Consider the following 51,931-nt stretch of genomic DNA (forward strand, 5'->3'; position numbering starts at 1 on the left):
TCCTCCAACCCACCTTCTCTGAACCAGTTTCCTCATGAGAAAACCGAGGATAGAAGCCTCCCTTCAGGGCTGTGGCGATCAGCACAGGGCCTGGGGCCCCCAGCGCTCCTCCCGCATCACCGTTTCAACAGTTCCCAGCCCCCCTTCAGTCCGGCTGCCAGGGGAGCGCGGAGACAGGCAGGGCGGGCTCATCACTGGTGGTGCCTGTGGTCTCTGCACAGAGGAGGGACCATGACCAGGGCTTAGCCTGAGAGCCCCAGAGGGACATGCCTGCAGGCAGATTCTCTGCCCCCCGCGGTGGGTGGGAATGAACCCAGGGCAGTCCAAAGCGCAGGGCATGATGGGAGGGTTTGGGGGCGGGGTTCAGGCTGGCAGAGCAGAGCTCCACGTGTGAACTTGGTGAGCTGTTTGGCTCCTCTGAGCCCGTTTCCTCAGCTGTAACAGGGGACGGTGACACCTCACGGGGAAAAAACGAGATCCCTGAGGTGCAGTCCATGCCCAGCCCTCCGCCCTGGCAAACCCACCCGAGAATCTTGGGCTCATGCGCCTCAGGAGACACGGATAGAATGCTCCCAGCAGTGTGGTCGGTGGTGGCACTCGGACAGAAGCGGATTCTGGTCGGCAGCAGAATGGATAAACAAGTGGATGCGTTGTAGGGTATTCCTGCAGGGGGAATGCTATATAGCAATAAAAACGGGCAAATCACAGATACATGACAACATGGGTGAATCTCAAATGTAGCGGTGCATCAAGAATAGAGATGGTGCTGAAACCGGTTTGGCTTAGTGGATAGCGGACTGAAAGGTCCCAGGTTCAATTCTGGTCAAGGGCATGTACCTTGGTTGCAGGCACATCCCCAGTAGGGGGTATGCAGGAGGCAGCTGATTGATGTTTCTCATGGATGTTTCTGACTCTTTATCCCCCTCCCTTCCTCTCTGTAAAAATAAATAAATAAATAAATAAATAAATCTATCTATATCTATATCTATATCTATATATAATAGAGATGGTAAGATTCCATGTATATAAGTTCAAAAAGCTAGGCAACACTCAGCTATTGTGCTGAAGATGTCATGCGTATAGGTAGTGAAACTAAAAATAACAATGAATATGATGACCTTAAAAGTCAGGGTGCTACTTACCTAAGAGAGAGGGGGGCTGTGGATCAGTGGGCCTGACCCAGGTGCTTCTGGGGTGCTGCTTGGCGGGCAGTGGCTCCCCCTTGTTTGCTTTATAATTTATTTATTCACAAAACAGTGTAAACATGTTTTATGCACTCTTTACTTGTGATTACTTCAAAACCTAAGAATAATTCAAGTGCCTGGTGCTGAACAAAGGCTGGTTTCCCTTCACCCTCTCCCTGTGCGCCTCCCAGCTCTTGTTCCAAGCTCCAGAGGAGAAGGCAGAAGTGAGAAAATGCTGAGGGAGGTGTGAGTGTGGCTGGGAGGCCCTCCCTCTGTCCCCCCTCCCTCCCCCACCCCCTTCCCTCCCCCTCGCCTGCGGAACTGCTCTCAGACACATGCCCGTAAAGACACTGCCCAGAGGTTTTCTTAAACCACTTTATTCAGGTTGGCTGGTAGTGACGGATTGAATCATGTATATAGGGTTACCCCCCCGCCCTCAAACCCCCATCCCACCCCTGGGGCAAAGCCCTTGGCCTCTCCCACATCCCCCATGCCACTGCTGAGAGGTGGCCAGAGGTTAGAGCCAGTTCTGAGGGGGTGCTGGGCACAATAGAAATATTTACACATCACCGGGGGCGGGTGTCCCCCTGATCAGGAATGGTGAGGGGATTGGTGCTGGGGTCCCTGGGGTCCCAACAGCCCCAGGCCCTTGGGTGGGCTTGGCATGGATCCTAAGAGAGAGACAGGGCTGGGACATTGGCAGCTGGCAGAGGGGGCTCCTGGGAGAGCCTCAAAGACCCTTAGAAGGGTCCTGCTGGTGCAAAACGCTGCACGGGGCCATGGAGTCCGAGGGAGAAGGCCTTCTCCATGAAGGGGCAGAGATGCCTGGTCCCCCACCGCCCTGGAGGGTGGGACAAGGAGGCTGACCATGAATGACCCACCAAGAGGCAGCGGGGTGTCTCCCTTTCCTCCCAGGGCCCCTATGAGTGACCCCAACAGGCCCCAGCCCCAGAGCAAGGCTCTCCTGGGAGCTCTTGCCCCACCTCTTCCCCACGGGAGAGGCCCTAGCTCTGCTCGGAGATTCAAGTCCAAATCCGGGGAGGGGTTGCCGTCCACATCCCCAGGCTCAAGTGGGGGATCGTGGGAAGGAGGGAGAGTAAGGCTGGACGGCCTGGCTAGGGACAGGATGGGTGGGGGGACAAGCAAGCAAAAGCGAAACACTAGACTCCACCGAAGCTGGTGGCCCAAGGGGGCAGCCTGCCCCAGCATGGCGTCCCGACCCCAGGTGTGGAGTAGCCGTCCCCTTGGTGCCCAAGGCTACCTCCCGCGAGCCAGGTCAGGTCACCGTAACGGATCTGCAAAGGAAGGGCTGAGAGGGGCTAACATGCTGAGCAAAGGGGTCAGAGGGCCTACGCGGTGGCCACAGGCCTCAGGGATGGGGAGGCGGCTGGACCAGGCGGCCCCGTCCCCACGGTCCAGCAGCTCCTCATGCACTCTGTACAGCCTGGGGGCATGGGTGGGCGGGCACGTGGCGGGGGAGCGTCTGTCCGTCCGTCTAGAGGCTGCAGGCCTCCTCATCCACCGACCGCTTTCGCAGCTCCTTGCCCGGCTTCGGGGGCGGCGGGGCGGGCGCGGCGGGCGGGGCTTCGGGCAGATGCAGGACCGAGTTCTCGCCGGGCTGCACCCGCAGGTAGGCCTTGACCTTGTGGTGCCGGGCCTTGCCATCGCTGAAGTCGATGACCCGGCACTCGTAGGTGCCCTCGTCCGTGGGCTTCACCCGGGACAGGCGCAGCTTGTGGGAGATGTTACTGCCCACCACTTTGACCACCTGGGGGCGACAGAGAGACCGTGGGGCAGCGGGAAGACAAGAGGGTCAGCCGCAGGGGGTTCAATAGCAAAAAATAGAAGCACCTTAAGTATCAATCCACAGAACAGACACACAAGCGGAAGTCAGTTCATTACATGGAACACGGCAAAACAGTTAAAAGGAATACTACCCTGGAGCCAGGCATGTCACAGCTCAGGGACATGCAGAAGGTGAAATCTCACTGCAAAACCCCCACCATTTCTGCACACGAACACATAAAAACACTGTCTCCTGGTTTTGGAGACGTGTGTATGGACAAGTTTAAAATACGCGGCAGGGAACACGGGCCTCATAGCAGAGGCTGCCTTGAGGATGCGGCCCAGTGGAGGGCGGTGGACCTGGGGTGGATGCAAAGTGAGTTCTTAGCTTAGTCCAAAATGTCTTATTTCTAAACAAACAAACAACAAATACAGCCTGGCCTACGTGGCCCCGTGGTTGAGCATCGGCCTATAAACCAGGAGGTCATGGCTTAATTCTCGGTTAGGATATACAGGCTCAGGTTGCAGGCTCAATCCATTACATGATTTTCTCTCAGCATTGATGTTTCTATCTCTCTCTCCCTTTCTTTTCCTTTCCTCTCTGAAATCAATAAAAAATATATATATATATATTTTTTAAATACAGGCTGACCACAAATGTATCAGCATTTCAATAATTGCTCATCCCTGTTGGGGTGAACAGAACGAGTGTCTGTGATACTTGGCTTTTTGTTTATGCCTCTGGTTGGGATTTTAAATTTTATCTTAAAAATGAATTTTAACGTATACACAGCAAAGTGCACACTCGATTCAATTTTAAAAGTGCACACAAGTGTTTCCTTGTGCAACCACCAACCAGAGCAAGGCAGGGCCATTTGTAACCCGAGAGCGCACCCTGGTGGCCCTTCCTCGCCAACGTTCCCCAGGGGTGAACTACTACTCTGACTCCTATCACTACAGTTCAGGTCAGTCTGTTCTTGAACTCTTTCACACAGCATAGTATCAGCGAGATTCTCCATGTTGTTGCATGTCTGTTTGTTATTTTTCATTGCTGTGTAGTATTCCATCATGCGATCACTGGGAAAGCTAGGTGAAGGATACAAGAGAAGGTTTTTGCAATTTCCCGTGAGTCTATAATTCAAGATTTAGAAAGCTGGAAAAAGGGAGGGGGGAGTTGGGCCTGTGGAGAGGAGGGAAATGGTGAGTGGAGCTTTCATCCTTCCCTGCCCCTTATTACTTAGACTCGTGGTCAGCAAACTGTGGCTCGCGAGCCACATGCGGCTCTTTGGCCCCTTGGGTGTGGCTCTTTCACAAAATACCACGGCCTGGGCGAGTCTATTTTGAAGAAGTGGTGTTAGAAGAACTTTAAGTTTAAAACGTTTGGCTCTCAAAGAAATACTAATTGTTGTACTGTTGATATTTGGCTCTGTTGACTAATGAGTTTGCCGACCACTGACTTAGACCCTTCCTATTTCCCCATCCCACCTCCTACAGCCCCCACCCCATCGAGGCAGAACAGTGGCGATCAGTTCGCCACCGCCAGCTGGTGACCCCTTCCTGGTGACCTCACCCCCCCCCCCCCACAGGCTCTCCAGGCTCAGGAGGGAGCTGCATGGGCTCCAGACTGGGGGCCCTGGCACTAAGCCCTGCTGGCCCCTCAGCCGGCCTGTTCTTGCCAGGCCCCAACTCCCGGAGGGGGGAGCCCTTGCTGATCACCCACACAGTGAGGAGGCCAGGAGGAGGAGGACAGTCCCTGACGGGTTCATTCACTCTGCAGAGCACCCACCCATGTAACTTCCAGGCATCTCACTAGTCTGCTCTGGCCTCCCTGGTCCCTTCTCATCTCCTCCCAAGTGTTCTGCTCTTTCTGACCCCAGGTTCTTTGCATAGGCTGGTTTCCCAGCCCCATCTCTCTTCCCCTACGTGATTCCCACTCATTCCCCAACATCACCTCCTCCAAGAAGCCTTCCATCACAACTCTGTTTCCTTCCTAGCAGTCATCACAATTTGAGAACCACTTAATTGATTTGTCTGTTGATTTTATTTTTGCTTTTCTCTCTGGCTAAACTATAAATTCCATGAAGACAGGAATATCTATTTTGTTCATCATAGTGACCATCACAGGGCCTGGTACCCTGTAAATAATAATAATGAATTGTTGGACTCACTATAGGTCCTTCTTTCTCCAAATGAAGTGGTACCCAGGCTTGCTAACTTGAGGTCACATACACACAATTCTACCCACTTTACAGATGGTGAGACTGAGTCTCCAGAAGGAGGAGTGAGTCTCCCCCGGGCACTGAACCAATGAGTGGCGGAGCCAGGAGCTGGACCCAGGCCTGACTCCATGCATTCTCTCCCTCAAAATGGTGTAACTGGCCCACACAGCGTCACCAGGAGCTGGCAGGGCTGTGGTGAGGGGGCTGCTTCCCGGGCTCCAGAGGGAAGAGGGCAGCTGGGCAGCAGCAGGGAGCCTGCCCGTCCTCCCCTATTCTGAGCGCAGTGGCTGGCCATCGTCCCCGGAAAGCGGGAAAACATGGGCTGTGGCACAGCAGGAGGCACAAGGTGGGCCATGGGCCACAGACAGAACTTCCCCACAGCACGCCGCGGGAAGCCTTACAGCGGCCCTCCCGGTGCGGGGGCCGGGCGCCCCTTCCCGGTTCCAGGCTGGGCCAGCTGGAGGCTGTCAGCCCTGCCGATCCCATCACCCCTGGCCAAGGGCAGCCAGAGGTCCTCTGGCCCTGCCACGCTCTCGGGGAGTGAGGGGATGCTGTTGCAAATGCGCAGCGGGAAATGAATTACCTCAACATCTGTTTCCCTCACGGATATTAATTATCCTTCATTTGTCAACCCTACAAGGCGCTAATGGAGTAATAATGCGAAGCGCTGGGAGCAGCCGCTCCCAGGGAGGGAGCGTGGAGCGCGGCCCACCCCTCAGCCCACCCTCCCTCACCCGGGGCGCTAAGGCTTGGATGGGCTCCCTCCCGCCCTGTCACCCCTTTGCCAGCAAACGTGGCTCTCAGACACTCTTCCCCAGACCCCCTCCCGCCCTCTGCCCCACAGGAGGAGGGGAGCCGAGCACACGTAGAGATGCTGGAGGCTGGGCTCTGATCCTGACGGTCCAGGCACCCTGGCCATGGTTTTCTCGGGCTGGATCATCCATCCATCGGACTCACATTCATCAAGCGCCCCCTCTGAGCAATGCCAGCCTGGGCTTGCGGTCACATGGGGGATCCAGACCTCACTCCTGTCATCCAGCCCCACAGTAAGCTGGTGCCTAATAGGACAGAGGACACACACACACACACACACACACGGCTTCCCCCCAGGCCCAGGGATCTGTGCGAAGGGCCGCCTGGAGAAGGCAAACACTGAGAACGGCAGCAGTGACCGCGGCGCTGGTGGCTGGTGTCTATGGCGTGTCTGGTCCCTGTGAGATGATGTACTGAAGCGTCACACATCGTACCCAAACCTCGAGATAACTCCGTGGTGCAGGCACTTCTGAAAGACCCAACACGCCCATTGTATGAGTCAGGAAACTGAGGCTCAGAGAGGTGAGGTGCTTGGCCCAAGGCCTTAAACACAGCTCTGGGGAGCCTCCCGGGACCAGGGAAACTCAGGTCTGTCTTTCCACCCCCTGCCCCACCTCATTCCCCGGGACCCCAAACCTCCATGCTTTAGGTAGGGGTGTCGAACTCAATCAGAGAAGGAGCCAAAATCTAAAATCCAGCCTAAATCGCGGGCCGAATGGTTTACTGAACAGTCATAAACTGTCATTGTGATGGAAACGCAGCGGAGTGCAGTGATGACAGCACGGTGCGGGCCACATTGCAAGGCCTGGCGGGACGGATTTGGCCCGCGGGCCTTGTGTTTGACACATGTGCTTTAGAGGGTCCCGCCTTCTCAGAGACAGCCTGCGAGGGCCCCCATCATCCTGCCCTGCTTCCTGGGGGTGGCAGACGCAGCCTGTTGGATCTCATCATTCACAAATTGGACAGAAAATCCTGTGGCCCAGACGTCCAGTGAGACTGAGAGGCCGGAAGAAGAGACCCTCACACGGCCGCCCGGCTGTAAATCATAATCACCGCAGCACAGGCATCGACAGGCCCTGGTGGTGCAATTAAGCACCTAATTATGCTGAAAGAAACAAGGCGAGTCCACGCCGTGACCAGGCACAGCCTCTCCCCTGCCCGCCTGTGGCCCAGCTCTTTCCGGGCCCGGCAGACAGGCTGGGGTTTTCTCCCGAGCGCCATCAATTTGAGTGCCGGGTGCCAGACCTTTCCTACATGTGTGGTGGTCCCGAAAGGTGCTGGGGTGGGGAGCGGGGGTCAGATGGTCCCTGTCCCAGGCCAGCTCCTGCTCAGAGCTCTGCCACTCCAGTGCCTCCGTCAGCAACACGCAGCCACTCCACCAGCCTGCCGGCATCTCAGAACCAACCCAGGGTCTCCCCAAATTTGGGCCCGAGAAAGCCTCACGCCTTGTAGCCTGACCCTCCCAAGTCATCACTCCCAACGCTGCTTCCACACTCGGGCACAGTCCATCTCCAAATCCCGTTGATCTCTCCACTGAATCTCATTGGGCCCCTCCCCGTCCCTCCAGGATCCAGATCCAAGTGCACTGGCCAGAGCAAGGCCCCAGCTTGTCTCATCTGGGTCATCAGTGACCCGGGGTCCCTGTGGAGCCACTCCGTTTTCCCATGACAGCCGGACAGATCTTTTCAAAATGCCCCCAACTTAGAATCCTCCCTTCTACTGCTCCTTGAAGTGACTGTCAGGAGAGGGAGCACTTTGGGGTCTCATCCCTGCCTCTCCTCAGCCACACGGGCCTCCAACCGTTCCTCCCACACACACACAGCCAGAGAGTTCCCTTTTCTGCTGGTCAAGTCCTCTACATGTCAATGCTCATCTCAAAGAGCACCTCCTCCAGGAAGCCCTCCAGGCCTCCCCAGTCTAGGTCAGGTCCTGTTGCTGGCTCAGACTCTCATGCAGCTCTCCTCACCGTGATGAGCACAATGGTCATTTGATTTTTCATCATGTGATGACTGGGTTAACACTCATCTCCCTCCCTGACTGGGAGCACCCTGAGGGCTTGGGTGTGTGGCCATGGCCTTCAAAGAGGCGTCTTCATGGCCCTCAACTGCAGCCTGGCTGCTCTGCGGATGTTTCAAGGGATACCTGGGATGGATGTGATGCTGTGGTAATGAGCCTCGTTGTTAATAACAGGAAAGGAGCAACGGGAAGGCCAACTATTATAGGCACGTCATTTGGGCAGCTTCGCCGGGAAGCTACAGCTTTACACCCCCCATGTACAGTAGAAATGCCTACAGCAGAAAATGAAGTCACAGGGCACCCTGACCCACCCTTGGCCTGATAATGCAGACTACGTGGACTGGTCCTGGCACACGCTGGGGGCAGCCAGGCAGGGCAGGAGGGGCTTAACCTGCAGGCCACTTGGTTGATCTGACAAACGCAGCTGCCTCTTAACGAACCAATGATGGAGATCCTCGGTGGGGCTGCAGAGTGCTTCCTGAGACCTCTTGGGCTGTTCCTGGCTTTGGGGGTTTGGCTGGGGGGTGGCAGGTTAGGACGAGTGGGCCAGAGCACTAAGCCACATGTCCATGGGACCCGGGCTTCCCATGGCTCTTTCGGACGGAAGCAGGGACATGAACTGAGCGCACAGCCCAAACAACTTCAGTTAGGCGGGAGGAGGAGCTACCGGTGATGAAGGCAGCTGGGCCCACTGGGAACAAAGGTGTGTGGAGAATTTCACCTCATTTCAAAATTAGGAAGTTAGGAACCATCTCTACTTGCAAACCTGGTTAAGGGGAAATTAACTTAAAAGTGTAAAACAAAGAACTTCCATTAGATCAAAAGAAAAACTTCCAGAACTTGAGAATGGCCAATAAGCAGGAGGATTTGCCTGAACCACAGGAACGAGAGTCCGGTGGTGGCAAACTACCCAGGGAAATGTTTTTAAGGCCAGAGGCCCTTCCCTTGGCTCCTAGCTACATGAGATAATTCATGTAAAGCACTCAGCATGGCTCCTGACATACTAAGCACTCAATGAATGGTAACTGCATCATCATCATCATCATCATCATCATTACTATTACTATCTTATCCCAGGTGCCTGTCCTCCCACACACATAAGTGATCCCTTAGGTTCCCCTCCGATTTCCTGCAGAGAAGCTGGGCCTCTTTCACTGCTCCCACCTCCCCCTCCTCCCCTCATGTCCTGGGAATAGGAATCTGTGATTTTCAAATTCATGTTGTTTCCACTCTAGTAACCACAGTCATTCACATGGCCATAGCCATAGGACTTTACAGTTTCCAAAGTGTTTGCATGTAGGTGTCGGACATCAGTGAGGGGGAAAGGGAGGCACAGGGAGGTGGCAGAGCTGGTGGGAAAGCTAACTGTACTTCCTCCTTCAGAACCCCAATGCTACCCTTAACGAACCAATTATGGAGATTACATTGTTTGGCTCCCATGGTGTTTCCAAAAATCAAGTTAGGTCCCAATAGCTAAATATCAGGAGATATTGCCATGGCTGGTTTGACTCTGTAGTTAGAGTGTTGGCCTGTGGACCAAAGGGTCTTGGGTTCAATTCCCAGTCAAGGACACATACCTGAGTTTCAGGTTCAATCCCTAGCCCCAGTTGGAGCACCTGCAGGGGGCAACCAATGATGTCTCTCTCACATCAATGTTTCTCTCTCTCTCTCTCTCTCTCTTTCTCTCTCTCTCTCTCTCTGTCCGCACCCTGGCCCCAGCCTTCCTCCCTTCTACTCTCTCTAAAAAAAATCAATGGAAAAAATATCCTCAGGTGAGGATTAACAATAACAACAATAAAAAATCAGGAGATCTTCCACCAAAATTGGGGTTTTTAGGAGACATGGAACCATTGGGCTGGAACAGCGCCTGGGTTCTGCTGGACGTGAAGGAGTGAAGCCCTGCACGAGTCCCTCACTCATTCACATCACCCGTACACATACATGTCCTGACATGGGATGCATGTCACGTTGGTGTGTCCATGTGTCAAAATCTGTCTGGGTATATGCCCCCATTGGCCTGAGGGTGTGTATGTATGTGTAACAGTCATTTGATAATTTTTTTAAAGAATAGTTTATCGATTTTTAGAGATAGGAAGGGAGAGGGACAGAGAAACATCAATGCGAGTTTAACATCGATTAGCTGCCTCCTGCACACCCTTACTGGGATCAAGCCCCAAAACCTTGGCATACGCCCTGACAGGAAATCAAACCAGCAACCTTTCGGCTTACAGGATGATGCCCAACCAACCGAGCCACACCGGCCAGGCATGGTGCTAGGCTCTGGAACTGTAACAGTGAATCAGGCAGGCACCGTTCAGCCCTACTGTCTGCAGGGGGAGTCACAGGAATGGATAATTATTAATACAAAAGGAAACGCAGCCAGCAGGGGGAAGGGAGGTGCCCGCTGAGTCACAGGGTCAAGGGAGGCCTCCTGACTTCGGCGCTAAAGGAAGAGAGAGGAACAGACTGGGACTGGCCGGTGAGAAGGCAGAAAGGGGGCAGGTTGGGAGGGGCAGAGGAGCCAGCTCAAGCAAGACGAGACAGCCCAGAGGGTGAGCAGGGAGCCCAGGGCCTTGAAGGCGACAGGGAAAGTCTGAGCTTCTCCTAGACCGCAGGAAACCAGGGTGGGCATCTACTGATGGAGCTGCCAACTACATGTCCATGTATGTAAGAGCCGTCACGTGTGTGACGCTGTCTGCAGGAGGAGCCACCTGTGAGACCCCAACCAGACCCTCAGAGCCCCAGCGGGTGCAAGAAATCGGGGGCCAAGGTGGGGGGAGAGTGGTTGCGCAATCCCTCTGAGCACGTTTATTTTATTATCTAATTAGCATGTTCGCATTCTCCTCACGTGGGGCCAGCAGCCTCTAATTCTAATCCTCTAAAATCCATTAGATTATTCTCTCCTTTGCCTGAGATGCTCCTTAAACCCCAAACAAAATCATAGGAGAGAGAGTTGCGATAAGCGGGGGAGGGGAGGTATATGAATATACAGAGATCCCTACTTGCCTGGACTTACCAGGTTGTGTTTGAGCAAGAAATGGGACATCAACATGGATGTGCCCTTGGCAGAGAGGGAGTAAGGGGCCGAGGGATTGGGGGGGGGGGGGGGGGACGACGATCAGCATCTACCCTAAACTGGAAATGGCTCAAATTTCCAGACCCCAACTCTGAAAGGCCCTGCAGCAAACAGCACAAATGAGGCTTTTAAGGCCCTCTCCTCCCCTCTCATCTGCCCCCCTTTTGTCTGAGGAGCTGCGGGAGCCTCCTCCCAGGCCTCCTGCCTCTTCTCTGCCACCCCATCCCTCCCAGTGCCTGCTCGACACTGTGGCTTCTGCTGTGGCTCCTCCGTGTGTCTGCATCTAGTCAACTTTGGGGTCCCGAGCTTCCCAAGTCCTTGAAAAGTTGTGGAAGAAGCAGCAGAAGAACGAACTTGGAGGCCATTCCCCACGCATACACACCCATACCCCCGAGCACCTGCATTTTCCGAGTGTGTTGACGTGGGCTTCTGGCTTCCTGCCAGGATGACCTCCTGCCCCACGTGCAATCCCAGCCTGGCCTCGTGGCCACATGGGTCCCCAGGCTGTCCCTTCTGCTCAGTCCCCTTCACCTCCTTTCTCAATTCTGCCCGCCTCTCCCGGCTCCTCTTTGGGTGCCCCTCCACCACAAAAACCGTCACCCTCTCTGGGACCCACCTCCCTGGGCTCCAGCACAGCCCACAGACAAAGAACTGGAGTCAGCTCAGTCACACCATGCCCTCTAGCGAGTCTCTAGGCCTCAGTTCCCCACCTGCAAAATGGGTGAGTGCTTGCCCTGCCCCACGGAGGTGTAGCCATGAAAAAATGAGTCAGTGCATCAAAGGCCTAGCCAGTCCTCAACCCCTTCGGCACAGCTCCCCCGCCCGCCTCACCCCGGGAGCGGGAGCAGGGGACCCAGGTGGCCGTGAGAGGCTGCGGCTGTCAGTCGGAAAAAGCCAGCTCAGTCTCATTAGGCCCCGTGGGTTCCCCAAATAAAAAATGCTGCCGAGGCAGACATGAAGCATCAGGGATGCACACAGCCTTGGTTCCCGACAGGAGAGAATGCGTCTTCCCTTCCCCTGTCATTTTTTGTGCCTGTCATTCAATGAACTTGAAAAACCTCTGGCTTTTAAAAAACAGATCAGAGCCATTCTCGCCCCTCCCCCCATCACCCCCTCTGTTTTTCTTCTCCTCCTTCCTCTTGCCCAAGCTCCCTGCGGTATTGGGACAAAAAAAATATATACATTTTTTAAAAAAAATTACAGCTGTGTCCTCCATTAGAGACCTTGTGAGAAGTCATTATAGGACTCACGCTTATTTTGGTCGCGTCCTTCCCCACGTCTTCCTGCTGAGATGCTTTTAGCTGTTGGGAGCGGGAGGGGCGGAGAGAGCAGAGAGAAGCCATTAGCACCACTGGGCGGGGGTCCGGACAGCAGCTACGATTCTAGCAGCAGGGAACGCTGGGACCCTGGGATCCAGTGCCGGGGGCCCCTCAGCTCTGTGTCCACTCAGGGAGTGGGAGTGAGCCAGGGTAAAACTGGCTGTACCTGGGGGTACACGGGGTGGGTACACGTGAAGGCAGAACGTGAGTCCGCGGCGTGTGCCAGTCTGTGCACCTGTGTCTGTGTCTGTGCACGGGCTGTATTTTCAGGGGTGTCACGCACATGAGCGAGTGCCTGCAGCAGATGCTGTCGGAGCCCTGCCCACAGGCTGTTCCCTGAAAGCTGGCCCAGAGGGACCCAGCTGCAAAGACCGGCACCTCGGCTCAGGGCTCTCTGAGCCCTGGAGTCCTCTGAGCCTGCGGGGCGGTGAGGCGACACTCCCAGGAGCAGGACGGAGCTGAAGGGCATCTGTGAGTATGTGAGAGGCTCTCCCCTGAACCTGCCAGAACGTGTGAGCACTCCCATGTGTGCACGGGGAGGTGAGCGAATGTACGTGTTCATATGTGAGTGGGTGGGAAGAGAGGGTGTGTTTGCATGTTATTTGCATATCTGCAAGGGTGAGAATAAGAGTTCCAGCCTGGGTTCCCCCAGATGCAGCCCCAGGACAAAGGCTTGAGTCCAAGTGGTATATCAGGAGGAGGCCCCGGAGGAGTGAGTGAGGGGGACAGAAAGGGAGGAAGTCAGTAATGGGTGCATCATCAAGCCAGGACCCACCGTGGGCACCTGGAACGTACTCTCCTTGGGCACCTCAGAGGAGGAGGTGCCAGCTGAGGGGCGAGGGCCTGAGGGACTGTCCTCCAGCTCCTGTGCTCGTGGCTGAATGCTCCTCCAGCCGGCCTCGCCGACAGCAGGCTCTGTTGTCCACAGAAAACCCTCAGAGTCACGGGGTTGGCTGTTGGCAGTGGGGCTGGTGGCAGGGGCTGGTATATGTCTGGGTGTGTGGGCAGGGACAGCAACAGCATCTGGTCCCGTGGCGGGCACACATGAACGTGTCGGTGTGTGGAGGCCAGTGCATGCACAGAGGCCGGCCGCTGGTGTGCCTGCATGAGTGTGGAAGGGGGCACGCCTGGTGCTCGTGAACTTGGCCACGGCGTCTGCCGTGCTCGCAGGGGCCTTTCCAACACAGCTGTCCGTGCATCTCGGAGAAGTGGCGGGAGGTGAGTCAGAGCGCCGGGAGCCAGCTTCCGGGCCCCTGCCTCAGTTTCCCCACGTGCACACAGAGTGTGGCTGCACTCTGTGCTCTATGGAGGGCTCCCTGGTGGTGCCTTTCCCACGTGCTCAGCCCGGCTCTGCCTCCTGCCGGGAAACACGCCTCCATCTCAGGAAGAAGGGAGGGGGGAGGGAGAAGGGGTGCTGCAGGGACAGAGTGGGGGCCCAGACCCCTCGGAAGAGCTGAGGGGCAGAGACACCCCAGTCGGGCCGGTTCTGGGCGGAGTACCTGGTTGGAGGCCCACACCTGCTTGTCGGTCCAGTCCCTGTGGCTCCGCACGTACCACCACTGGATCTCCAGCGAGTAGGAGGGGGAGCCGCTGCCGCGGAAGGAGCAGGCCATCTCCACGTCCTCGCCCGTCCGCGCCGTCATGTCGTGGGGCGTCTCTGTGAACAGGGCTGTGGGAGAAATGGGGAGGCGTCACTGGGGCTCAGGAACAGGGGCCGCGGCCACAGCGCTGGTGGGTGGGAGAGGCGAGGAGGCAGGAGCCCCAGGGCTGCGGGTGGGGCCCCCGGAGAATCAGCGCGGGGTGCGCAGCAGCAGCTGGCAAGACGGGGTATGCAGGAGTTGGCCTGGGGCTCTGAATGCCCCGCTAGAGCCCGCTTCTGTCCCAGAGCCCATGGCACCACCAGAGACTCTCACAGGGAGCGACGGGCCAGAGGAGGCTGGGTTGCAAGGTGTGAGCAAGGAGGCCAGGAGGCCGGGAAGGAAGCTGCCCGTCCCATCAATTCTTCCAGATTTCCCCAGTCGCCTGCCCCCCAGACCCTTACAGGCTATTCCCAACCCCAATGCTCAGTGCATCGGTCACCCAGGAATGCTACCTCCATCCGCCCTCCCATCCAGCCCCATCTTGCCACGGGGCTGAGATGGGCTTCCTTGGGTGCGGGTGGGGCTCCATCAGGGGGACCTGGGGAGGGGGGCCTCCACCACCTCATTCAGTCTCCCTCTGGCCGCTGGTCTGCCTGAACTAACGGAAAATTCGGGCCCTGGGCCACCAGTTCCTGTCCCTGATGCAGAGCTCAGAGAGGGCCGTGTCCGGCCTGGGATTGCTCAGTGGCCAGAGGTCACAAGGTCAGGTCCCAGCCCCACATCCGTGGCCAGCCCTCTCACCCTCAAAAGCCCTGGTGGCCCCCCCACAGCCACCTCTCCCCTCAAATCTCAGCAATGGTCACACAGAGAGGACTGTCCCACAGGCAGAAACACCTTCGAGGCACACAGAACTTTTACGTGTCTAGTAGCCACATTAAAAAATTTTTTTTTTTAATTTTTGTTTTAAATATATTTTTTATTGATTTTTCTTACAGAGAGGAAGAGAGAGGGAGAGTTAGAAACATCTATGAGAAAGAATCATCGATCAGCTGCCTCTTGCACACCCCCACTGGGGATGTGCCTGCAACCAAGGTACATGCCCTTGCCTGGAATCGAACCTGGGACCTTTCAGTCTGCAGGCCAACGCTCTATCTACTGAGCCACACCGGTTTCAGCCAAAAAAGGTTTTTTAAACAGGAAAAATGCATTTGGCTCAGTAGATAGAGCGTCGGCCTGTGGACTGAAGGGTCCCGGGTTCGATTCCAGGCAAGGGCATGTACCTTGGTTGCAGGCACATCCCCAGTGGGGGTGTGCAAGAGGCAGCTGATCGATGATTCTTTCTCATAGATGTTTCTAACTCTCTGTCCCTCTCTCTTCCTCTCTGTAAGAAAAATCAATAAAAAATATATTTAAAACAAAAATTAAAAAAAAAATTTTTATGTGGCTACTAGACACGTAAACAGTAAAGCAACAAGCAGACTGTCAAAGTACAGCAGGTAGGGTAGGGAGATCTGAGGGAGATAATAGATCAACCAAAGGACTTGTATACATGCATATAAGTACAACTAATGGACACAAAACTCTGGGGAGGGAGGGTATGTATGGGAGGGGGGGCAATGTTAAAATATGTACACAGATAATATATTTATCTTTTGGTTCATCAGTTTATAATGTTCTTTATTATCCATAAATGAGTGAGGTCATGTGGTGTTTCTCTTTCATTGACTGGCTTATTTCACTCAGTATGATGTTCTCCAATTCCATCCAGGTCGCTGCAAATGATGAGAATTCCTTCTTTTTTATGGCAGCATAGTATTCCATTGTGTAGATGTACCATAGCTTTTTGATGCAATCATCTGCTGATGGGCACCTAGGCTGTTTCCAAATTCTGGCTATTGTAGATTGTGCTGCTATGAACATAGGGGTGCATATATCCTTTCTGATTGGTGTTTCTAGTTTCTTGGGATATATTCCTAGGAGTGGGATTACTGGGTCAAATGGGAGTTCCATTTTCAGTGTTTTGAGGAAACTCCACACTGTAGGAAAAGTGAATTTTAATAATGTATTTTAGTTAACCCAAAATATCCAAAGTATTATTTCAAATAATAAAAATAATTGAGATAGTTTACACTCTTTTGTTTTGCTAAGTCTTGGAAATCCAGTGTGTATTTCACACGATCACAGGCATCTCAGCTTAGACCAGGCACACTGCCGGTGCTCAGCGCTCGGGCCACCTACGCTGGCATCCCAGCAGGGGGGCTCCGTGCCAGCCTCAGCTCCGCCCCCTCCCAGGCCCCATTGACAGCCTCGGAGTGACCCTCCCAAGGCCACACGTAGAGTCTGGATTTGAACCCAGGCTCGTCTGACTCCCAAGACCCTTCTTATCCCGTGAATTCACATTCTTTTTGGCTGGAGAGCTCTTTTTCCTTAAAGAGAAACGATCTAAAGCGGCCAGCCTTCCAGGGTCCTGTGGGGCCAGAGGGGGTCTGTTTGGTTCTGAGCACAAGGCCTGGGCAGGCACAGAGGAGACGTGCCACCAGCCTGAGGCCCCAGGGGAGGCGCCTGGAGGAGGTGGTGCCCAGGCAGTCCTGAGTCAGCAGTGGGCAGAAGGCACAGAGAGAGAAAGTCTGGCTCCAAGACTCTGGGGCCAGGTGAGTTGGCTGTGGGTGTGGGCTCTGGCCGCAGATTCTCTCCAATCCCCTCGGACCCTCTAGGGGTGGGGTGGGGAGGGCCCCTCAGGATCCATTGGCTCCAACCTTAGTGGTGAAGAGAGCAGGATGTCTCAGGACAAGTGGAGAAACTGAGGCTCTGGGCAGTGGATGGCATATCTGCGTCTCCCTGTTCACCAGTGGCAACATGAAGGCCTGTGCCAGGCACCGCCCCGGGGACCCTTCACGCGGGGAGAAGCTGTGTATTTGAGAAAGCACCTTGAGCGCCAGCCTGGGAGGCGGGAATGGAGAACTGAGCCTGTGTTTGCCGGAGACGTGCTGTGTGACTGTGGGAGAAGCTTCCCTCCTCTCTGAGCCTCCATGGGGATTGGAATTCATGGCTGGAGAACCCCACCAGCTCAGGTAATCTGAGGGGCGGGTCACTGCTCCTTGGGGGAAGGGAAGCTTGAGGGAGGAGGAGGTGGCATGTCAGCCGGGCCCTGAAGACTGGTGGCAGAGGCAAGAAGAAAGGGAGTGTTTGATCCAAGGCAATAAGGAGGGAAAGCCATCAAGCGCGCACAGGATCCTGGAAGGTGTGTTTGAAAGTAGACATTTTTGTGTAAATAAAAATATGGGCACTTAACATTTTTAATTGTGCTTATGTTTCTCATTTCCTGGTAACAAGCACGTGCTGCTTGTGACATGAAATAAATAAATAAATGTTTAAAGAAGAAGAAGAAGAAGGAGGAGGAGGAGGAGGAGGAGGAGGAGGAGGAGGAGGAGGAGGAGAAGAGAAGAAGAAAAAGCCAGAGTCCTTGTTGAAAAAAAAAATGCACTACATTCATTGAGCATCCTAGCACCAAGCAGACACAGTCTCTAATCCACTCACTCCCCTTCAACAGACGAGGCAAACGAGGCTCAGAAAGGTGACATGACTGGCCCGAGATTCACAGAACTGGGTTTTGACCAGCAGATGTGCCTGAGACCCAGGGACCCATCAGCCTCAGAATCTGGTCCGAATTATCAGGTGAAATTCAGCTGCCAGGCTCCACACGGCTGCATCCGCTTCCTAACGGACAAAGGCAGCCCCGTTCCTCCCCCGGAAGTGGCAGCTGTAAGTGGCGAGAGGCTCTTGCTCCCTCTCCTAACCCTGTGAGTGGAAACATGCTATCGGCACCAGAAACCGGTAGGTGGCCAGCTCTGATTCTGGTGATGCTGCTGCAATAACAAACGCTAATACATACCGAGTCCTTGGTTTGTGGCGGGCACTGAGCCAAGCCCTTTACACACGTTTCTCATGTTCCCACCATCATGCTAAGGCGCAGGTGTGATCGTTACGACGCCCCATTTCCAGGTGGGAAGATGGAGGCTCAGAGAGGTTCAGAGTGAGCAGGTGGTTACATCTGCACCCAGGTCTAGAGGGCTCTAGAGTGGACGCCAGTAATTTCTAGAACTTGCTCCTGCAGCTCTTTTTCCCGATCCCCTACCCGCACCTCCTCCCTCCAGCCACCCCCCAATCTCCACAAGAGCATCCCGGCTGAGTTTAGGACATAAAATCCATGTCTCCTCTTGGATTTCCTTCTGTCCCTGAGCCCTCCTCCCGGCCAGGTGACTCCTCACAGCCAGCCCCTGGGGAGGCGGGTATAATTATAGATTTTTGAGAAGGACATGATTGTGTTCTCCAGCCCCAGGGCCCTAGCAGGGCTGGGCTTGCTGAGAAGACAATTAAAACCACTGTCTGCAAATTAGGGTTCTGCAGGAAAAGGAGGAAGAGGCTTGATTGTATGCAACATCTTCCTTTCTGCTTTTACAGAGAGAGAAAGGGATAGAGAGTTAGAAACATCTATGAGAAACATTGATCAGCTGCTTCCTGCATGCCCCCCCCCCCCACCACTGGGGATGTGCCCACAACCAAGGTACATGCCCTTGACCGGAATCGAACCCGGGCCCCTTCAGTCCGCAGGTCGATGCTCTATCCACTGAGCCAAGCCACTTAGGGCTTCCTTTCTGCTTTTAATGGGGGTGGGAGGTATTAAGACCCCGACCCAGTTATCAGGGCAAAACCTGCAGGAAAGAGCTCGTGGCCCTAGCGCAGCCCCTCAGTTGGGCTTCTGGAAAGGCAGGGGTGACCTGGGAGAGCTTACCCGCCCTTCTTCCAAACCTCCCAGGCCCTAGAATACCTAGGGCTTTGCCTTCAGGTCTGGGTTCAAATCTTGTTTCCTCTACCCCCTAGCTGTGTGACCAGACAAGCCCGTCTACTTCTCTGAGCCTCCGATTCTTTATCACATAAAGAAGAGAATGAGGGGACACAGGGGAGATTACACAAGGCAACACACGCCTCATGCACACAGTAGGTGCTCAAGAAACAACACTGCTTTCTCTCACTTCCTAGCTCAAAATTCTCTCCCAAGAAAGATTTCAACGATGCCTCTCTGTAGCCTCATTAGGTTATGCAGTGGACACAGCATCTGTATTTCATTCACACCCGGGCCCCACGGCCTCTCATCCCTCTGCTTCCTCATGTCTCCCCGAAGCAACCAGCGGGACTCACTAAGCCCCAGAGGGGTTTGTCGGACAAAGGCAGTCCCAGCGCGGGCCCCAGCTCCCTCTGTCTCTGAGTTCAGATTCCTCATTGCAGGCCCTCTGGTTCAGCCTCTGCACAGTCTTCCCTGCTGTTCCAGCCTTCAAAGCTCTGGTGTGAGGCTGCTTCTTCCAGGAAGCCCGCAGGAGCTAGACCCCCGCCCACCCATCCGTCTCTGCCAGAGTGAGAGCAGGGGGGCTCGTGGCGGAGCTGGAGCATGAGAGAGGCAAAGGGAAGCGAGCAGAGAGAACCAGCGTGGCCCTGGGGCCCTTGGTTACCGCCGCCCAGGCCCTCCTTGGTGTCCCTGGAGTCTCCGGGTCCTCCCCTCTCTGCCCCACTAGGAAGTGTTAGAGGAAGAGACTGAGGGGCTGGCTCTCCCCATCCCCTGGGAGCTTCCCCAGGACAGGGCCTCTGCACTGCCCAGCATGGAGCAGGCACGTAGGAGGTGCTATTAGGCATTTGTGAAATAAAGAAAGAACCCGGCTGCATGGCTCAGTGGTTGAGCGTCGACCTATGAACCAGGAGGTCATGGTTCGATTCCCCGTCAGGCACCTGCCCGGGTTTCAGGCTCAGTCCCCAGTGTGGGGCATGCAGAGGGCAGACGATCAATGATTCTCTCTCATCATTGATGTTCCTATCTCTCCCTCTCCCTTCCTCTCTGAAATAAATAATAATTTAAAAAAATATTTTACAGAGAAAGAAAGGTCAGACAGAAACCCAGAGAACTTACGTTAGAGACTGTAAGAGAAAGAAAACAAAAAAGATAGACATCATTCATTCACACAGTGGTTCATTCACGCAACATTTATTGGGCACCTACTGTTTGCCAGACTAATTTTCGGGGAGACTGCACTCATCAGAGGAGGGACGGGGACAGACATGTGGGCACAGGCAACCGGGGAGGCCCTGATGAGGCCCCAGCAGAACAGCCCTCCTCGCCCTCCCTCCTTGTGGCCCTCATGACGATTGGTGCCCACGCTGGTGTGGCCCAGCCAAACTGATAGGCCAGCTGGCAGCTCCCCAGAGGGCCCGTAAAGCTGTCATGCGAAGTGCAACCACGAATGAAACGGGAATGAACAAATGGCGGCCATGCAGGAAGGGCCGTGGCTGCTGTGCTGGCGGCTCCCCACTCGGTCGGACCTTGAGGTCCACGGACCAGCCCCACCAACCCTGCGGGTCACCTTTCTGGGCAGAGGCCAGAAAGCTGATGTGCCTGATCCCACAAAACCCTCACAGCAACCCGCGGAGCAGGGGTCACTGTCCCGTTACTACAGGTGGAGAAACGGAGGCTCAGAGGACCTGGGGCCGGCGTGGCCAGTCCCCTGCCCCGGCGCAGAAGGAAGGAAACCCGCCTCTGTGCCGGACACCGCACCCAGGACCCACGCCATCCTCCCGAAGACCTCAGGAGGTGGCTCTACTTTTAAAAATGTGTTTGATCGATTTTTTAAGAGAAAGGAAGGGAAAGGGAGGGAGAGAGAGAAACATCGATGTGAGAGGGAAACATCGATCCATTGCCTCCTTCCCACACCCCAAACAGCATGAGACGACACTCAAGCCACTGGGCCACACCGGCCAGGGCCAGTGGTCCTCTTCATTTTTATTTTATTTTATTTTTAAATATATATATATATATATATATATATATATATATATATTAGCAGAGAAGAAGAGAGAGGGATAGAGAGTTAGATACATAAATGAGAGAGAATCATCCCCCCCTACTGGGGATGTGCCCGCAACCATGGTACATGCCCTTGACCAGAATTGAACCTGGGATCTTTCAGTCCGCAGGCTGATGATCTATTCACTGAGCCAAACCGGTTTCGGCAAGTGGTCCTCTTCATGGTCAGCCCCATTTCACAGGAGGACCAAGGCTCAGAGAGGCTGTGTTGGTGCCTGACGCCACACAGCACGAAGGAACAAAGTCAGATTTCAACCCCAAGGTGGACCACAAAGTTTCCCAGCCAAAACCTGAGTCCTCTTGAAGCTCCTGCCCCCCCTTCAACAGTAAAGAGTGTGACTCTGTGGGGGCCATTTCCAGAGAGCCAGCCTGCCTGCTCTGTGTCAGGCACAGCTGGGTGCTGGGCTGGAAGCGTGTGTGGCCACCTTAACTCCCAGGGGGAGGCAGGATGGGGGGAAGGGCCACAGAGGGGGTGTCCAATGACACCCAGCTCATCAGAAATCTCACTGCACCCCTGAAATCAGGCGATGTAAATGTCCATTAGGGAAGAACCTAGATGAGCCGATGGAAAAGCCCCCAGGGACTGAGAAGGCAGGCCACAGCCACAGCCAGAGCCCCGCCCCCTCTCCCCAGGGATGGGTGCAGAGTGACTGCCCTCCCCTCGATGGGCCAGGGGAGGCCCTGAGCTTCTCTTTGTTCCCTCCCGGGCCCTGGCAGGCTGCCTGCAGCAAGAGGAGTCGTGGTTGTGCCTGGATGAAAGGTTGTTCCATCTGGGAGTGGACACATTTCCTCTTCTCTGGGAGCGGAGAGGGAGGCATTGTGTACAAAAGCCTGCAGAGCTGCGGTGTTGAGTGGAGACACGCTGGTCTCGGCATGCAGCAGAAGCTCGGGAATGGCCCCCCACAGGGCCAGCTCCGTGCTGCTGGGCTTCCAAAAGGCTCAGACCAGGCCCTGCCCCTCTGGGAGCCCACAGCCCCCCAGAGACACACGCCAGTGACTGCTGTGTGGACAGCGAATGGCTGGGACTGAACCCAGATCCCCAGTTGCCCAGGGTGTGCACCAGTCACACAGCCACGCAGGCGCCGGTACTAGGAGGGGCCAGGCCAGCACGTGTGTGCCTGGAGGGTCAGGGAAGGCTTCTCGGAGGAGGGGGCAGGCTTGAACTTGAGTGGGGTTTGAACAACCAGGGGGAACTCAGAACAGGAAAGGATATAGCAGAGAGAGGGCTTCCCTTTCGGGGGCCACCCCCACAGTCTCTACAGAATTCCCGTACCACCTGCACTGTCATTCACTTGATGTTTATTTTCAAAGCCTCTTTCCCTTTTTACTTAAAAAAATTTTTTTTCAGCTTAAAAGGAGACTTTTATTACTGCCATAAACAGAAAATCAGCATCACTTGCCATAAATAGAGGGTAAGTGTAAAAATAAACACTATGAACACCGAACAGCGTTTGTAAATTCCAGGCAGGAAAGGTGGTTTATGGGAGGCTGCCAGCCTCCGTCTCCAGGTTCTCTCATTAGCAAGGGAGCCGGCGAGAGCGAGGAGTCCAGTCCAGAGCGGCACGGAGCAGACACGGTCTTCTTGAGGAGAAGGGGTTTGGAGGCAGGTCGTGCTGGAGGCGGGCGCCAGCGGGCATCCACCTCAGCCACCACCCCCTCCACCACGGGCTCTGACTCCCTGGGCCACTGGGAAGCCTTCCCAGCCACGCACCTACCAGGATCCCACCGAGCCTTCCTGTCTGGCTGACGGCGCCGCACCCTTCTGACTCCCCACACGGCTCCCCGAGCTTCCTCGCGGTGAGGATGGTGAGGATGAAGAGGATGGGGAGGACTAACATGCTAGGAGCCAGGAGGTCCGAATGTGTGCTCGCAGGATGAAGGAACAAAGCAATGAATGGAGGACGCCCTTTCGGCACTTCCCGAGGCATTGATTTCCCTCCCCTGAACGGGGAAAGAACATTATTTTCGTCTTAAAACAAACATGAATATATTACGGAACACAATACAGACTTTATGAATTCTAAATGAGATAGGAGACATCAAAGAAGCGCTGGCCCTGGTGGGAGCTGTTTACTCTTCTACGTGGGGCCCAACCTTCTCCCCCCACCTCCCAATCGGGACCCCCTGACCCACACAGTCCCCGAGGGTCCTCAGACCATGCCCGGTGCACGGGAGTGCTGCTGTGTGGGCTTCAGGGGGAGGACCAGGAGGAAGGAGAGGGAGCGGGGAGGGTGGAGCCCAGGGTTTCCAGGCGAGGATGCCAGGGGCAGCTCGCCCTGACTCGCCGTGTGGCTTCGTGTCAGTGGCTGCACTTCTCTGAGCTTTGGGTCCCACGTGTGGCATGGCTTAAAGGCTGATGTGGAGGAGGACGTAAACTAATGCACGCGAGGAGCCTGTTTCAGGGTTCGGGGCACAGTGGCGCCTCAGTTCCACTGCTCAGGTCTAGGCACACACACAGGCACCGTCACTCCAGGGGAGGGGGCCTCTGCTCAGCCCAATAAAAACTAAAACAGCTGACATGTTTGAGCATCTGCTATGCACTAAGTACAGTACCTGGTGATGCTGTGTCTCAATTTCCTCATCTGGTTATCAAAATGGGGATAATGATAACTACCCCAAAGGTTGCTGTAAGGATTAAATGTGTTAAGATATATGAAGTGGACTGCCGGGCACAGACTGTATGCTATAGAGGTGTTTCCTTAGTTAGCTAGTTTCAATTTAAGTGAAATACACATAACATAAAATTAACCATCTTAAAGTCGCAAATCAGTGGCATTTAGTGCATTCACAGTATTGTGTAACCATCCCCTCCATCTTGCCCAAAACATTTCGTCTCCTCTCCCCCCGAACCCCCCCGCCCCCGGCCCCATTAAGCAGTCACTCCCCAGCCCTCCTGTGGCTGTGGAGTTGCCTGTGCTGGAGAGTTCACATAAATGGAATCATAAAGTCTATGGTCTTTCGGGATTGGCTTTTTTCCCTTAGCATAATGCTTCTGAGGCTCATCCACATTGTAGCACATATCATATTTCATTCCTTTTTATAGAATTGTTTCCTGAACAAAATAAAATCTCTCACAGAATCCGCCCCCCCCCCCCAAAAAAAAAAAAACCTGGAAAGGAGCCACTATCCTCCTGCTCCTTACAGGTGGGGAAACTGAGACACAGAGAGGGAGGGGACTTGCCAGGGTGCCCTGCCAGGCGGCCCTGACACAGCCAGGAGGGCAGCGCTGGCACCGGGCGCTGGGGGCAGGGTGCCTCCCAAGGCCACGGGCACATATGGAGGGAGACGGCAGTGGAACTGCAAATCTGGGAAGATCGGAGGAGAGTGAAACTATCCTGGCACTTGCAGGAGTGTGGGAGTGGAGCAGGTTTCCCCCGCGGAATTCCCGCCTCCGCTTCCCACACGTCTGAGCTACAGGGAGGAAAAGGGTTTGGGAGGGAGAGAGGCAAGTGTGGGAATGTGCAGGGATCCGGGGGCGGGGGAAGGCACACGGGCCTCTCTCCTCATCCTCACCCGCACGTCCTGCCAAGCCAATGGGTGAGCCCATCGCACGGGTGGCTGGTGAGGCTCAGAGAGGTGGCCTGGGGCCAGGATTGGAGCCCATGCGTGTCTGACCCCAGAGCCCAGGCACGTACGTGTCCAGGCTGCCTGCCAGAGGCAGAGAGGGGGTGAACAGAGGAAGCAAAGGAGGACGCATCCGCCACAGGGATAAGCAGGGGTCCCAGAACCCCAGAAAGGCGCACCCCCCTCCCCGATCCACTGAGGAGAAAGGAAAGGGAGAGCTGTGGGGAGGCACCCTGGGGACAGAGCAGAAGGGGAGAGGCAGAGGTGAGGGCACCAGAAAGCCAGGTGCAGAGACCAGGAGGAGGGGAGGACTGGGGCAGAGCCCAGGAGGCATCAGCAGAGAGCAGAGTGACCATGCTGCCCTTCCCTCCCCGCCAGGCCTGGCCCTGGTGGAGGCCCTCCTCCTCCTGCCCAGGGGTGCTTGGGAAGCCTCAAGGCTGCAGCAGTAAATATGTGGGCTCAGGCTGAGCCGGATTTGAACCCCAACTACAATTTCTCGTGGTGGGCCAATCTCTGAGCCTCAATCTCCTCCTCTGTAAAATGGGTGCAATGGGGGCTCCACAGGCTCCTGCATTCCTGTGTCTATCACAGCAGGGGGCTCCGTGGTGATGGCCAGGCTGCTATTTACGCGGCCTCTCCCCTGGGAGGTTTCACTCGGGCTTCTGTCCCCAAAGCTCCCACCTCCCCTTCCTCACCTGGAAGACTAGCCTGGCCTTTTCCAACGCAAGGACTATTCTAGAACTGGTGGAAGGTTCTGCCCCTCCCAGGGCCTTTGCACTCACTCTTTCCTCTGCCTGGGAGGGGGTTTAACAGCAGCAGCAGCAGCAGAGCGGGGTGGGGCTTGGGCTCCCAGCACCTAGCTGGAGTTCAGGGACGGCTCCTGGGGTCTCCAGGGGCATAAAGAGACCAGCTGGTGCGTCGCCGCAGAGCCCCTGCTCCAGCAGCCTCCCTCCCGTCAGCTGACAGCCAGCCTGCCCGCCCTCCCCCTCCCCGGCCTCCGCCTGCCTGGGACCATTAGTGCTGCTTCGTTTTGAGCGCTGTTTCCACTGCCATGCGCTCTGGCCGCCGGCCTCCATTAGGGACCCTTTCTCTGGCCGATGACAGCCAGCAAACAGCTCCCCAGCGAGCTGGCCGTAATTGCTGCCGCCTCTGAGGCTGGAAATGATTTTTTTAAAACCTCACAAAGCAAAACAGACACTCTGCCCCCTGCTCTTGCCTTCCCTGCCCTCCGCGGGGAACCAGGCCTGCGGGTTCTAAGAAAGGGGGTGGGGGGTCAATCAAGACCCCCAACTCCAAGAGACACCCTTCACATGCCATGGCTGGGAGAAAACAGTTTAGGCTTTGCCCCCTTGCTCTGAACGAGGTGTGGGGCCCCTGGCCCGCTGTACCTCTCTGGGCCTCAGTTTCCCCTCTGCAAGATGGGTCTGTGGCTGGACGCCTGGGGTGCCTCCAGGGGCGGTCACGATGAGGCTCTGACAGGAGGTCACGGGCCTCTCTGAGGAGCTACGTGAAGCATGAAGGAGAGGGAGAAGGCAGGAGAGGTCGGAAAAGAGGCTGCCAGGGGAGGAAAACGCTCTGGAAGAGGCCCTGAGGAGGAGGAAGCCGGCTGTGCTCAAGCACGAGGCAGAACACCGGTGTTCTGTACGCCCAGCACGCAAACCACTCACCCACGTTTCCCTCCTCCCCGGCACTGCGGCCAGCCCAGCACCCCGAGTCCACAGACCCAGCCCTTTCCCCTGGGAGCAGCTCCTCCTCTGGCAGCCACTCCAGCCTCCAAGCCCCTTACCATTCCACGTACATGGCCATGCCCAGCCAAACACCAGCCACGCCTTCCCGCTCCCCACTCAGCAGTCTTCCGAGGCTCCCCCTGCCCTGGAGATCAAGACCAAGCTCTCCGGTCTGCTTTGCCAGATACATACGGCTCTCCAAATGGAGCCCCTCCCAGACCCAGGCAGTCAGGCCAGGCTCTCAGCCCTGGAGGTCCCTGGACCTGGCTGAGAAAGAGCCCACCTCCCCCAGGAAGTCTTCCCTGACTGCACCAGGACACGGCAACCATTCTCACTGGAAACCTGCAGGGACCTCCCTTAGGATGACTCACCTTCCCATGCATTTCCTGGGCTCTCACCTCTGGTTTTCTGTCTTCCATTGTCGCTCCCCAACACCCACCCCCTGAAGACACTCACTCACCAAGGGGTCCTCGCTGGGGAAAGTGAATGAAGCTTCGTTCCAGGGGCTGCCCCAGGTCACGTGAGAGGGAGGCCTATGGGGGAAGGGAAGGCTCCAGGTTGACACCTGGTCCTGCTGCACACCTGCCCTGTGCCTTGGGGCCAGTCCTGGCTCTTCTCTGGGCCTCAGTTTCCCCCCTGGTGGAATGAAGGCTGCTTCTCCTGAGGACCACAGGGGGGCTTTGGCACCTTCACAAACCCTCAGCAAAACAACGATCGGTTTTCATCAGATTGTCAGGAGGATTGTGTTCTCCAACGCAGTTAGGGACTACATGAGTTCCAGTGTCCCTTGTAGCGTCATCATTTGGTTGTTCATTTTTCTATTCACTTCATTCATTCAACTGACATTTCTTGAGTGCCTTGTCCGTGTGTAAGTCATTATGATACACAGAATATATGTACGTATAATCTGAGATGTCATCTGAAGAAGGTGTGTGTGTGTGTGTGTGTGTGTGTGTGTGTGTGAGTGTGTGTGCAGAGAGGCAGAGAAAGGGAGGACAGAGGTGAGAAGAGGGAGGGAAATGGATACAGCAGACACAGAGAAAGGAACAAAGAAAGATGGAGAGAGATTTAAAGACAAAGATAGAGAGCAAAGAGGAAGAGACAGAGACAGAGAGAGAGAGAGAGAGAGAGAGAGAGAGACCCAGATAAAGACAGAGACAAACCATGGGAAAGAGAATGAGGGACAGCAGAGCATTTGCCACAGATGGGCACTGTCAGCCCCCCTAATTGATAGCTCTGAGTGAGGCCCCCTCTCCCAGCTCCAGATGCTCCCAGAGCCTCTATGCTCTGTCCCAAGGGCAACAGCTTGCTGGGGGGGGGGGGGGGGGGTAGTGCACGCAGGGGGCAGGGCAGGGAGGCTGGCATTGTAGCAGAGGCTACTGGGCAGAGGAAACCAGCCTGGCCCGGACGCTAAAGGACCACCCAGGCGCATTCCCACCCAAACACACTCACTCCACACACTGGCTCAGACAGAAACGCCCGCCCCTCCTAGAATACCCAGGCGGTGCCCCCAGGGTCACATGCGTGGCCCCGGGTCCCACAGCTCCCCACCCGCTGTGACTGGGCCGGACTTAGATCTAGGAGCCTGGACTCTCCGACTGACCCCTGCTCTTTCCACCAAACCTTCTTCTCAGCAAGTCTGAACCCCGAGAGGATCCGATAAAGCCAGAGTGAGCTCCAGAACAAAGCTCCTGCCCACACTCCCACCTGCTTGGCAGCCGGGAGTGGGCAGATGAGCGGCCGGGAGCTCCAGCTCTGAGCCCCAGAAGCTGGGCTGAAGCCTAGGGTTGCAATTCAACATGTGTGTGCCCTCGGGCGGGTGGCCTTGTCCCCGGGAGCCTCAGTGCCCTCCTCTGTAGAATGGGAGTGCGCTCCTCATAGAGCCAGAGGGGATTACAGGAGAGGGGGGAGGGGGACGGATAGGCACCAAACATGCCAGATGAGCATGGGCTGGTATTTCAGCTCCCAGACCCCTGAGGGCCACTGAGAGCCAAGCGCCAAGTACTGGGTGGAATTCTGTGCCAACACCGGCCCCACCCTCACCTGCTGATTGGAGGACAAAGGGCGAACTCAGCGTGGTTCAGGTGGGGAAACTGAGGCCCGGGGAGGGGCAAGGACCTGCCAGCCACCCAGAAGGCGGAGTAGGGGAAGGCCGATAAAAACCCAGGGTCCATTTCCTGGCCTTCACGCTAGCACCTCGCCTTGAAGGGAAGTCACAAGGGAGTCGCTGCGCCCACGCCTGCACATGGGGCGGCGAAGGGCCCCACCCCTGCCTCCTCCGGTGTGGGGGCCAGGCAGCCTCCGCCCACGCGGGCCTTCTCCCTGCCCCATCACCGAATGCTGTGTGGCAGGTAGAGCTTTATTAAGCTCTCACTGACTTCCGGCTTCTGCCCACTTCACCAGTTTTGGCTCCGTGGGGAAATAAAGCAGGAAATCCCTTTGTAGCATCTCCAACTAATAACTGGTGGGGTCCAGCGTGCGTGCGCTCTGTGATGAGCAGTTCACTGCTGACCACCCTCCCTGCCCGGGGCTGAGTGCCCTTCTCCGGGCTGCGCTACATCTCTGCTCCTTAGCACAATTCATGGGTACATGTTTACAGGTTTAGTTGAGCAAGTAGGGAGCATGAGGTGGGAGGGGTGGCCTGTGGGCCGGCACATCCGCAGGCCTGTCATTCCCATCCATGATGCGCCTGTGCACCACCTGTACTCTTATGACCTTAATGTTTTCCTATAAACGAACCCACTATTTTTTAATATCCCCCATTACCGTCATTCTAAGCAATCATATCCGTGAAATCACAGCTTTAATGTGCTGGTTATCTTTTCCTAATCTACATTAAAATAGATGCATAACTATTACAACAAAAGAGGTGTGTCTGGAGTCCGCCTGAAATCGTCTCTCCGGGAGGACCCGGTCTCTCTCGCTCAGGGGCCCTGGGGGACCTGAAGAAGGGCTGGTGGGGAGGTGGGTGTCTTCCCCTAGTGAGACCGCCACCCTTTTCCGGATCAGAGAGTCTCATCAGGGTCTGAGAGCGGAGGACTCAGCCTGAAACCCCGTTCCCCGCCAGGCTGAGGCATCTCACGCACCCCAGGGGGCTGGGCGTGGTCTGCCAACCGCAAGGTGGAACCAGCATTACCCGCCCCAGAAGTCCTTGCCATGGGCAGGAGGAGGAGCAAGGGTCCCAATCTTGTGATTTTTCTACTGAAACACCTGGATTCCCCATGAAATTAAAATGACGTGTATTAACTTGGAAAGAGCAAAAGTTTAAGGATTCTGACCTCAGACCCCTGCCTTGTGCTTCTTGCCATCTGTTCACTCCCTGCCACCTCCCTGTGCTGGGCATTGTAGGGGGGGGCCAGGACACGAGGGACTCTTGACTGGTCCCTGCCCTGGAGCCCCCAGTCATTACAATGCGGAGGTGTGGGGGGGCAGTGAGAGGGCCCAGATTCTGGCCCTTGTGTGCCCAGCTGGCCCCAAATTCCCTTGGAGGCTCACCCTTGCCATAATCCCATCAATAACTGCTTTGGTCCCTAAAGTTCGAAGTCATGGCCAAGCACCTGGAGGTGGGCTGGCTTCAGACAGCCACCTCGCCCCTCTTCCAATACCCACCCTCATGTGGCACTCTGTCACTGTCACATCTCCTCCCCCCTCCCCACCCCTTTGATTTCCTCAGCCTCCAGGGCAGCTATCAGGTCACTGAGGCAGCGTTTTTGGTCGAGGTTTGCTGCTGCTGCTCCCCTCCGACACCTGGTGCAGAATGTGGAGGTCACCATGGTCCCTGGCCCTTCCCCTCTCCCTCCTTCTCTCTGGGGGCCTCAACAGCACGAAAAGCACGTCCGCTGGAGCCATATTCCTGGGTTCAGATTCAGGCTCCTACACCTGCTCCGTGCATGACCTCGAGCAGCCTTTCAACCTCCCCTCCAGGACAAGTCCGCCCTCTTAGGTTTCTTCCGAGGATCAAATGAGATGAGGCCATGTAAGGCCCTCCCATGACACTCAAACATTTGCTTCCATGTATTCCTCCCCCCGTCCCCCCAATTTGTATAGACTCGGGGATAAGGTGATTCCAAAAGTCAAAGACCTACCAGGACATTTCGGGGAAATGCCCTCTTGCCCGTGGCCTCGATCTTACCTGCTGTGAAAGGGGTTGAAGATGGTTCAAGGCACCTTGCTGGCTGGGCCTGAGCCTTGGTGATTCATTCCAAAGGCTCCACCTCCTGCCCTGGCAGCTGGTTGAGAGGGACCACTCTCAGCCCTGACCTTTCCCACACACCCCCTTTGTAGCAGATTTCCCCAACACCCCTGCTGTCACCATGGCGATGAGCCGAATCCCCCATCCTGCTGGCCGCCCGCAGTTCCCCTTGCTAGGGGAAAGGCCGCGGGAGCCGCTGATAGGCAAGGTGTCAAAGCCAATTGGTGTGACGGACTTGGGGAAAACAGCTTGTGAGGGCCAATTCCCCATAGGACGCCAGGAAGCCCTCAGCCCAAGGCAGAGTGTTTACGGGCATAATTGATAGAATAATCACTAACACCCAATACAACGGCGGACACATTCTGAACATCATAACCTTCGGGAGGCAGTATTCAATTTTCTCCGTCTCCCAGCCACCAAACTAGCCAGCTGACGGACGGCGAGATACCAACAGTTCTCGAGGAACAAGAGAAAGCCAGGGTCGTTTCTCAGTGCACAGGCTGTTTGCCAAACGGCCCGGTGGCTCCCACCCCTCCCCCAGCACCCCGGTGCTCCCTCCTGGCAGCAGAGAACCTCCGGACAGCGATTCACTCAATGGACAAAGCACCCGGCCAAGTCAGGATCTTCGTCTGCACCGGGGTGCATTAATAAAAGCCTAGTGGTGTGTGTGTGTGTGTGTGTGTGTGTGTGTGGCAGGGTGGGGGGCGGGGTGGAGGATGGGTGTTAGTTGCAGTATAAGGCTCCCTGGGGCTCCTCTCAGGTCCACATACCTACTCCAGCCTGGACCTCTCCCTCTCTTGCAAAACCAGACCAAGCCTTCAGCTCCTGGCACCCGGCAATGTCCTGCCCCCTATTGTGCGAATACTTATGACAGTGGCTCCCAAACTCCAGGCTGCAGGAGAATCATCTGGGAAGTTTACTAAAATGCAGGTTCCAGGGTTCCATAAACAATCATTTTGGCCAATGGGCCTGGGGAAACCCCGGGTCTGCATTTAATAAACTCTCTGGGCGATTCCAAGGCAGGGGGTCTGCAAAGATCTTCACAAAGACCCCCTCCCCCTCCCGCTGGACCCCCGCCTTGAGCAAGCTCTGGAAAGATTATGGAGGAGTCCAGCCCAGCTGACTTTGTCTAACTTGCCCGTGGCCTCAGCAAGATACTGTCATTTTTCTGGTTTCTCTTGGGGGAACCCACTGCCTTGCCAGTCCTCTAGGGAGCTGGAGGGGGAGGGGTGCTTGGTAGGGACTGTGCAGGGGAACAAGTCTCATCACATAACCTGCTAAGCCCACCTCAAGGCTGTCCTGAAGCAGGCAGGCCCAGAACGGCCGGGCACACCTTTAACCGAGGCACAGCCCTCCAGCTCTCTGCACAGACTCAGCGACCTTGGGCAAGTCACTGGTCCTCTCTGAACCTCAGGGTCCTCTTCTGTCCAGCACCAGCCTTCCGTGAAGAATGTCAGCATTAGTGACTTCACACTGGCAGGATCTGGCAGCCACTAGCAGACAGTAGGTGTTTCATAAGCGTTAGTTCCCTTTCCTCCCTCCCGTACTGTGCTGATGGCAGTGAGCTAACCCTCTTTAATAAGGAAAAATCAAGATAGCTGCTATTTACTGAGCAGACATGGATGGACGGACCAGCCTCCGGAGCCCTGACGTCTCCCTAAAAGGCATAACCTTGCGTTCCCCAATTCATTCTTCATGCCTTCCAAACGCTCTCTGCGAAGTGGGCTGAAGGGAGGCCACAAGGTGGGAAGCGAGACAGATGTCCTTGAGGACCCGTCTGACCACGGGCTCTCCCTGTGACAAGCCCCGGGCCGGGCAGGCGGAAGGCGTTAGCTGGGCTGCCGGGCTCAGCTCAGATTGAGCTGGAGCGGTTAGCGGCCAGCAAGCAGTCGGAGTCCATGGGCTTCTCCCCCGGAGCCCCTGCTTGCAGCCTCCACCCCCCCACCCCAGGCACGGAGACACCTTCCTAACCCGGCCACACTTCCTGAATCAGCTGAGGACACGCAGAGCCCAGGAATAATGAAACGATCAGGCTCCAATCTGCTAAACAGCAATTTCTGGGCTTTTTCAGCACACACAGCTTTTATCAAATTGGTATTCTCCTCCTGAACACAAATGGCTTATTAGACATGACCCACTTATTCACCGCGTCTCGCTATCATTAATAACAGTTTCTTTTTGTGATTAAGTGAGTGGCTCCAAGCCCTTCCTGTGGTGGCGGGCTCCCCGGCGGCCACGACTTGGTGACTTTGAACCTGGCGATGCTGGGGAAAGGCAGTCCGGCCCCGCGGAGTTGCCTGGCCTCCTCGTTTCTTGAGAGACAAAAGGAGCCCCAAAGGGGTGACTCACTTGCCCAGAGCCACATCGGCAGTGTGTGAGAAAAGTCCGGTTCCGCAGCAGTCTGCCGCGTCCTTTCCATCTACAGCCCCCACCGCCCCCCTGCTCTGGGCCACATAGCTGACCTTTCCAGGGTTCAGAGGGACATTACAGCTGGTGGACAGAGCTGTGCCCCTAAGCACACCTGGCACCAGTGGTCGGTGGAAAGTGCCACGCAAAGGACAAACCCCGCTCCCCTATAGGGGACCACCTCTGGACTCAGAGTGAGAGTGGCCCCCAGGTCCTCGGGGTCTGGTCCTCAGATCCCTCTCGGAACTGCAAACTCAGGAAAGCCCTTCCTTGGAAAACCCTCCCAGAGTTAAGTTCCAACCTTGCCGAGGAAATGAGCGGAGCGAGGAGGGGAGCGGAAGGAGGAATTCCCAGTTTCCCTTGAACGGGAGGGAATCTGACAGGGAGATGAATGTCCTGGAAAAAAGCGCTGTCTTTTCCGACAGACCCTGGGGCCAGTCCCAGCTCAGCCACTCATTCACTGTGTGACCTTGGGCAAGTCCCGTCTCCTCTCTTGGCTTCTCCGTCTGTAAATTGAGGGTCAGAATAACAGTCCTCCTATTTACCATTGCTCCAAACAGATCGGTGGAAATTAGATGAGGGATGTGAAGGGTGCATAAATGATACACAGAGCAGTCACTATCAAACCTGGTAAAGCAGGGAGGGTGCAGGGAATCATAGTAGTCCAAAAAGAGAGACCCCAAGAAGAGCTTTGGAAGCCCCCCACACCCTCTGGAGAACCCCACTCCTGCGTCCCACCCCAGTCCAGCCAAAGCTGTCTTTCATTAGCTATCCCCACCCCCACGCCCTCACCCCTGTCCCAGAGCTTACTCTTCCCCATAAGAATAAATCACCCAAATCTCTGCCTTTTGTGCAAACCTCCCCCCTCCACCCCCGACCCGAGCCCTGAGCATGCAGTGCCCAGCACGGATGCCGCAGCTTCCCCCACCAGATTGGGGGCCTCTGCAGGGAAGGAATGGATGGAGGAAGGGTCTCCATTTTACCTGCGCCCTGCTGGCCCCATACCACAGCCTGCCTCGCGGGGGACAGGGGCCCCACAGCTGCCGCCTTAGATGATCTAACTCTGCTGCCAACTTGGATTCCTCTGGGGCTAGAATGAGCTCTGACACTTGGGCAACTAGTGCTGGGAATGCTTGCTCCCCAGCTCCCGCGGCTGGAGTTGATTTCCCACATTTCAGTCCTCCGAGGCAGAGGATAATGGTGAGCCGTGGTACCCTATAGAGGGATGGCAGGGCTTCCTGCCCACCCCCAGAGGCAGACAAAAACATCTGGTTTCCTTTTTCCTCTTCTATGCCTTTGGCTGGAAGCAGCGATCCCAACTATTCCAGTGTCTTTGAGGGGATCCCACCAAGCCTCGGTCCCTGGGATACACCCACCCCACAGGGGCAGATGCAGCCCAGGCTACCAGTTCACTAGAGGCAGAGTCTCCCTCCCCCCACCCCCCAGCTTTCCCAGTGGCATAAGGGACAAGTGAAGAGAGGGAGGGGGCAAGGGCAGCTGTGGGGGTACACCCACAAAGGGGAAAGGCAGATGGGCAGGAGAGGTGGATGAGCCAAGTGTGTTCACAAGTGTGTATGTGCATTTGCCAGAATGTCTGCGGGCCGGCAGGCAAGAGTTGTGCAGAGTGTGTGAGCCGGAATGCCAGCTGGCAGGGTGTGAGCCTGACACCACAGTGCCTGATGTGTGTGTGTGTGTAGTGGGCATAAGTGTGAGTGCTTATGAGTGAGGAGGGGAACTGAAAAGGTGTCTGGAGATGTGCGAGGGTAGGTGCTGTGAGTGTGAGAAAGCAGTGAGTGTGGCTCTGAGCGTGCTCGTGGCTGTGCATCGCGGAGATCGTGGAGGTGTGTGTATCAGCGAGAGTGGGTGTGGGGTGGGGGGGAGGAAGGGGCTCTCCGTGGGAGCCGGATCCCGGGTGCGCACGGGGTGCCCCCTCCTCTGCAGGAATAGCCGGGAGTGCGGAAGTGGGGGGGGGGGGTAGGGAGGCAGGTCGGTGGACCCGGCAGAGGGCGCTTGGGACTCCCGCCACTGGCCAGCGCAGGTTCGAGCCCGGGGAGCGCCAAGTTGGAGCGCGCAGCCAGGGTGGGGTTCGGTGGGGGAAGTCCGCGGGTGAGGCGGCGGTGAACTCACCGTGGCCGGAGACGTGGTTGTCCCAGGGCGCGTGGCCGGCGGGCCGCGTGGCGCCGCCGAGTTGCAGGAAAAGTGCCAGGTAGTGGAGGGCGCCCAGCGCCACCGCGAGCGGGGCTCCCATGGTGCGCGCTCGGGCCAGGGGCGCCGCCGCCTCCTCACATCGGGGCTCCGGAGACCGCAGACCCAGGGCCCGCCGTCCCCTGCCGGGTGCGGCCTGGCTGCCCGGCTGCGACCTCTGCCCCTCGCCCGCTGAACCCGACCCGACCCGGCTCCAGCCCTCGCCCGGCCCCGGCCCAGCCCCAGCTGCTGGCAGCGAGAGCACGCCCAGCCGGCTGCCTCCGACTGCGGGACTCTTCCCTTCCGCGGAAGGCCACCGTGCGCGGCTCGCCGCCGCACCCCCTCCTTCCCACTCCTCCCTCCCGCCCCGAGGAGGCAGGCGGCGGCGGAGGGATCTGCGGCTTGATTTATCATCAAAGTTTTGCCCAGGCTGGGATTTTTAAAGCGGTACCCTCAACTTTCCCCGCCCCAGAGCACAGGTAGGGGGCGGGATGGGGTGGAGGAAGGCACCCCAGAGACCCGGTTCCCTCAAAACATAAAACCGGATCCCCGATTCTGGCTTCAGAAGCAGAAATACTATCCAGCGGGATGAGAAAGGAAACCAATCGACCTGCCGCCAGATCCAAAGCGCACAGGGACTCCACAACTTTGCTAGCAGGACGGTGCCTGGTGGTGGTGGTAGGGGGGTGGGGGTTGGGAGGTTGGGGGCAGGTCGGGGTGGAAGTGACAGCGAGGAAGGGTAGAAATCAGGGCCAGAGCCCAAGAGACCTGAGGATAGTCCTGCCGCAGCCTTTGGAATCGTGTGTGATCATGTTCTGGTGTCCACCCCTGTCTGAATCTCTTGATCTTCCTCTGAGAAATGGAAATAATAGCTAGAGGACGTTGGTGAGGATTTATGAAAACGTGTGTCTAAAGCACTTAGCATAATGCCACCGTCATGGCAAGAGCTCAATATTTATTATTGTTGTTGTTCCCCTCTCTGGAACTCAGTTTTCCTGTCTGTAGAATGGGAGTGAGGTAGGCCAGCTGCTGCGGCTCCTTCTAGTGGATTGGATCACTCCTTTCTGGATTCCAGAGCACCCTTCTTAGAACGACTGGCCTAATGGAATATTAGGGCAGGGAGAGGGGATAGCTAGCGAAACCACTCTCATCAAACAAGAGCAGGAATCCAACTAGATCCTCTCATCCCTTCCTTGGCCGGTTTACTGGGGCTGTTGGGAGAGACTTTCAGTACAGACACATGGGTGGACTCATGGCCCCATCTAAAAGATGAGGAAGCACATTAAATTAGAGAAGTGTTTTCTCCGAGATCCTACAGTGAGTCTGGGGCGAGGTAGGTCCCTCCTTCGCTCTCATCCTTGGTCCATTTCCTGGCCGCTCTGCTGAGGGTTCAGCACCACGGAGGAGGATAGCGCCAACCCAGCAACCAGCCTTTAGGCCTCGCGGACTGAACTGCGCCTCCGCTGGCTCTTAGATGCGAGAGTTCAGCACCGTGGACAGAGCTATCGATGTCCCCAGGAGCCCTCGCGGAGTTCAGCACCGCGGACGCCCCGCTCTCCCTTCCAGATCACAGGCGTATCCTGTGGATAGCATTGTAGACAGCGCCCCAAGTTTGAGAATGGGGTTAGAGCCCTGGGGACTGCTCCCCAACGCTCTGTCTTTACTCTGCCCTCTCACTCTCCTAATATTATGGCGGGCAGACACCCGATGGGGCCCGTGGCCGACAGCAAATATCCATTTCATTCAAAATTAGCCAGCCTCCTGAAGTGTCGAGCACTTACAAGTAATGTTTCAACACAACTGACAGCCCCTATAGGACCAGCGGCGCCGCTCTGTTTCAGCACCATAGACAGGTCCTGGCCTGTTTAACCAGCTTCTGGGGCCCGCATTCACCAGAGCAAATGGTCGGTTTTGTTGTTGTTTGTTTTTCCGAATTGATTTACTAATCGCTTCCTTCCCACACAGAAGTGTCATGGATTCTACAAAAGCGTGGTTTTTTTTTCATTCATTAATTCATTTGAGCCCCACTCCCAATGAAAAGGACTCCACCGCCCCTATTATTAATATAAGAATCTTGAAGATCACGTAGCAGTGTGAGACTGATACCTAGGACCCTTTTAGTTCCTGTCTGAGGAGAATGTGGTGGCAAAACTGGCGCGCAAATTCAGGGCATTCTTCTCACAAACCACAGATTGGGAGTGAGGGGGTGGCGTCAAGAAAGAAGACAGGAAGAGAGAGGAGATTAGAAGAGAGAAGAGAAAACAAGTGATTGCCTGGGGGCTGCAGCGGAAGGAGGCCCGGGAACACACTGCTGCTTTGCCAGGAACCCACTTGCTGACCTTCTGGCGTCCTTTCTCCTCATAGTCTGGGACAGGGCTGAACCCAGTAACCTCTAAGATTCCTTCAAGGACAGACCTCCAGGGATTTTATGACTTTGAAAAGGTTTGTGCTGTAATGGCTTGGCTCAAGCCCCTCCAATGGCCTTGTTTCTTTGAGAAATCCTGGCTTCTTTAGTTTGCATCCAAGGTTCCAGCCTCACCTCCTGCATATACCTCTGCTCCAGGCACAATTCCCTCCATGTTCCCTTCCTGAACATGTCCTAACTTCAGCATGTCCTTACCCTTCCTAGTGTTTCCCCTCTGCTTGCATGCATGCCTTCTCTCCTATCTAGCTGAGTCTCCGTTGGCCACGGACCAGTCTGAGTCTTTCACAGAAAGTAATTCCTGTTGCCTTCTCCTAGTCTCTGAGCCTCTATGAGCCCATCACTGTGTACCCAGCACTATGCTAAGAACTTCAAAACATCCAGGTCATCTAGAGTAGAACAGTGTGATTATAAGTGTGGACTCTGTTTTTTGTTTTGTTTGTTTTTTAAAAAATATATTTTATTGATTTTTAACAGAGAGGAAGGGAAAGGGATAGAGAGCTAGAAACGTGGATGAGAGAGAAACATCAGTCAGCTGCCTCCTGCACACCGCCCGCCGGGGATGTGCCCGCAACCAATGTACATGCCCTTGACTGGAATTGAACCCGGGACCCTTCAGTCCTCAGACAGATGCTCTACCACTGAGCCAAACCGGCTTTGGCTGGACTCTAGTTTTAAAGCTTGCCACCTGCTAGCCATGTGACCTTAGACAAGTTACTTAGCCTTTCTGTGCCTGAGCTTCTCATCTGTAAAACAGATAATAATGCCTCTGTCACATAATTATTGTGAATTAAAATGACTTGCTACATGGAAAGGTTTTAGAACAGCCTGACACATAGAAAATCCATGATACATGTTGGCTATTATTATTAATAGAAAAGGAAACATGCTCAGAGAGGTTAAGAATCTTGTCTAATGTCACACAGCAAGCCAGGTGTAGAGCCATAATATGTTTGATTGCAGGGCCCATGCTCTTCGGCCTAATACCTAAGCACGTCTAATTCCATGTACCCTCTTTGCAGCTTAGGAAATTAAGACCCAGAGAGGATGAGTGAATTCCTCAGAGTTACACAGCCAACCACAACAAAACTAGATCCAAGTCCTCTGTCTCCCAGTTTGCGGCTCCCCCGCTGTACCATTCTGTCCCATTTGCATTTCCTACAGCACCTAAATTGCTCTCCACAGTTTATAGATCACATGCACATCCACGATCCAGCACAGGCTGCACAACGAGGTGGGGCAGAGGCTGGATGTGACAGGATGCATCGTCGGCCCGTATTCCTCCCCTGTGTCCTCCTGTCTCTTTTCTGCTTCACTGATCCGAGTGCCAACTGCAGGCACTGTGTGCGGAAGCGGGGAGCCTAGTGAAGGCTGGTGGTAAACACAGACTTTCCCGGAAAATAGGCTCTGGGAATTCACCAGAGTGGGTGACTTCTGTCACTCATCTCACTCGGGGAACACTCCAGGGGATAGTAAGCTTCCCATCCCCGGAGGCAGTTAAACAAGCATCCCTTGGTCTGGCGGAGACCAGGAGGCAAATATCACGGCTGTTTCCATTACCCAGATGAAGCTCAGAAGGAGAACATCATGCCAAGCATTTCTGTCGGGAATGATGATCTTTTAAAAGTTCCCCCCAAGCAGGGGCTCTCGCACTGTGTCCCCTCCTTGGACCCACGCTCCCTGGAGAGCCCGCACCCTCCCCTGACTCAGGGAGGCCACCCTCCCTTCCCTCCTTGAGAGGTGTCACTTGAGCGCCACGGCTCTGTCAGTGGTAACAGCCGTAAGATTTGTCCTTTTAATCCAGAATCAATAGCAAATTTCATTTAAAAATAAATTAAACCAGGCATTGGAAATCATTCACCGTGTGGGCCAGCACCCTATATAGTGCCGTCTAAATGGCTTCCTTTTGCTCATCTATCAATGCCAAGATGGGGGAAATACCTAAGCTGCCTGATTCATGGAGAAACTACTTAAATGTATCAGCCCCTTAACAATGAGCAATGTGAGCCCGGAGTTGCACCTTTTAACACACCAATAACATGTGGAGCACGGCTTCATAGGAGCTTATCAGAGACCCCTCGGTCACTGGCTTCAAGGGAACCCATTTGTAAGGGGGAACAATGGCTTCAGTATGTAGCTGCCTAATTTCCAGAATGTATTACTGAGCTCAGAGGAGCAATGGAATCCTATTAAACTCTTATCTGCCGTGGGAGGGCTGAAACCAGCAGGGGAAGCCCGACTTGGCATAGACATGCCCAGAAAACACCAGGGCTGACCCCGGGAGGCGGGGCAACAGGCCCAGAGCGGGTAGGCAGGCGGGGCCCCAGGTGTGTGAGAATATGTGCATTAATAGGGCTCCGGTTTCCGGGATTACCTTAACATCAGTGAATAAAACTTGGCAATAAAACATCGGAGCTGCGTCTCAGACAGCCTGGTGTATTTCACTCATTATAACAGGAGGCAAGGAGCTTGAGGTGTTCCCATTTCTCCCCCTTTAATTACATTTCCTAAATTGCTGGCCAAGGTTTGGATAAAGGGAGAGACTTATGGCTCTGCTAATCGCCATCGCGGCTCCCGCCCCATCACTGTGGTGGCCCTGACTGTACCAGTTCCAATATTACTAATGTGAAATACTGTGGGCATTGCCTGCCGGGGCTCTGGTTTGTAAAAGGAGATGCAACCTCAGGGGAGAAATGGGCTCAGGTTCAGGAAAGAGGCTTGGGTTCTAGGACTGGCTTCGCCATCACCTCGCTGTGTGACCTTGGGCAAGTCACTTTTCCTCTCTGAGCCACACAAGCTTCCCTATTTCCCCCACATATCCATCTCGAGGCTGTTGGAATTGATTTGGGGTTGAGGCAGCCCTTGAATGTACACTGAAGTGACGAGGGGAGTGCTGAAAGGATATTAATGCTCAGGCCACACCCCAGCAATTCTGACACAATCTGTGTGGCTGAGGCCTAAGTTTTTAAAAATGTCCCCAAGTGGTCTCAGAGCACAGCTGGGGTTGAACACCACTAGTCTAGGCTCAGAACTTTGAGATGTCAGTGGACTTTAGAATCTCTAGGAGGCCAGTGGTGCCTGCAAGAGGCCAGGCCCCACCCTGGGTTATCTTTCAGCCTGGCTGGGGGAATATCTGCAGGTATCCACAGTACCGGGCGCACCTCACACAGGCATCCATGATGGACCACAGTGTGGACTCCAACAGGGGGCGAGGACAGGGGCTCCTCCTCTTGTGTTCCTGGCATTGGCCAGCCACCTACCCCGTCTCAGGAATCTCAGGAAACCAGAGGGCAGCTCAGGAATCCGACCTGTGACCTCCCACCGGGTTTGGGACACTCCTCTCCTCTCAGAACGGATTTCTTTACCCACATCCCCACAAGCTGGGCAGGAAGCCTAAGAGGCTTCTTCTGTCAGGCCCTGTCCCCGTCATATGAGCCTCCAGGTTCTGGCCCTTTTGCCCATGTGGCCCCCCTTCATGCAGACCCAGGTCCTCCATCTGCATGGATTCGGAGCCTTCATTGGCCCTCGGCCTCCTCAGAACTCATGGGCCAATGAGGAAGCCTCTGTGGAGGCTGAGGGCTGCGCCTGGGCCAGAGGATTGGGGGGGGGGGGGGGAGGAGGAAGGGAGGAAGGGGGAGGAGTAGGTCATTTCAGTCTGGCCCCTGCCCCGTCCCTGCCCCTGCCCTGCCCCTGCCAGGCTTCATAGCCCCATCAAGACCCCTAGGGTCACTCTGCGGTTTTTCTTCTGGATTCTAGCCTAGAATCTAACATAGAGTGGGGATTTTGTCTAAAACCTAGAATTTAAAATATCTGTCTTTTAACTGAGAAGGATCATCACCACTGCCCTGTTGTACAGAGAGAGAAACTGAGGCCAAGAGAGGGGTGATGACAAGCCTAGGATCTCACCGGGAGGAAACGGCTGAGCCGGGCTCAGGACAAGGGCTCCTGACCCCACGTGAGGTCTTCACGCGTCACTGTCTGAGAGGGCAGACAGGATCCATTGTCACCTCTGCCATCCAGCAGCTCTTTCAGAGACACCCCAACTCTGTGGCCTCTCAAAGGGGGACCTCTCCAAGGTCCAAAGAATCCCTTTGGCCTTAACTCTCAAATTTGAACGTGAGCCCATATACTGTGTTCTACCAAGCCTGGTAACGTGTCCACGTGGCCTGTATCCGTGTTGTCCCAGCAAGGAGCCTAATGATAACTCCTATCAAAGGCAATTAATTGCATCGGAGAGACGGGGTTTCTGGGGCCCTTCACCCTGCAAACCGGGCGCTTATTAAACACGACGGGACAGCATAGTCTCTGCCAATTCCAAGGCTCTGCTTGCGAGAGTGTTTTTAAAATCCCGAAATGACTTTAATGGCGTGGCTAATGCCAATCTAAATATTCTATGACTGTGAGTAATTAGCCAGACCAGCGCTGTCCAATAGAAATCAAATGCAAGCCGATGTGTACTTTTAAATTTCCTTTTTCTTTTTTTGTTAAAGAAAAAGCAACAAGTGAAATTAATTTATTAACTTATGTTGTGTAACCTGATGTACCAAGCACGTTGTCATTTCAACGCGTCGTCAATATAAAACATTATTCATGAGATGCTTTACATTCCGTTCGTTAGGTGCCAGGTTGTCAGAATCCGGTGGGCACTCCGCACGGGTGGCACATCTCAATCCAGGCTGGGCACATTTCCAGGGTTCCATAGTCACATGCGCTCACGACCACCCTGTGGGCAGTGCAGAGCTAGGCCCTTCCAGGTGAGGCCTGGGCTGGCATCTCCATAGATCCTGCCCGGGAAGAGGGAATGGGCATCTCCTGAGCACTCAGTGCATGCTGGGTTCTGGGATTTGTCTCCATAACCCCCACAGCAGGACTGGGAGGGAGGGGGTATCCAACCCACCTCATAGCGGAGACACCGAGGCTCAGAGAGGTGAAGGGACGGGCTGCAGCCACACCGTGGCTTGAACCAGGGTCCGCTGCCGCAGGCCTCTGCCGTCCGAGCCCTCAGGTGGTGGCACAGGCCCGAGGGGAACAGGGAGGGGGCAGCCGGGCCTGGGCCTGTCGCAGAGGACACTCCCTCGGGAGTTATTTCCTTTTCCCTTCTCCCTCTGAGCAGCGACATCTTTTTAAGATTTCCTGCTGCAGAGCTCAGGTAGCACCCAGAAGGTTCGCCCCGCCTCACCCTGAGGCGTGCTGACGCTGACCCAGCAGGTGGCCGCCAGGTGGCCTGTGGGTAGGGCCTCAGCATGGAACCCCAGGAGGTTCCTTTGGCTCCAAAGGTGTTGTTTGGGGCCCAGTCCTCAGCTGGGTGAAGGGGAGAGGGTCAGCCCGGCCAGCTTCTTCTGTTGGGGTTTGGTTCCCTCCGCCCGCCAGGTGGACCTGGGAAACAGGCGCACCGGGGCCCTCCCCAGCCCCCACCTGAGTTCCAGGCCACCTCCTGCTGCCATCCCCGCCGACCGCAGCTTTTCCCATCTCTGCATGGGAGCGTGCAGCTTGACCATCGCTGCAGAGCCCTCCAGCCCAGTGCTCCGAGGGAAAGGAGGGACGGTGATGTGACCAAAACACGCAGTTTCCGACAAAGAGCTTCAGAGACCCAGGCTTTGAAACCAGAGCCGGAGCATTAAACCCAAGGAATGACATTCTAACGGCGAGATTTCAGGCTAGGATGGGGGCGGGGGAAGGCTGGGCCGGGATCCTGGCAGAGAGTTCTCCCAGGGGTTCCTGCTAGAGTGGCAGCATCATTGGGTGTCCTGGGCCTCTCATATAAATCATCGATTGGCAGGTTGTGGGTGGAGGCGCCAAGTCATTATATGTAAGTGGCTGGAACCTGCTCCATTCATTCTTGGCGCTCACCGGGGCCTGTAAATCATGCCACAATAGCTGAGGAGGGGATGAGGTCCCCCCTGATCCGAGACATCTCCAGGATACAGCACAGCGTCCACGGCGTTCAGAGCCTCCCCCCTGGGGAAAGCGGCCTTGGGAGCAGAAGTGGGTGTGGGGTGCAGGAGGCTGAGCAGAAAGAAGGCCGTGACCCTGGACCAGAAGCCGCCCCACCCCATGAGAAACCAGGTTAAGAGCAACAAGGCAGCTTCAGACGGTTGGTTCCCAGGTTTGTGCACATTTTCACTTCCCCTTTCATCCACCCACCCTTCCCTCCATCCAATAGTGACCATCTGTCCACTATTTGCTCTTTGTTGGGGTGGTGCAGTGGTGAGAGCACAGCCTAACCTGTGTGACCGTGGACAAGTCTCTCACCTCCGTGGGCCTCGGTCTCCTCATCTGAGAGATGTGCCCCTCTCCTCCGTCCAGCCCCAGGGCTGTTGTAAGAGCAGATGAGAGAGAGGCTTGGCATCCATTTAATAGAGAGACACAGTGCCTGTGGCTTTAAATCTGTATCTCATTTAAACTGCCCTTGGAGAGGGGCCCGTTTATGATGGAGAAACAGCATGGAGGGGGTGAGGGAACTTGGCTAGAGTCTCACATTTGTTTTTTCTTGCTAACATCCGCCCACATGCCTTGTACTTTTCTTCTCATATTCTGGTCCCTGCCTTCCCCCCAAACCCCACCTGCTCGAACAGCTTGCGGGGTGTGGTTCTCCCTGGGCACACACTTGCACTGGGTGGCTGTGTACGTGCGGCAGGCTACACTGGCCTCGTTTGAAGCCGGTCAGGGTGGGTTTGAATCCAGCCTCATCCCACCCCGGCTGTGTGATCCTTGGAAAGCTGCTCAGCCTCTCTGAGCCTTGGTTTCCTCATCTCTAAAGCAGAGATTTACAATCCCGATCTTCCTGGGTTTTGTGAACATTGACACACGCAGGACCTGGCTCACAGTGGAGACTCCATAAATGTTAGCCATTGATTTGTCTTTGCTCTCTCCACGATCATCCACAGCCACCAGGGACTCCTGACCCCACCTTATTGCACTACCTCATTGGGGAAACTGAGGCCAAGGAAGGAACTTCCGAGGCTACACCTCCCATGGACGGGCAGAGACAGGCCCAGACCTGGGGCTGCCTCTCCCTCCATCGCTGCCCTCCAGCCTGTGCCCTCCCGGCCCCTCTCAGCCAGAGGAACCAGAGGCCCCAGCACTGACCGAGGAGGAGGCTTGAAGGCCCAGGTCCCCCAAGAGGCCACCTCTGCCCGAAGGCCAGGAGTGTTACCCAGGAGCCCCAGTTCAGCCGTGGCCTCAGCACTTCCTGCATCCAATTGCTGTTTCTGCTTCCCCGGACCCTGGAGTGTGAATGCAGGAATCAGCCGGAAGTTCCCAAGGACTGGCATTCCTTCCTCAGTGCTACTGTCCCTTCAGCCGGTGAGGCGTGGAAGGCTCCAAAGCCCTCTGAACAGGGGCTCTCCCCACACACAACCCCAACTCGAAGAGGCTGGGGAGGCCCAGCTGATTGCTCGGGAGGCAGCCCTGAGTGCACGCTGTGGTCTGGGTTTGGATCCTGACTCTGTCTCTTCCGGCTGTGCGACCTTGGACCCTTTCCCTCGCTGAGCCTCTGTTTCCTCATCTGTAAAATGGGAACAAAAGCACAGCTTAGCACAAAGGACTGATGTACAAGTTAAACATCCCTCACTCACTAAAGCTCCTGTGGCAGCAAGCGCGGGCCCTCAGCAGTGGGAGCAGTGACTCACTGGCCACCCGCTAGCCCAGGCCCCGCAGGGCCTGCTTTCCTGGGTCACTGGTCTGGTTCTGTGGCCGTTCTCCGGTGCCCCCGCCTGGGACAGGAGAAGCCTGAGGAGGAAGAGAAGCTGAGAGTCAAGTGAGGCCCAGAGCCCCACTGACCTCCATGGGGAGCACACAGCCTCGAGCAGGGGAGGGGTGGTCGGCTCTGCTTTGTCCAGCCTTGGTCTCCTGCTCCCCTGACACTGACTTGCTGACCAGGGACGGGCATCGGGAAGGGGTTTGGAGCCGCGTTTTCAGTGAGGTGAGCTTGTGAGCAGCTGGGAGGACCCCCGAGCCTGGCTCTGGCTCTCAGCAGCGTGACCCAGGCCTCACTGCCTACAGACAGCTCCTCCCGAACGGCTCCTGCAGCCCAGCATGCCCCCAATGCAAGTCCTATCTCCCCTCCTCCAGGCTTCCCCATCTCGAGAGTATCCCCATGCACCCCCCTATCTTGCACCCCGGGGTCTAATCTTGCCCTGAGCCCTGCCCTCTCATCCCTCCGCCTCTCCCCTGGCAGGCCTGGTCTGCAGCCCCCGTCTCTCCCCAGCTGCGGGTCCTCCTGTTCCCCTCCGCCCCACCCCCGCCCCATCCCCGCGGGAGCCAGAGGGTGTGCTCCTACCAATGCAAATCCCTCATCCCCTTCTGCTTAAAACCCTAAGTGGTTTCTGCTGCTTAGAATAAAACCCAAACAGCTTCCTTCTGTGACCTCACCTCCCACCAGCTCCCCCTCACTTTCACTTCCACCACTTTGCCTTCTGGTGGTTTCTGGAATGTACCATGCTCCCTCCCACCATAGCAGCTCCCTTTGCCTGGAGTACCCTCCCACCAGACCCGGTTCCAGCGCCACTTCCCAGAGGGGCCGGCCCTCCCTGTCATAGGCGCTCCTCCCTCCCCCCACCCCCCTCTCCTTCGCAGCCCTGATGCCCCTGACTGGGCTGTGAGCACCTCGAAGGGGTCTGATCTCCCCCACTCTTTTGTTCTCTGAGCCCAGCACATGTCCCTGATGGAGGAGGGAGAGGAGTGATGGGGGAATGAACAGAGTTGTCCCTCAGCCTGGGAAGGAGCTGGGGCAGGGCCTGATGGCTGTCCTGCAGCCACAGGGGGTCTGGGCCTTGCAAGGACACGGGCTCCCTGTGTCTCTCTGGTGTTTCGGTCCCTCTCTGGGCCTCCATTTTCCCAGGAGAATGAGTGAGTTGGGTGAGACCTCTAAGGTTCCTCCCAGCCTGGAGGTCTCCGTTCTGGGCTGTGAGAGAGGTGGGCAAGCGGCACAGCTGGGCCCTGACGGTGGGGCTGGATGGAGTGAGGCAAGGTCTGCCCAAGGACACACAACCTACAGTCAGAGCTGTCCTGCCCCGGGGCAGGCTGCCTGGGGCAAGTGGGGAGGAGAGGTGAGCTCACCGTGGCTGGGGGTATGCAAACAGAGGGCTGTGGGAAAGGACCCCACAGTCCCTGGGATTCGGAAGGCACAGCTCCAGAGGCCAGTCACAGCTCCGACATCAGCTGGGTGACCTTGGGCAGGTTGGTTCGGCTCTCCCCGTCTCCCTGAGCGCCTCATCGAGAAAACAGAGGTACAGCCGCGCCGACCTTGCAAGGTTTTGAAAAGATGCACCGGGCCTGGAGCGGTGTGTTTGATAAGCGTCAGCATCTTCCCCAGCCCGGTCTGCGCACCCAGGAGAGAGATTCTGGCCAGACACAGGCCAGATCGGCTGCTTCACACCCCCACCGCCCACACCCAGCAAGGGCCTGGCCCCCCGCTATGGGGTCTCTGGGGTGCTCTCCTGGGTCCTTGTTCCCACAGGCTCTGGCCTGGACCCTGGAGCCGAGGAGGAGGGGCAGGCTTGAGCGGCCCCTTCCCGTCTCTGTGCCCCCTCCAGGTCCAGGGGCCTGTGGAGCTTCTCTCCCGCTCCCCTCCCTCCTTCTCCTCCTTGCGGGGCGCCCCATCCTTTCCACGCCTCCCAATCACCGCAAACTACCTCATCAATCATGTTCTCTCTAATTAACTTCTAATTTACCTCTTTAGTCAAATCTGTTTACAATCAGAGACAAGAAAACACGGAGCAGCTCGAGGTGCAGATACGGAGACTGGCCCCGGGGATGGTGGGGGATCAGTCAACCTTGACCAGGGCGGGAGCCTGGGGCTCCCCTCCCGCAGGGAGGACTGGGCTCTGAAGGGCAGGGGCAGAGAGACCACGTGGCCCAGCCAGTGCTCTGGTATCCTGCATCCCTTCCCCCCAAGGCTTCCCTGCCAGACCCCCTCCTCCCCCCGCCCTCCGCCCCAGCCTCTTGCAGATTCCCTCTCCGGCCTTCCCGCCTCGCCGGGTGGGCAGCCCTTCACGGCAGTCAAACTGCGCTCTCTGGCTGCGTGGCCTCAGCACGTGACTGGACGCCTTCTCTTCCCCGTTCGCAAGGTGAGGGTCCCATGGCCGCGCGGGCCTGGCAGGTGTCGGTATGGGCGGCTGCCTGGCTCCGCCGCCTGGCCTGGACTCGGCACAGCCTCAGCTCAGCCTTGCGTGTTTGGTTTCTGTTTCTGTATTTTGGATGCTTTACATTTTTAAATGTTGAACACACAGAAGAGTTGCAATCACAGTACGTGATACGCCGCCGCCACCTCCAAAGGGGTTCGTGGGCATTTTCTAAACCAAAGGCGCATTCTTATACAACCAGAACACGGCCGCCGGGATTGGGAATCTGTGCTGAAAACACCAGGACCGTCTAATCCCAGCCAGGCCTGCACTCGGACCCGGAAAGGGGCGATCCCGTTCTGCAGGGCCGTGTGTGCGTGTGTGTGTGTGTGTGTGTGTGTGTGTGTGTGTGTGGCCCCGATGAGCCCATGCCTGGGGAGCTCCGTGATGGAGGGAGTGGGGGGAAGCGCTTACTGCCACTGTCTGTGTTGGCGGCGGAAAGCGGGGCTCAGGGGGCCCGGTAACTCGTTCCAGGCCACAGGGCAGGAGGGCCGGAGGCAGATCCTGGGAGGCAGAGTGGCTCCCGCAGTCTCCATTCATGGACGTTTCCCTTAGGCCCCTGGGCTGAGGGACAGGCCGGCGATGGGAGTGGAAGGCAGGGAGGAAGGAGAGCGGTAATGATTATTAATGGCACACCAATAATACTGTCAATAAGCCATGAGCAAAGTCACCTTACAGAGGCCAGTCGGGGTGGCCTGGAGGAGCTTGGGAAGGGGATGGTGGAGGGAGGAGCCGCAGGGCCGAGGGAGGGTCCCTGGGCTCTCTGAGGGCCCTTGAGCCAAGGGGACACAGACCCCACCCCAGGGGAGAGCTCGGGGCACCTGCCCGGCCCGGCTCCTGGTCTCTCCCGCCCCAGCAGACCCTCCTCTGCACATTTCTCCCCACTCACTGGCTTAGGCATCCACCCACAGGCTCCTTGTTTGCCCGGCTCCTCTGCTTGGCCGTTCCTCCAGCTCCACCCTGATCGGTCCTGCTCCTTCAGGTCTCCGCTCAGGCATCCCCTCAGAGCGGCTTCTAGAACCACCTTATCTCAAGTAGACAGCACCCCCCCCCCCCCCCCCCCGCACTCTCCCCTGCTCCTTATCTGTCACTTGTTTATTTCCTCCATCTCACCGGTTCCCTCTGGGATGCTGTCACTGGATTCTCTTCCTTCTGCTGGGTGAGCCGGGGTGTCTGTCTCCCCCTCAGGAGCTTGCGGGGAGCAGGACTCTCACTTTGTTCCCTCCTGTCTCCCCAGAGCCCAGCAGGAGACGCTCGGGGTGAATTTTGAATTCAGCCGTTTATCGTGTCCGCCTTGGTGCCTGTCTGTGCGGGGGACACGGACGTGGAAGCCGACAGGGCCCTGCCCTCACCTGCTCACAGTCCTGCCCAACACCGAATCGCACCATCTCTCGTGGGGCCGGCCCAGCCCAGCCCTCTGCACCTGGCCCTGCCAACGAGACAAATCCTCCGGGACGACCCTTGGGCGGGGCTGCCAGAGGAGGAGGTCTCCAAGGCCTGGCCAGCACGGGCTCCAGGCAGCTGGAGGCCTGGGGTGACACCTGTTTGCCGGGGCTGGAGAAGCTCGCCACGGCTCACTGCTCCCCCCTCCCGCCCCCCAGGCGCTGGCATGTCCTGGAGCCGCAGGTGGTGTGTGTGTGTGTGTGTGTGTGTGTGTGTGTGTGTGTGAGGCTCACGGGCTCAGCACAGCTGGCGAGTCCCTTCCCGGAGCAGGGATCCTGTTCACGGACCGGGGGATGCGTCCTGTCCTGAGGACTCGGGGGACTTGACAGCTTCTGGCGGAGGGGAGGCCGGGCTGGGCGTCTCTGCTGTCTGCTGCACTGTTTGTTCATATTTCTATTTCCCTGCCTCTGCTGCTCGTTCCAGACTGTGTAATTAGGTGTCCAGGGGTGTCTCCGATTCTGTTCCGATAGAATTTGCCTTGTTTAATGGTAACAGGATGGCTGCCTCTGACAGCTGTTTTTCCTGGAAAAAAACAACACAGAGAAGGCTGTTTGGGCTGGGGTGAGGCGGAGATGCCGGGAACTGGGCTTCTGGGCTTGAATTGGCCTTTACCCAGGGCCTGATCTTTTCCTGGACCTTATTTTGCCCACTTTTAAAAAATTGATTTGAGAGAGAGAGAGAGAGAGAGAGAGAGAGAGGCTGGCTGGCGCCCTCATTGGTTGAGTCTTACATGTGCCCTGCCTGGGGATTGAGCCCACAGCCCTGGCATATCAGGATGATGCTCTAACCAAATGAGCTACTGGCCAGGGCTTATCATTTTTAAAACGAGGGGAGCTGGACTTCGTGATCCCAGCTGTGACTCGGGAACACAGGGGTTGGCTGTACACCTACTGCGTGCACAGTGCCCCATGAAGGCGGCCCTGGACTCATGGAAAACCACTCCTTGAGGATGCTGAGGAGACACATTTAAACCCAAGGTGGCATTTTAATCATTGTGTTCTCAATTGTAATTGCCATTTAATTAGGTTAATGATAATTAATAACACTAATAATGTACTGTCCTTTATCTGGGATGATGACATTGCAGACCCTCCAAGCCGATGGGGAGCTGTGCTGAGCCCCCTCCCTCTTCTCATCTTCCCGCACCCCGGCCTCCCAACTCTGTCCCCCGTGTCCCATGTGCTTGGCACCCTGGGCTGTGATGACATCTGTCACAATTACCCCATTAGACCATGCAGTGCTCCAGAGAGGGAGGGACCAGCCCAGGCACTCCCATGCCTCCCCTCACCGAAACCGAGAGGGGCTGGCACAAAGAGGGGTCTGACCCACGCTGGGAGGAAGAAATGGGTGAGTGGATGGGTTGGTAGATGGGTTGTTGGAGAGATGGATACATGAATGAATACTCTGGCTGGAGAAGGTGACCGAAGTAATGGACCCTCTAGGGCACATGTGTCAAACACAAGGCCCTCGGGCCAAATCCGTCCCGCCAGGCCTTGCAATGTGGCCCGCACCGCGCTGTCATCACTGCACTCCGCTGCGTTTCCATCACAATGACAGTTTATGACTGTTCAGTAAACCATTCGGCCCGAGATTTAGGCTGGATTTTAGATTTTGGCCCCTTCTCTGATTGAGTTCGACACCCCTACTCTAGGGGCTCCAACCTCTGCTTTCAGACTCCCCATCATCATTTCTCTCTCCTGTTTAAATCCCTCTACTGGCTTCCCATTGCCTGTGGGAGAAAAGCCAAGCTTCTAGCTGTGACTAACAAGCCTCCAGGTGGGCTGCTTCCTGCCCACCTCTGTAGACTCACCCACTCATTCATTGGCACATCTGGCTCTTCCTCAAATATGTGACTCATGTTCCTGCCCCAGGGCCTTTGCACTTGCTGTTTCCTTTGCCTAGAACCTGTTCCCAGCTTCCCCTGGGAAACATATGTTCTCATCCATCCTGCTCAACTCCAACATTGCCTCCTCAGAAAGGCCTTCCCTGACCATCCAGACCAGGGTAGCCACCCTTTCTTCCAGCCACTCTTTTATTTTTCATAGCTCCTGGCACCATCTCAAGCTGCCTTTCTAGATTATCTCTTGCTTGTCTCCTTATGTCTCCCCTTGCGTGGAAGGAGCAGGGCAAGGAGCCTGCCTACCTTCTTTGCTGCTCTGTCCCCACAGCCCAGCACGGGGCCGGGAAACAGGAAGTGCTCAGAAGACATCTGCGGAAGAACCGTTGCAGAGCACCTACTGGGTGGCATGCCCCGTGCTGAGTGCAGCAGCGAAGAGCTGATGAGAGGCAGCGCCCTCTCCCTCCCACCCCGGGCAGCTCCCAGGGCAGAGCGAGAAGCAGCTCCCCGGAAGCCTCGCTGAGGCCTGGGGAAGCCAGGGGCTGGGGCAGAAGAGGATCTGGGGGCCTCGGGGCTGAGTGCAGAGTGTGTGGGTTTCTTGGGGGACCTGTGCTTGTCATGCGTCAGCTGGTGCAGGTTGTATCTGCCTCTGATTCCCCCAAGAGGCTGGGCACCCCCAGGCGGGGCGGGGGCACTTTGCTCCTGCTTCCCAGAGGGGGTGGTGTCTGGCCCTGAGCAGTCTAACGCAGCAGCGAGTAGACTCAGCAAGGGAAGGCACCGGAAGCGGGCGGGACACAGAGGAGGACAGCACGGACAAAGGCATTGAGGAGGAAGCATCGGCGAGGGCGGGAGGCAGCCGCTGGACAGCTGCGCAGGCCCCCAGGGTGCCGTGGTGCAACCCCAGCCCTTACAGAGCACTTCCTGTGCCCAGGCACGCTGCCCATGCCTCATTGCTGATGGGTGGTGGGCTGATGAGCGTGGGTTTGTTCACTCATCCTGGGAGGCGTAAGTAAAGGCGAATCTGCTCATAGTCTAGAGGAGGAAGTGGCTAAGGACACGGTCAGGCGAGGCTGCTGGTCGCGATGATGTGGCTGCTGCAGCCGGTCAGGTACGGTCTGGCATCAGCCTGC

The 51,931-nt window shown here is 56.2% G+C and overlaps 1 protein-coding gene across 2 annotated transcripts; it reads right to left on the reverse strand.

Moving 5' to 3' along the window:
• Positions 1 to 1,545: 1,545 nt before the first annotated feature.
• VSTM2L (V-set and transmembrane domain containing 2 like) lies at positions 1,546 to 35,269 on the reverse strand. Of its 2 annotated transcripts, none has more exons than XM_045574566.1 (4): positions 34,919 to 35,269; positions 13,912 to 14,081; positions 12,344 to 12,397; positions 1,546 to 2,952 (listed from the first exon to the last, which is right to left on the reverse strand). In XM_045574566.1, the coding sequence occupies exons 1-4, from the start codon at positions 35,037 to 35,039 to the stop codon at positions 2,680 to 2,682; spliced, it is 618 nt and encodes a 205-aa protein (XP_045430522.1). In that variant the 5' UTR covers positions 35,040 to 35,269; the 3' UTR covers positions 1,546 to 2,679. The 2 variants fall into 2 exon arrangements, with proteins under 2 accessions (XP_045430522.1, XP_036275179.1); XM_036419286.2 differs by having other exon boundaries at positions 12,344 to 12,394; positions 34,919 to 35,264.
• Between the last annotated feature and the right edge of the window lie 16,662 nt (positions 35,270 to 51,931).

The sequence above is a fragment of the Pipistrellus kuhlii genome, unplaced genomic scaffold, assembly GCF_014108245.1.
Source record: "Pipistrellus kuhlii isolate mPipKuh1 unplaced genomic scaffold, mPipKuh1.p scaffold_m20_p_6, whole genome shotgun sequence".
NCBI classification, from domain to species: domain Eukaryota; kingdom Metazoa; phylum Chordata; class Mammalia; order Chiroptera; family Vespertilionidae; genus Pipistrellus; species Pipistrellus kuhlii.

Bases quoted from the DNA above. Each gene is read 5' to 3' on its own strand.
- VSTM2L (XM_045574566.1), bottom strand. From the start codon at position 35,039: ATGGGAGCCCCGCTCGCGGTGGCGCTGGGCGCCCTCCACTACCTGGCA. The intron at 12,398-13,911 runs GTACTCCGCCCA...TCCCGCTCCCAA, and splicing joins AGGTGTGGGCCTCCAACCAG to CAGCTAAAAGCATCTCAGCA. The intron at 2,953-12,343 runs GTGAGTCCTATA...TGTCGCCCCCAG, and splicing joins AGGACGCGACCAAAATAAGC to GTGGTCAAAGTGGTGGGCAG.